The sequence below is a fragment of the Panthera leo genome, chromosome C2 (genome assembly GCF_018350215.1).
Source record: "Panthera leo isolate Ple1 chromosome C2, P.leo_Ple1_pat1.1, whole genome shotgun sequence".
NCBI lineage: Eukaryota > Metazoa > Chordata > Mammalia > Carnivora > Felidae > Panthera > Panthera leo.
Genome location: NC_056687.1, coordinates 113,283,126 through 113,342,482, shown reverse-complemented (window position 1 = coordinate 113,342,482; position 59,357 = coordinate 113,283,126). Strand labels below are relative to the sequence as shown.

The 59,357-nt window shown below is 44.6% G+C and overlaps 1 protein-coding gene and 1 long non-coding RNA gene across 2 annotated transcripts; one reads left to right on the top strand and one right to left on the bottom strand.

The window, feature by feature from the left end:
- Positions 1 to 36,180: 36,180 nt before the first annotated feature.
- On the bottom strand, positions 36,181 to 55,614 carry SIAH2 (siah E3 ubiquitin protein ligase 2). Its single transcript, XM_042955935.1, has 2 exons — positions 55,027 to 55,614; positions 36,181 to 36,799 (listed from the first exon to the last, which is right to left on the bottom strand). Exons 1-2 carry the CDS (start codon positions 55,441 to 55,443, stop codon positions 36,242 to 36,244), a joined length of 975 nt encoding a protein of 324 aa, XP_042811869.1. The 5' UTR covers positions 55,444 to 55,614; the 3' UTR covers positions 36,181 to 36,241.
- On the top strand, positions 40,475 to 41,855 carry LOC122230206. The gene is made up of 3 exons (XR_006207340.1): positions 40,475 to 40,777; positions 41,106 to 41,183; positions 41,613 to 41,855. It is a non-coding gene; the product is annotated as an uncharacterized LOC122230206 (long non-coding RNA).
- Positions 55,615 to 59,357: the final 3,743 nt, after the last annotated feature.

The following is a 59,357-nucleotide window of genomic DNA, read 5'->3' as shown; positions in this document are numbered from 1 at the left end:
GGAAACTCTAGAATTCTAGAAATTCTAGGAAAAAAGAAACAGACTCTGCTGTGTCCTTTTTTTATATTTTCAGATCCCCTCTTGAAATTCAGCCTGCCTCTGGTCTCTATTAACCTTGTGAGCATAGTTATTTTTAAGCTTATGTCTAGTAGCTCCAATATTCAGAACCCTCCAGGTTTGTTTCTGTTGTTTCTTTCTCTCCTCATTTTGTTGTTATCGGTCATATAGTCTTGTCTCTTTAAGTACCTGGGTTTTTTTTCTTTTTTTACATAGTTCATACACGTTACATTAGTTTTAGGCGTACGATATTACTATATGTTCAATATACTATATTCAATATACTATATATTCAATATACTATATGTTATGTTATGCTCACCACAAATGTAGCCACCATCTGTCACCATAATACCTGGTTATTTTTTTTATCATGTGCCAGACATTGTTATTTGAAAAAATCGTAGAAGTAATGTGAGGTTTTTATATAATATAATCTTTCTCTGGAGAGGAATTCCATTTGCTCCAAGAGGGAACCTAGGAATGCTCATAATCCAGGATTACCTTAATCCAATTTCAGTGATTATGGTGATTCAAAGCTAGATTGCATCGCTAATGAGGATTCTTTTTTTTTTTTTTTTTAATGTTTATTTTTGAGAGAGAGAGAGGAGGAGGAGGGGCAGAGAGAGGGGGAGAGAGGATCTGAAGCAGGCTTGCACTGACGGCAGAGAGTTCAATGGGGGGCTTGAACTCACGTACCATGAACTCATGCCCTGAGCCGAAGTTGAGGTTTAACCGACTGAGACACAGAGGCACCCTTTAACAAGGATTATTCTTTTTTTTTAATTTTTTTTTTAACGTTTATTTATTTTTGAGACAGAGAGAGACAGAGCATGAACGGGGGAGGGTCAGAGAGAGGGAGACACAGAATCTGAAACAGGCTCCAGGCTCTGAGCCGTCAGCACAGAGCCCGACGCAGGGCTCGAACTCACGGACCGCGAGATCATGACCTGAGCCGAATTCGGCCGCTTAACCGACTGAGCCACCCAGGCGCCCCAACAAGGATTATTCTACTTCCATTTCATCCTATGCTTGGAATGCAGCCTTCAGCGTCCCAGTCTCAAGTGTAGGAGTTACCAGCACCTCTCTCCCATACTTGATGGGCTCTCTCACTTTTTAAAATTTCCTTAGTCCATTCAAGGCTATCAGAAATCTTTAAAAAAATTTTTTTTAATGTTTATTTATTATCTGAGAAAGAGAGAGTGCCAGCAGGGAAGGGGCAGAGAGAGAGGGAGACAGAATCTGAAGCAGGCTCCAGGCTCTGAGATGTCAGCACAGAGTTCGACACGGGGCTCAAACTCACGAGCTATGAGCTGAACTCTGAGCTAAAGTCGGATGCTTAACCGAATGAGCCACCCAGGTGCCCCCAAGGCTGTCAGAAATCTTCCTCATCCTCTCAGTCACCTCTCCTAGAATTGGCAAATGCTCAGGGAAAAAGCAAGCCCAAAAGTACTACTTTGGATTTCCCCCTTCTCCATTAACTTAGTTATTAAACTGCCTTGTTATTGTTACCTCTTTGGTGACTTTAAGTAGACTTTTAAAAAATTAAATGGACATGTCTGGCTTTTGTAGAGGTCCTCAGTGGGCAAGTTGGTCCAAATTACCAAGCCCATCATTACTAGAGGAAGAAGTCCTTTGTGTAAAGTGTCAGCTGTCTTGGGTGGAAATATATCTATGTGGAAGGTGGATTTATGGGATTGAGTGCATGAAGTCTCAGCTTTAGGAAAGGAAATAAGACTAAAGCTCTGGAAAGGAAGCTCTACCCACTGAGGAAGTGCAGACTAGGTTGTAACAGAGAGAAATACAGCAGTTCAAATAAAATCACAGTGTATTTCTTTCTCTCTCACACAATAGTCCAAAAGAAGGCAGTTAAGGTTCTTGAGGCAGCTCTGATCTGGAAGCATTCAAGGACCCAGGTGTTGGGTACCTTGTTGCTTCACCAGAGCAATGTGGTCCTCACCCTCAGAGCCAAAGAACCATATTAGCATTCTGATTGGGATGGGGGTGGGCAAGAGAAAGAGGAGGGCAACCAGGTAGTTGGAGATTTTTTAAAAAAATAGAATCTGGAAGTTGACCGCATCACTTCCATCCATGTGTTCTTGATCCAAACTAATTATCTGCCTAGTCCTATCTAGAGGTAAGAGAGGATTAGATATGTAAGTTCTTGTTGGAAAGCCCTTTGGCCGGTTAAAAGTTGTGGTGGGATGGGGTGGGCGATGATTGTAATAGTAAGAGGGTAAGGAAGGAATGGATCCTGAGGAACTGTTAGCAATTTCTGTCATGGCCCTAGTTAGGAGAGGCAGAGAATGACATCTCATACCCAGGTAGGGCTAATGGGACAAGGAGGAGATATACCAGTATGACTTCACACAAAAGTAGGGGTACCTGGTGTTTCTGTGTGTTAGGGGAAAATGAATTCAAGTCAAACTTGAGTATGCATCAGAATTACCTAGAAAGCTTGTCAAAATCTAGATTGTTGGACGTTACCCCTAGAGCTTTGATTCTGTGGGTCCGAGGTGGTTCCAAGAATTTTTATTTCTAACAATTTGCTGGATGATGCTGATGTTACTGGTCCAGGAATTAAACATTGAGAACGCTCTATCTGTGCCAACACGCTTGGATTGGTTTTGTTTGTAAGAATTGACAAAGACAAGTGTGTATAGCAATAATAATATAATTGAGCCCTACGTTTTCAGTTGTCAAGTTCTGGAATCCTTCACCGTTGTATTACTTTGGAGATAATTGTAGTTTCGACTCGTTCAACTCCTTAACAAAGATGAGCATAACCACTTTACTTTTGATTTCCTAATACTCTTTTTCTTTCTCCAGGCTAATTCCAATAGAATATCTTGGAAAGCCATTTAAACCCCTTCACTTGAAGTATCTCTGATAAGCAGATTTCACTGTTTATTTCACAAAGATACGTGCAGTGTGTTATTTTTATGGCTGTTTATCTATATTTTAATGAGAATTTTATGAATAGAGGACTGGGTTCTTCAGGACAAAAAGGAACACAATTGATTTATTTGCTTCCTCCCTTTCTTGAGGTAGCTGAATTTCTACATACCAATTTATAGAATGAAATAACAAACAAAGGCAGATCAATTTGAAAATAATTATGTTTCCTGAGGAAATTACCAAAAACTGGAAGGAACCTATTTATAGGCTTTATTTTTTATTTTATTTTATTTTTAAGTTTATTTATTTTGAGAAAGAGAGAGAGAAAGCACAAGTAAGGGAGGGTCAGAGAGAAGTAGAGACAGAATCCCAAGCAGACTCTGCAGTATCAGCACAGAGCCCAATGTGGGGCTTGAACTCACAAACTGTGAGACCATTACCTGAGCTGAGATCAAGAGTCGGACGCTTAACCAACTGCACCACCCAGGCGCCCCTTACAGGCTTTGTTTTTGATGACTGATAGGTAGGTGCAGCTTAGCTGAGTGTGGATTGTTTTCTTTCCAGTTCCAAGTGGCATTTAGCAGGCACGCAGGGGAAAGAGAGAGGGGACATTTTTAACCCTGTAGTGTCACAGTCGGCCCCAAGCAGGACGTGAGAAGACGCACCTCGGAAAATGGGAAGGAGAGCAAATATAAAGAGTACAAGAAATGAGGGATCAGGAGAGACAGAATCAAGACCCAGGGAGGAGGCCACCCCTCAAGTCAAGTCCCAGGCAGCATGTGACTCAGCCAGTGCAGTTTTTGGGTTTTTTTTTAGTGTTCATTCATTCATTCATTTAGAGACAGAGAGAGAGAAGGTTGGGGTGGGGGTGGAAGGCCAGAGAAAGGAAGATACAGAATCCCAAACAGGCTTTGCACTGTCAGCACAGAGCCCAGTGCAGGGCTCAAACACACAAACCATGAGATCATGACCTGAGCTCAGATCAAGCATCAGACACTTAACCGACCGAGCCACCCAGGCGCCCCCCCCCCCCCCCCCCATGCAGTGCAGTTCTTATTTTCTGAGATCATAGGGGTTCCAGTATGGTGGAAACAAGCTGAAGGAACAATTTGAGAGAAAATTTGGTAAGTATCTTGATATTAGGTTCAGAGCTAGGTCACTCCAATCATTCTGTCAGAAATCCAGGCAAAAGCTCTGAATGAAGAGAAAAATAAGGTCAAGAGACCCGGGCAGGAGAAGGTGAGGTGGGGCTATGACTGCTCCTCAGCTTTGTCCCAGAAACATTCAGGGATTTCCACGAGAGACGAGAAGTGACTGTCAGTCAAGCATGCCATAGTGAGAGGGTCAGCAGTTAGAGGCTGGTTCAAACAAGTAGGTGAGACTGCGGGGCTTCCACTGTGACTCTCCCTGAGGCTGAGTCAGGAAGATGCTTCCTTTAAAGCTACCCATCCAGAATGTCCGGAGTAAATGAAAGACCTCAGATCCTCAGAAAACATGAGAGATTTTCCCTCTGCAAAGTGGCGACTCTTAAACACCTTTCATAGCGTCTGGGGTCATTGCCTTTGTGGGAACAATGCAAAAACTGTTCCTGCTTTGCGTTTCAGAATGTACATATTTATTTCACCAACCCGATAAAGGAACTTGAACTTGAAAGATGCCTATAGAGCATATCCAGCAGTATTTTTTCCAAATAGGTCCTTTATTTAATGTTTTCTTAAAAATTAGGATTACAGTACATGTTAGCATCCCCCCAGGAAACCCCCTTTTGTCTCAACCTCCCCCACTTCTGGTCACTACCCACCCCCAACAGAAATCCCTGTCCTGGTAGCTAACAGTGTTGATTAGTTTTGTCTGTTTTTGTCCTTTATATAAATAGAACCATACAACGTACATTCTTTTGCATCTGGCTTCATGCTCACTGCTGTGTGTAGTGGTAGATTATGTATTCTCGTTGCCTTACGGTATTCATTGTCTGAATATACCAGCTTATTTATTGGTTATTCTGTTGATGGGCATTTGAGTAGTTTCCAATCTGAGGCTGCTATGAATCATGCTTCTCTGAACGTTCTGGTTTATGACTTCTGGTGAGCATACGCTCACGTTCTGTTGGTGCTTTATTTTTAATTGTAGAAACAGTTTACCATCACCCCCTTTGGATCAGGAATTATCTGGTAGTTGCTGTCGGAATTTCTGAGGGAGCAAATGGGGGTCTCTAAGAGCAAAGCTCAGGTGACTGGTGAAGGTGGTCAGTGTGGTTCCGACATCCTGCGTTGGCAAAGTGACTCTCCCCAAATCTCATCCCTCTCCCTAAGTGCTCTTATTTAACCCTCCCAACAGTAGTTCCGTTTTCCCCCCCTACATTTTAGAAATGAGGAAACTGAGGCACAGAGAAGCCAAAATACCACTCAAAGCCACACAGGCAGCAGATAGAGGAGCCAGAATTGAATTCAAGAGGTCTGGCTTCAGAAACCGAACTCTTCGTCGCTCAGCTTTGTCACCTCTGTGCCATCATCCTCCTGTCTCTGTCGGTAGGGTGGGTCCTTCTCATCCACATTTCAATATGCCTCAGCTTGCCATCTTAAATGCGACCCTCCCATGACCACACATCTCCTTTGAGCCGTCCCCCCTCTTCTGCCCTTCACCCCCTTCGTTCTTGAAGGAGTTGCCTGCTTGTCTCCTCTCAGGTTCCTCACCTCACTCCAGCCTGACTTCAGCCCCTACCACTTAACATATTAAATCCTGCTAAGGTCACCGGTGACCTCTGTGTTGCTAAATCCAGTGGTCGTCGTGTTGTTTCTAATATTGTTGATCATTCTCTCTTGAAACTCTGATTTCATGACTCAAGCAACTTTCCCAGTTCTCATCCTACCTCTTTAATCTCTCCTCAGCCTCTTCTGCTGGTGAGTCCTCTTCCATGTGACTTTGAATATTGCAGTGACTCTTGCCTCATCAGTGGGATCCTTCTCTTCTAATTCCACACCTTTCCCCTAAATCAGCTCATCTCCACCCAAGGCTCCACCTTTTCCATCTGTACCTTGAGTGTCCCACGTGAGTCTCTCCCTGAGGAGATCTAGCTGGGATCTTTCCTCTGAGTTCAAAACTTGTATACCAGACTGTCCACTCCACCTCTCCACTTGGTACTTCCTGGGCACCTAACTTTAGCTTCTCTGGAATAAACTCATGAGCTCTCCCATCTGCAACCTGCTCCTTCCCTCAGAATCCCAGTATCAAGTCTGTGGCGCCATTATTTATCCAACTGCACAGTCATCCTTGACATCTTCCACTTCCTGGCCCCCGAATCTAATCATTGACTAGGTTTCTTCAAAATTTCTCCTAGTTACTTCTCAAATATCTCCACTGTCCGTAATTCTGGGCTCGGGTTACCTTTATCTCTGATCTGGATTAGTTAAAATCACTTCCTGAAAGGTTTGCTTACATTCCTTCTTATCTTTGCATTCTTCAAACGGCAGCCAGAGTGATCATTTAAAAGTGCAGATCCAATCCTGTCACTCAGTTCCCCAACTTGACACCCTTCAAACAGTGGCTTCTTACTGCTTTCTGGGAGAAAGGTCAAAACCCTGAACACAAGTTGTCATACCTCGTATGATCTGGCTTGTGCCTCTGGCCTCCTTCCTCAGTGTCTATACTGTGGCCACACTGCCAGCTCTCAGTCCCTCACACTTGTTCAGCTTCCTTGCCCCACATGGCCCCCACCTCTTCAGCACCTTCTTTGCCAGCACCCTCTCTTGTGACCATGAACTCATCCTGCAGATCTCCACTCAAACTTCACTTCCTCTGAGAATCCTTCCCTGAGCCCTCAGACGAAGTCAGGACCCTCTGTAATGTCTCAGAGCCTCCCCTGCTTGTCTTTCACAGAGCCGTTCATGACTATAATTACTTCATTATGTAAATAGTTGCTTGGCTAGTGTCCCCTGATAGAATGTTAAGCTCCAAAAGCGCAGTAACTCTTCTGGGTGTGGCTGCCGACCTTGTTTCCAGCACCCCAAATGGTCTCTTACCTCCAACGGGCTCAAATAAATGAATAAGTAAATGAATGACCTGTCATCTTTAGAATTTTCGACTCCATCTCTCCTGATTGTTCCTTACTCCTATTTTATCAGTATGTTTAGGCTGTTCATAAAAATCAGACTAGATTGTGTGAATTTGGCCTGTGTGGCTACTGTGCTACCAGTATCACAACCAGATGGTTTTAGGGGCACCTGCGTGGCTCAAGTCGGTTAAGCATCCAAGTCTTGATTTCGGCTCAGGTTACGATCTCGCAGTTTGTCACTTGGAGCTCCACATCAGGTTCTGTGCTGACAGTGCAGAGCCTGCTTGGGATCCTTGCTCTCCCTCTCTCTCTGTGCTTCCTTTGCTCACGCTCGTGCTCTCTCTCTCAAAAAATAATAAATAAACTTAAAAAAAAAAAGAGATGGTTTTATACATTCAACATCATTAGCCATCAGAGACATGCAAAACAAAACCACGATGAGATACTATTTCACGCTCGCTGAGATGGCTGCAGTCAAAAAAACACGTGTTGGGAGAATGGAGAAGGTGGAACTCGTCTATACTACTGGTGGGAAAGCAAAATGGTGCTGTCACTTTGGAAAACAGTCCGGCAGTTCCTCGATATGTTAAACACAGAGTCACCATGCATCGTAGCAATTCCACTTCTAGAAATAGGCCTAAGAGAAATGAAACCATGTCCATATGAAAGCTTGTGCATGAATGTCTGTATCAGCATTATTCATAATAGGCGAAAAGTGAAAATAATCCAAATGTTTACTTTTATTTAAAGTTTTTATTTATTGATTTGAAGAGGGAGAGGACACCAGTGGGGTAGGGGCAGGGAGAGCAGGCGAGAGAGGATCCCAAGCAAGCTCCCTGCTGTCAGCGCAGAGCCTGGCACGGGGCTGGAACCCAGGAACTGTGAGATCATGACCTGAGCTGAGATCGAGAGCTGGACGGACGCTTAACCAACGAAGCCAGCCAGGCGTCCCAGTAACCCAAATGTTTATAAACTGGTAAATGCGTGATCAATGTGCGGTATATCCATACAATGAAATATTATTTGCCGGCAAAAAGGAATGAAGTACCTACGCAATTCTACGACGTGGATGAACCTTGAAAACGTGCTGAGTGAAAGAAGCCAGTCACAGAAGACCATGTAGTATGTGACTCCACTGTTAGAAAATGCACAATAGGCAATTTTACAGAGACAAAAAGTGGATTAGTGGTTGTCTAGGATCAGCGGGGGCTGGGGAGATGGGGAGTGCCCGCTAATGGGCAGCCCTTGAAGTGGGTGAATTGTACGATATGTGGATCATATCTCAATAAGCTGTTAAGAAGAAACAGATGGCTTACTTTTGTGGGTAAACGGAAAGCACATCATCCAGGTAGCATCAGCGACAACGAATGTGATGAGATTATGGAACACAGCCCTGGCCATCTGTATGTGGCTCTTCATTCCTGTACTCTCTCTGCACGTCCTGGGCCCTTCGGCTTTGTTTGCTTTGTTTTGATGTAACATTTCATGCCTATATCCTCCCTTGAATTGCGAGGTACTGCACAAGCTCAGAGCAGCTAATAGTTTTTCCCTCTTAGGATTGTTGTGAGCATTAAGTGAGTTAATATATGCAGTACACTTAGCATCATGCCTGGCACATGGTAAGTGCACGCTAAATATTACCTGTTATTATCCGGGTCAAAAACTAAAAGATTTAACATTGTTAGAGGAAAAAAAATAGAGCCATGGCTTATATTTTGCTTAAATATAAATGGCTGTTATTTGTGTACCTTGGCAAGTCCTATCACATATCCACTACATTCATTTTTCCCCTTCTGGGGAAGTCAAGGGCCCAGACCTCCCTCCACCTCGTCCTTGCCCTGTTACAACAGGGTGCAATAATATCAATGAACACGAGGGGGCAACATGTAATTGCAATTAAAAAAAAAAAATGGCACACTTGAAAGGCAGACCAGATCTAAACCATCTGGTATAAAGGAAAGTGAAACATCTTTCTTTAATAGAGTGTCTTGTAGTATTATTCTACAGGAGGGAAATATTACTGTATCAGAAGGGTATTGCTGCTAGAAGGCTGACCGCAGCGTTACTCAGATTCCACCTACATGTGTCTGCCGTAAAGAAGCTTCTAGACATTTTCTCCCATGCTGCACACTCTATATGCTGGCTGGCCTTCGTGAGAAGACTTAGCTTTTCCTGTGAGCTGGCCCCTCTGAGGGGAGGCTATGATGGGAGACATTTGGGAGCCTATGTTAGTATAGAGCTGCCTTTCGTATTTCTTTTTTTTTTTTTAAATGTTTATTCATTTTTGACAGAGAGAGAACATGAGCAGGGGAGGGGCAGAGAGAGAGGGAGACACAGAATCCGAAGCAGGCTCCAGGCTCTGAGCTGTCAGCACAGAGCCTGACGCGGGGCTCGAACCCACAGACCGCGAGACCGTGACCTGAGCCGAAGTCGGACGCTCAACCGACTGAGCCACCCAGGCGCCCCTAGAGCTGCCTTTCAAACACTTTACTGTAGTATCTGATCTTGGGGGATAGGGACAGTTGTGCTTGAAATCGTAGGCTTCCCTTGGATTTTTGATGACTTCTTGGTAAGGTATGTGTGTTCCCACTTGACACGAGTTCTTCAAGACCCGGAACCATACCGCACCATCACTGTCGTGTGCCCAGAAATTTGTATTTGGCATGTCCTAGGGAAGCTGGATGTCTACTGGACTAAACTATTCCATGAGCGGAGCCTGGAAAAAGAGAGAAATGCTGATCAGCTTGTACATGAGCCATGGGACTCCCCCCCAGTAGGACTATTCTTTAATTATTCTTTCTATAGTACAAAAGCAGTTTGTGCTCAGAATGGGAAAAGGAACCAAAGAGAACATCTAAACTACTCATAATCCCATCTCCCCAAATCTGAGGAATACCACAGATTGTTTAGTTTTCACTTTATGTCCGGGCATGTGTGTGTGTGTGTGTGTGTGTGTGTGTGTGTGTGTGTGTGCGCATGTAAACACACAGTGTTTACATTTATAGCAGCATGGAACATAGTATTCCATTGTATGGTGATACTATCTTTAGCTAATCCCCTTCTTTTGGGAATCTATGTTGCTTCTAAATTTTCTTTTAAAGAGCACTCTGGCGGGGCGCCTGGGTGGCTCAGTCGGTTAAGCGGCCGACTTTGGCTCAGGTCATGATCTCACAGTTTGTGAGTTCGAGCCCCGCGTCGGGCTCTGTGCTGATGGCTTGGAGCCTATTTCAGATTCTGTATCTCCCTTTCTCTCTGCCCCTCCCCTGCTCATGCTCTGTCTCTCTCTGTCTCAAAAATAAATAAACATTTAAAAAAAAAAAAAAAAAAAAGAGCACTCTGGTGAATATCCTTACAGCTAAATCTTACCCCAGATTCTTGATTAGTTCCTCAGGATAAATTCCCAGAAGCAGACTTTCTGGGTGATGGGTAACTTCCATTGTCACCAACGGTGACCGTGCCCTTGATCAGATATAAAGTTTTGATTAAACGTCACACCAGAACTCTATAATCTTGTCTGCATAGTGTCATCACCACTGAAAACATTTGGTGAACTCCAGGCTAGAACTCATGTTCAAAAAAAATCTTAATCTTTCCTCTTGCCTTTGATCTTGGACTATTCAAGAGAATCCAATTTATCTCAAAAGAACAAAGAAAGCAACTCTGGAGGAGATTCATATGAATGTGCCACCAGAGTCAGGAGGTAAAACAGAGAAACACAGCGAACACAGAGTGTAAGCGTTACGTGCCCCCCAAAGCCAGCTCTCATTGTCCTGATAGAATTGCTTAAGAAATTGAAAGAGTAGGATCATGGCATTTGCCAGGTGTATTCTGCTTGATTCTTTACCAGTTGGAAGGTGTTTTCTTTTTTCTTGTTTTTCTTTGACCTAGCATGTTTTTCTAAACCTTTTTGGAAATTAGAATAGAATTACTTCCTCAGTAGCTAAAGACCCTGCTGGGTTGCAACAAGGAAGCCTCTCGTGACTGACTTTTTTCGTAAAGCTTCCCAAGCTCCTCTTTCTTTAGATCTTCAAGATGCACAACACAAAGAACGAAATATTTAAAAAATATGTTTATGGGGATTTTGTCGTGGGAGGAGGGAGAGAGGGAGAGAGAGATGGCCGTACAAACTGGCGCTTAGTATTTCTGACTCAAGGGGCCTGTCTGGGCGTGGCTATGGATCGATGGGAAGAGGAGTATAGCAGTTGCACTGGTTCTTGCTAAATTCTGTTCATTTGGAGAGGTCTGGGGAGAGGGCTTATTAGTTCATGGAGGGACCAGACCACAGCTAACTCAGGCCACCCCTTGGTGCTGCCGTATACATTACTGCGTTGTATAGAAACTCGTAACGGCTCTGGGAAACCTACCTTGTTAACACCGTAGGCTGATTTTCCAGACCCTCCGCAGGATAACCTTCACCCTGCTTTTCTAGCCTTAATATCTACGCCTTCTGTAGACACGCATGGAAGCTTGGCATCCTTTTTGGCAGTTGCCACTCTAGCCACTGTTGTGGCCAACAGCTCTGTGCACGTGCGGCCCAACAGCTCTCACTTGAACCGCGCTGGGAATCACACCCTTGCTGCCTGACCCTGCAGGGTGGACACGCTTGCCTCCTGGTTGCCCTCTGGGTATGTGAGGGACTCACCATGCTGCAGGGCAAACTTTGGTCAATGGGGGATGGGAACTGAAGGGCAAAGGCCCCCCTCTTCTGTCTGTCAGGTGGGTGATTTTCAGGTCCTTCTACATGACTCCTCAGAAGCCTCCAGTGGGATTAGGCCCCAGATATCCCCACGGTGACCAGCTGATATCACACCCTTGTGCTGGCTTTCTCTCCTTGCCTGTTCCCCCTTCCCCTCTATTCCCTGTGGGAAACAACAGTCACCCTCCTATCTATCTGCTACTTTCTGGTTATGTTCCTAGCTCTTCATCTATTCATTTCTTTAATAGCACTTGGGGACCATCTACTATGTTCCTGGTCTGGGGAAGGGCCCTAAAATATAAAAAGGAATCAGTCACTAGCCTTGTTCGTGAGGAGCTTGGGGTTTAAGAGGAGACAGACAGCTAAAAACTGGCAGTGGGACATGGTGAGTATTGTTCCAGAAAACCAAGAAGTCGGGGCACAGGCGAGGGGACAAGTGATCCAGTTTGGAGTATCTGGGGAGGTTTTCTTGAGTGGAAAGTAATTTGCTGGAGGAAAGTGGAGAAAAACTTTCTAGGCTGAGGGAACGTTATGAATGCTTTATGTTTGGAACCTGTGGAAAGTTCAGGGACACCGGAGTGGAGGGCGCATGAGGAATGTTCACAGAAGAGTGTCTCAGAATCTGGGGGCTTGCGACACCCAGAGAGGTCAGAGAAGGTACAGAGAAGAGAAGGTCTGAGTGGCTTCTTGTCTGTCACCAGCCTGGTTTCGTCCTTCTGTACAGCTGGCCTATCCACTCTGGCCATAGCTTCTGCCTGAGGTGGACATCTACAGGGATGGACTTGGGACAGGCCTGAGGCCCGAGTCTGCCGCCATGCTCCTAAGAAACTAAGTCTTGCCTCACCTAGCTCGTGGTAGTATACGGGAGTTATTTAGTATCAGCTTCTCGCTCTCAAGGAGAGCCAGCACATGACCAGTGTCTCCAGAACTGTTAGAAGTGATAAGAAGGTCTATCCTTCATCTCCCACGGGAATGCCCATATCTCTGCCCTGGCAGATGGGCTCGTGTGAGTTTCTGTTTTCTCAGCCACGAAATAATCCCGCAGCGCAGCTGATGGTGGCTTTCCACTGACCCCCATCCCTTTGTGGTGACCATGCAGCTCCTGACCCAGGGCCAGGCCAGTGACTTTCAGAGTGGAACAGACCACCTGATTGGTGGCTGGCCCAATCAAGCAGGCCCCCTCTTGCGGCGGGCAGTGGCGGGGGTGGGGGGGGGGTTGTGTCAGCAGCAGGTGGTGGAGGTTAGAAATTAAAGGGCATGCAGAGAAGGCTCTGGGCAGAAGCGCTGAGGGCAAGAGGAGAGCAGAGAGGGGCAGGGTGCTGGTGACAGGAGGGGCAGAGACAATGTGGCTGAGTCACGGTGATGTGGCAGTACTGGGAGCTATGAGATAGGGAAGGATCCTCAAAATGGCCTGGAGGGTCTTTCTGTTTCTGAACGACACTCCAGACTCCAGAAGCCTATGTGTATGGCTGGGCCTGTGCTCTCAGCAAAAACACACATACATTCCTATTCCCTTACATATCCTAACACAGAAGAGCATCAGGAGTTAAACTGCCTGAGTGTGATGCTGGCCCTGCCGCTTACTCCTGGGTGCACTTGGGCAATTAATTGCTCTCTCTGTGCCGCAGTTTCCTCTTTTGTAAACCAGGCTAATATTGGTATGTACCTCATGGGATTGTGATGATGACTGAATGAGTTAACGGATAGAAAAGGCAGAAAGCAGACAGGCCCATGTTGAACACTCTCTAACCAGGTAGCAGTCTGGGTCTGGACTGGACCCTCATTTGGCTAATTGAGAGTGTGAGGGACCATTTACAAATGGGCGTAGGTGAGACGGGGGGGGGGGGGGGGGTTGGGGGGGTTGGGGGGGAGGTTGGGGGGGATACCAACAAAGGATGGTGGAGCAGCCTGGGGCTAGTGCCTGCAAGGGGCCTTTACCATTCCTGGCTTGATGGGGTGGGGGAGGGGCAAGACACCCAGCAATCTCTCAAGAGGATGGCGGGACAGGAACTGTGGGCTCCGGACAAGGGTGCGGCTGGGCCAGTTGGCCCTACGGGGAAGAAGCGGAGGGGTCACAGACCCCCAAGCCCTCTCCTCCTTCCCTCTGAGCTCCAGCCCATGCCACTCAAAGACCAATCCAGTTGGAAGCCAAAGTGCAAGGCATTTCTGCGGATGCACGACGCGGAAATCCACCTGCCGGGGCCCAGAGCAGGTGGTGAAGGGTGGGGAGAGGATGGACAGCCCGTGGAGTCTCTTCGGCACAAATGCCCACTGACACAAATACTGCTGTTGTGATGATTGCAGTAAATGCCTGTCGCCTAAGAACTCAACTGATTTCCATTCCTTGCAAGCCAAACAGCCCAGCACCATCAGAAAACAAACGGCGAGGCCTTATGGGGCCACCTGGTCTGGTGGCGATCACAACGCACACTGCTGTTGACAGCTGCTCCCCTCACTAGTTGGTCAAAACTCTGCAGGCAAGGCCAGAGGCCTTTCGGCTTTATGACTTCAGTGCGTAACACAGGACCAGGCACATGTCACCAGGCACTCTGATGGGCCCTACCTGAAGGAACCTGGGAGAAGCATCAGGACGTTTTATTTAAACGACAAGGTCTCTGATTTCACCCTCAAAGCCAATACAAAGGGATGAAAACTCTTACAACCAATGTCTGACTGTACTTATCTTTCAAAGTTGATTTTACCCACTCAAAAAGTACCCTTTAATCCCCCACTTTGGGAAGTTAAAACAAAAGATGAAAAGCAAAAGTCAAACTGTGGCAGTGGGATTTTTATTCTGCTCTGTCGGGGCCTCCGGCAGATAGGAGTGGAGAGGCAGCTTGCACTGGGAATGCTGAGTCACTGCGAGAGGGCGCTGGCTGCTGGGCTGATTTACTGAAGCAAAAATTCTGTGCGTGTGTGTGAATATAGCATTTACATTACACAAGTCGGAGAGAGGAGGTTGAAGGCGTTGCCTGGTTTGGGTTGAGGAGGAGGCCGAGACCAGCCCAGGCTCCTCCCCGGTCCCCTCTGGAGGCTGCGGCTTTGGTGCCAGGCCCTGGGCGTCCCTAATCTCACTGACTCAGGTCCCTGCCGGCACCGAGGCTGTAAATTCAAAAAGCCAGTGGTCATTTGGAATGCCTGAATTGGAGCCCAGGTGCATGTTTTCACAGCCTGTGTTCTTAGTCACTGAGTTAGTGTTGCCCAAAGTGGTTAAGTCACTGCAGCCCACCATTTGGATTTTTGCCCCTTCTGTGTTTTACCTGCATCCTTCACTGAATGGTTTTCCTTTGGAAACTAACCTTTTTGGGGGTACTTTAAACGATTTGTGTTTGAAAAGGAAACTGTATCACTACCATAAATGGAGAGCTAGTCTCACCTACCATAAAGTAACCATCCGTAGAAATGCAAAGAAATTCCTGGTGTCCAGCCTGGCTAACTGAATTTTAGAGCAGAATGATTTCAAAGTAACTCCATCCCTTTCAGCCGATTGGCTGTCCTGAGAAACCTCTCTCCCTTCTATCTGTTGGTCCCTATGATCCGTAATCGCTGATTCGAAGTTGGATTGGAGCCAGAGGGGTGCTGGGAGCTGGTAAATGTTTAACAACCAACTCTCCAAAAATAAATATAAACACACACACACACACACACACACACACACACAGTACACGTCTTACTGTTACCAATGACCTGTGGCATACAATTTACAAAGAAAAATGTTTATAATGCTTTTCATTGTAAATTCTATATAGTCCGTCGATTCCCTCAGAATGTTTTCATTGCTTTTTGATGCACTCACTTATCTGTACCAACCTGAGGTTGTAATTGACGAACAAGTGTAGTTACAACACAAACCTTGGTTGATACTAGCAAGGTCAAAGTGAAGAAACAAAGACATTTGTCAGCACTTCACTAGTTTATCAATGTCACAAATGATGTGAGTGACTTCTTTGCCAAATTGTGTAATAGTTTTCAAGTACTGGAAAAATATTTCCTATTTTGCTGTATTTACGATGCAATGATTCCAGATATGACACACTTTTTAGTTAAAGCGGTATGACTAGTATTTTTTCTTCACTTCTTTAAGCCTAGACAAAACAAAACTATAAGTCAAGGCGCAATTTGGAGCATTTGCTGATTTCTGTGGTGTAAATACTGCGACCACGACCCATTTCAAATTACCTATGTGCCATCACACTGAGCGTGACGTAGAGTTGAGAGATGTGCCCCAGCTCACCCTTTCTAGGATTTCCACCATACAGACACAATAGACACAAATAACCTCAGCAACCTGGGTGCTAGTTAATGTAGCAAAATAATTGGAAAGGTGGGAGTATTTAATGCTTTTTAAAAATTTTTTTAAAATTTTTACTTTTACTTTTTTATTTTTTTAAATTTACATCCAAATTAGCATATAGTGAAACAATGATTTCAGGAGTAGATCCTTAGTGCCCCTTACCCATTTAGCCCATCCCCCCCTCCCACAACCCCTCCAGTAACCCTCAGTTTGTTCTCCATATTTATGAGTCTCTTCTGTTTTGTCCTCCTCCCTGTTTTTATATTATTTTTGTTTCCCTTCCCTTAGGTTCATCTGTTTTGTCTCTTAAACTCCTCATATGAGTGAAGCCATAAGATTTTTGTCTTTCTCTGACTGACTAATTTCACTTAGCATTATACCCTCCAGTTCCATCCACGTAGTTGCAAATGGCAAGATTTCATTCTTTTTCATTGCTGAGTAGTATTCCATTGTGTATATATACCGCATCTTCTTTATCCATTCATCCATCGATGGACATTTGGGCTCTTTCCATACTTTGGCTATTGTTGATAGTGCTGCTATAAACATGGGGGTGCATGTGTCCCTTCGAAACAGCACACACGTATCCTGTGGATAAATACCTAGTAGTACAATTGCTGGATGGTAGTGTAGTTCTATTTTTAGTTTTTTGAGGAACCTCCATACTGTTTTCCAGAGTGGCTGCACCAGCTTGCATTCCCATAATGCTTTTGTTTTTAATACAATTTATTTAATTGTAATTTTATATGAATTGGTTTTTAATAAAGGCTGTTTATCAGCTGGATCTCTGGACTCCCCAAACATTTGCTCCCAACCGTGTCAGTTTCAGTAAACTGGTGATTGTAAGTTTAGTAATTGTAGCCTTATCTTGAAAACAGGCAAGCTGCCTATGCACCCCTCAGAGGACCAGTATCCAGAATAATCTCTGCTCTCTTTTGATGTACACACTCCATTTGGCTCTACCTCAAAAGAATAACAGAGTTTGTCTCTCTCCTTATTTCTCTTTGTATTCTCTACTTTCCTTCTTTTTTTTTTTTTTTTTTAAAATTTTTCAAAGTTTATTTATGAGACAGAAGGACAGAGCATGAGCAGAAGAGGGGCAGAGAGAGAGGGAGACACAGGATCCAAAGTAGGCTTCAGGCTCTGAGTTGTCAGCACAGAGCCTGACACAGGGCCTGAACTCATGAACCGTGAGATCATGACCTGAGCCAAAGTTGGATGCTTAACAAACTGAGCCACCCAGGCACTGCCCCCTCCATCTTCCCTCTCATTGACTCTGCCCCCAGATATTCCTGGAACATACCAGGCATATCCGCCCCAGGACCTTGGCACTTGCTATTTTCCTTGCCTAGAACGTTCTTTCTCTACATGTGTGCATGGTTCACTCCCTCACCTCCATCAAATCTTTACTCAAATGTCATCTTCTCAGTGAAGCCCTCCCCGACCACCTAGTTACAACTGCAAACCCTCCCCTTTACCATTCCCCCACTGACCATGCCATAAAAATATGTCTTCCTTGCTTTATTTTTCTCCATAGCATCAATTACTTCCATATATTGAGCTGTATAAAATCCTCCTGTATATTTTGTTTATTGCCTATTTTAATTCATGACAATGGAAACAACACAAAAGCTAGGCGTTTTTGTATGTTTTGCTGAATCTTCTGTGTATGAAACAGTGCCTAGCACAAGGTAGGTAGTCTATGTATTTGTTGAATAAATGAATGATTCAATAGTGGTTGCCTGGGAAATATGTATTGAATAAACAGATGAATGAATGAATATTGCTTCAAGTCCTAGAGGCACAAAATTACCAGGGGGAGATGTGAAAATATAGATATTGATACACTTATGTATAGATCAATATTGATTTATTTATATATATCAAGCTGTTATATATATATATATATATATATATGTATATATATATATATATATATATATAAAACATATACACATATATAATATATCCATAGATATAACAGCTTTATTAAGATATAATTCATATGCCATATAATTCACTCATTTGAAATATACAATTCAGTGGTTTTTAGTGTCTTCAGAGATGTGCAGTCATCACTAATATCAATTTTAGAACATTTTCATCACTCCAGAAAGAACCCCATGGTCATTAATAGTCACTCGTCTCTGGTTCTCAGTATCCCCAGCCCTAGGCAACCATTAATTTATTTTCTGTCTCTGTAGATTTGCCTAGCCTTCAATTAGTATAGCATTTTCAAGATTCATCTATGTTATAGCATGTATTAGTACTTTCTTTCTTTTTTTTTTTTTAATTTTTTTTTTAACGTTTATTTATTTTTGAGACAGAGAGAGACAGAGCATGAACGGGGGAGGGTCAGAGAGAGAGGGAGACACAGAATCTGAAACAGGCTCCAGGCTCTGAGCTGTCAGCACAGAGCCTGACTCGGGGCTTAAACTCACGGACCGCGAGATCATGACCTGAGCCGAAGTCGGACGCTTAACCGACTGAGCCACCCAGGCGCCCCAGTACTTTATTTGTTTATACTGATGTATAATAATCCATTCTATGAATAAACCACATTTAATTTACTCATTCATCAGTTGATGTACATTTGAGTTTTCCCACTTTTTGGCTATAATGAATAATGCTGCTGGGAACATTCATGTTTGTGTGGGCATATGTTTTCATTTCTCTTGGATATATGTCTAAGAGTAGAATTGCTTGGTCATGTGATGTTCTATGTTTAACATTTTGGAGAACTGCCCACCAGCAGTGTATGAGATTTCAAATTTCTCCACATCCTTATCAATACTCATTCATATCTGTCTTTTTTGTTATAGCCATCTTAAGAGGTATGAAATGAGATCTGTTTGTGGCTTTGATTTGCAGTTGTTTGATGGCTAATGATGCTGAACATCTTTTCATGTGCTTATTGTTCATTTGTATATCTACTTTGGAGAAATATCTATTTAGATTCTTTGGGTTTTTAAATTTTTAAATTGTTTTATTTGGGTTGTCTTTTTGTTGCGTTGTAAGAATTATTTACATATTTTGAATTCTAGACCATTATCAGATGTTAGATTTGTGAAAAAAAGTTGTGAGCTATATTTCACTCTCTTGAGGGTATCTTGTGAAGCAAAAACATTTTACTTTGATGATGTCCAGTTTACCTCCATTTTCTTTTGTTGCTTGTTCTTTTGATGCCGTATCTAGGAAACAATCCCCTCATCCAGACTCATAAAGATTTATACCTAGGTTTTCTTCAAGAGTTTTATAGTTCTAGCTGTTACATTTTAGGTCTTTGATCCATTTTGAGTTAATTTTAACATGTGGTGTGAGGTAGGGATGCAACTTCATTCTTTTGCATGTAAATATTTAATCATCCCAGCACCATTTATTGAAAAAGCTATACTATCCCTGTTGAATTGTCTTGATATCATTGTCCAAAAACAAGGGAAGATTGTAAATCAGATGTGTGTGATCTAATTTGTTTCTTTGTGATTAATTTTGTTGGAAGCATTGAAAATTCTAGTTAAAGAATGTTTGGCATAAAATCCATTCAAGGTGCCTTGTTAGTGCAGTAGGTAGCGCTTCAGTCTCATAAAATCCATTCAAACCAGTTCAAGAATAAAGGGAATGCTCCTACTTCCCAGATTGTGATTTTTATTTAACATTTTACTTTTTAAAAATTATTATTGAGGTATAATTGGCATATAACATATTAGTTTTAGGTATACAATGTAATGTTTTGATATTTGTATATGTTGCAAAATGATCACCACTATGTCTAGCTAACTAATCTGTTACCATATATAGTTATATATAATTATGTTTTTTTTTGTAAAGAGAACTTTTAAGATTTACTCTCTCAGTAACTTCCAAATATGTAATACAGTAATGTTAACTATAGTCACTATGCTATATATTACATTCCTCTGACTTATTTATTTTATAACTGGAAATGCATACCTTTTACCCTTTTCACCCACTTTACCCCCATCTCTGGAAACCACTGATCTTCTCTCTGTATCCATGAGCTTTTTTTTCTCTCCTTTTTTTAAGGTTCTACATATAAATGAGATCATGCAGTATTTGCCTCTCTCTGTACGTTGTGTTTTATTTAGCATAATGCCCTCAAGGTCTATCCATGTTGTTGCAAATGGCAACATTTGATTTCTTTTTAAGGCTGAATAAATATTTCATTGTATATTAGATATACCACATTTCCTGTATCCATTCATCCATCGATGGACATTTAGGTTGTTTCCATGTCTTGGCTATTGTAAATATAGGCACACCTCATTTTATTGGCTTCATTTTATTGTGTTTTGAAGATACTGCATTTTTTACAAGTTGAAGGTTTGTAGTAACCCTGCATCAAGCAACTCTTTTGGTGGCATTTTCCCAACAGCACTTGCTCATACATGTATCTGTGTTACATTTTGGTAATTCTTGTGATATTTCAAACTTTTTCATTATTATTTGTTATGGTGATCTGTGATCAGTGATTATGACTTGTTGAAAGATCAGAGGATAGTTAGCATTTGTTAGCAATAAACTGTTTTTGGGGGGGCGCTTGGGTGGCTCAGTCCGTTAAGCCTCCGACTTTGGCTCAGGTCATGATCTCCTGGTTAGGGAGTTTGAGCCCCGTGTTGGGCTCTGTGCTGACAGCTCAGAGATTGGAGCCTGCTTTGGATTCTGTGTCTCCCTCTCTCTCTGTGCCTCCCCAGCTAAGATTCTCTCTCTCTCTCTCTCTCTCTCTCTCAAAAATCAATAAATGTTAAAAAAAATTTTTTAATAAGAAAAAAACTATTTTTTAAGGTTATTTATTTTGAGAGAGAGAGAGAGCACGCACACACAGGATAGGGACAGAGAGAGAGGGAGAAAGACTTCTGAATGGAGAAAAGGAATTAATGAGGTAGAAAAAATTAAAAAAATATTAAAATTTTAAAAAATTACACACACACACACACACACACACACACACACACAAATCGAATAAATGATGCTAGATCCTAGGTGTATTTTGGTCTGGGTGTTGAGAGTGGCTTGACAGATAAGAGAAAAAGGGGAAAAAAGAAAAGAAAAAGAAAAAAAAAGGAAATAATTTGAAAATTTGGAAAAATGAATACACTAAAGTAGAGTAAAATGAAATGATGGAACCAAAATAGAATCTGAAAAAATTTACACAAAAGTAAAAAATATAGTAGAAAAAAATTAAAAATATTTTTAATAAAAATTAAAAATAAAAATGAATTTTTTCTCTTTCTGCTGAATTCTGTGGTTCAGGTTGTGCAGATTGTTGTGTTAATCCTCAGGTCAGTTTTCTAGGTGTGCAGGATGGCTGTATTTCATGGACGCGAGACACATAAAAAAAAAACTTCCATGCTGTTCCGCCATCTTGGCTCCTCCGAGGGAGAAAGACTTCTAAGCAGGCTCCATGCTTACGTAGTGCAGAGCCCAATGTGGGGCTCAAACTCATGAACCGTGAGATCATGACCTGAGCCAATATCAAGAGTCAGATGCTTGTCTGACTGAGTCACCCAGGTGCCCCTGGCAATAAACTATTTTGAATTAAGTTAGGTACGTTGTTTTTTTTTTTTAAATACCAGGCTATTGCATACTTAACAGACTACAGTATAGTGTACATTAGACTGTGATCTTGAAATATTATTTCCCATTAAAAGAAATGAAGATTCCTTAGAGAAATAGTTGATTCTAGGTTGAGGATAGGAAAAGAATGGCATAAGTCTGGAACATCCAAGACTACTATTTCAGTCATATGAAAAGGACCCAGGAATCAAGCAGAATAAGCTTTCAGCAGACCAAAATGGAATGGTATGAATGTCAGTAAGGATAATAATGGTAATGGGTTGAAATACATACAAAATACTTAAATTCATGATCCATAATGATATTTTTAAAAAATGTTCCCTCACTGGTTACTTTGGAGGATGACAAAAAAATCATCTCACTGTTGTGTAAACTCATTAAGGAAAATAAATATATATATCTTACATTGCCCTTCTAAAATGTACCTTCAAATAGTTGAAAAGGGGACGTTCCTAACTACAGAAATTTTCCAGCTAATAAAGATGGAGTGATGGATTTGAAATCTGATTCTGTAATACCCAATAAGTGGCTCAGTGGCTGATGAGAGAGAAAGAAAAAAAGAGAGAAAGAGAGGGAGAGAGATTGATTTTGTCCTTCCTGTTATGGAAATACACAATACCCCCACCACCTATGAAGCAGCCTTAATTAAAAAAAAAATCAAATCTGAATTCGATCAAGCCTCTTGTCTTAACTGATTTAAAAGAAATACAAGGCACAGAAGATTATGTTAAATGACAGTGTGAAGATGCAATGAAACTATAAGAAACCTGGATTCTTGAATAAATAATTTCAGAGAAAGAAAAATGATGGAGAGAGAATCTATAGGTTAAGAGAGATGTAACCTTTCATCAGTAATGATGTAGGATCTCACATGGATTCCAAATCAAACAGAATACATCAACCAGAGAAATACGAAATCTGGGTATGTGATTCTATTACGGAGTTATTAATTTTAATAGGTGTGACAACAGTATTGTCATATAAAAATTGCAATCTTCAGATATTCTGTACTGAAGGAGAGATGAAATGATATAAAATACCTGAGCTTTGATTTTAAAAATCCGCCTGTGGGTGTAGGTGAGGGTATAGATGAAGCAACATTGGCCAGGGGTTGGTAATTGTTGGAGCTGGTGATGGTACATCAAATTCACTGCATTATTCTCCCTTCCTTATTTTGAAAATGGACATAATAAAAGATTTTAAAAACATTATAAATCTCCACAACAACAATCATAGAATTAAAATCAGAGCAAGAAACTGTGTCACTTTCTGTAACAGTGGGGGGGCGGGGTCAATAAATACAGTCTAAAATTGAGAAAGGGAAAAAAGTAACATGGGACGCGGGATTAATTTGGAAGGCATAGCAGGCTGTCCCCTAGGTAGCTCAAAACTGGAAAAGGAGTTGCTGGGCCTCCTGGCGCTGAGGACTAGGCCTGGAAGGCTGGGCAGTGAGGCTCCTCCCTCCACCTCTCAGCCACTCCCTCTGCTTCCATGTCTCTGCTTCTCTTACTAGGCTCACCTTGGCACAGCCCCAACTTCCCAGGGGTGTGTGGGTACATTGCCCACACCACTGACAGTATCCTACTCTCTCAAGAGGATCTGATCGGTTGCCGCTCAGTCAATGAATGGGCTGGCCTTGGGTTAGGTCATATCAACTGAGGCGAGCTTGTGAGTTTGTGGGGGTGTGAGTTCTTGGGAGGTCGCATGGAGTTTTCCAGAAACTGGGCAAATTCTCTAGAAGGAGTAGGTTTAATGGTGAGCAGGTTTAGCCGTGAAACCTAGCTGGTACAGGGATGGTTGGGTAAAGGAGAGACTAGAATTAGGAGATCAGACAGGACATCTTTGAGCTCAACTAATATTCACCAGGCACCTTCTTGGTGCATGACCTTGGGCTAGGTGCTGGGGACGGAGGGATAAAGGAAATTGAGATAGAAAACCTGTAACGGGGATGGGGAGGTGGACGAGGCTGGGTTTAGGCACTGAGTGCATTGGGGCTGGTCAGAGACAGGCTGCTCCTTTCTCTTTGCACATCCTCCCAACTGCCTCAGCCCTGCAAAATCCTACCTAACTCTCAAGGCCCCTTGCACACTCTGCTTCTTCCAAGAAGCATTTCTCATCTCCCTTTGAACTCTGTAGCAATGTGTATAGCCTCTGAGTGTAATTTGCTTTATTACTTTTTAATGTTTATTTATTTTTGAGAGAGAGAGAGAGAGCGTGCAAGCAGGGGAGGGGCAGAGAGAGAGGGAGACACAGAATATGAAGCAGGCTCCAGGTTCTGAGCTGTCAGCACAGGGCCTGATGTGGGGCTCAAACTCATGACTGTGAGATCGTGACCTGAACCAACGTCAGAGGCTTCACCAGACTCAGCCACCCTGTAATTTGCTTTATAATGACATAGTTTATGTCGTCGTGGTAGTTGCACATTTTGTTATTATAATTTACCTCTTTGTCTTCTGCTCGCGGACTTGTGCTAGACTGTAGAGTCTGTTTTCCAGCCACATTTGCAAGCAGGCAGGTCTGTTGGAAGGGCCACAGTCTTGGACTTGAATCCCATGTTCACCCCTTGGCAGCTGTGTGACTTTAAGCAAGTGACTTAGCCTCTCTGAGTTTCACTTTCTTCATTTGTTAATGAAAATGATGTTCACCTCAACGTGTTTATGAGAATTGAGTGATATCACAGATGTAGAGCACAGAACTGAGCACAGAACAATTGATTGATGTGTATTGAATGAGGAGGACCAGGTTAGGCCTTGAAAGGTGAGTAACATTAGCATAGCTGAAAAGATGAGAGAGAGGAAAGTATATACCCAGAGGTATGCCCTCCAGTCCCTTAAGGGACAGGGGAGGAGGGTGGGTTGGCTGGGGAGAAGGGCAGCAAGTGTGTCACATTCTGGATGGGACATGACTTCTTGTCAGCAGAAGCCTCTGTAACTCTAGGACTCAAGCAGCCCCACACACTTGTCCGCTGTAATGGAAACTCTGCCTTTGGGCTGTAGCGTGCCTCTTACTTGATATCATTGTCCCAGGGAGCGGACTCAGTAACTGGGGCAGTACTAAGGGTTGGTCAGGCAAATGGAAATGGACAGTCATGTTAGCGATGTTCAGTAGCTGACCCCTCTGTTCTACTTGAACCTGATATTTTCGTGGGGGGCTTGTGATACCAGATCCTCTAGGGTTTCCCCCATCTTGGTGGCCACGCTCAGAAGTCTCACTTCTGGGCTCTGGTTCCTCATGCTGCTGTTGTGGGACATAGGTCTGAGTCCCACTCTCCTGCTCTGTCTAGATTATCTCCCCAAGTCTTCTCATCCTCTCACAGCTTAGACACCATAAATATGGTGGTGGCCCCCAAAGTGACACCTCCAGCTTGGCCTCCCCCCCGCCCCCCCCCCACCAGAGCCAGATTCAACCAACTGTCTGTGACTCTCTAGATTCTCCCCTAAACCAGTTCTTTCCCTGGTCTCATTTATCTCAGCAACTAGAACTCACCTTTTTCTGAGGGTAGAAACCTAGGAGTGATTACCTATCGTTTTTCCCTTTTCCTTCCCCATCTCCCCATCCAACCTTTTAGCAACTTCTGCCAGCTCTACCTTTAAAACTCAGCCCAAATCTGCCCACTTCTGTTTACATTGCCTCCACCCATCCTTGTCCAAGCCATAATTATGTTGTACCTGGACTAATGCCATAGCTTCCTAAATGTTTCCATCCTTGCCCATGGCAACCATTTTTCTTCTCTGAGCAGCTAGAGCCAGTTTAAAAAACCTAAATCAGATCATTTGTGCTCCTTCTTAAAATTTTCCAGTGGTTTCCCATGGCACCTGGAAAGAAACCCAAACCCCTAGCTTTGGCCTCATGGGTCAAGGATCTAGCTCCTTACTGACCTGCCCTCAAACCATCTTCCCCATGTCCAATGTGCTCTGGCCACGCTGGCTGCTTCTGCCGTAGGCCTTCTGTAGTTGGAATTCTCTTTTTGCCTCAACACTTCCCTCCAGGTGGTTTTTGTTTTCATTTGCATTCTTTGGCCTTCTGTGGCCCCTCAGTCTAATGTAGGCACCTGGTCATTTTTAGCACATCATTCCATTCATGTTGTCTGCAGAGCACTTCTTACTCTCTGATGTTTCTTGTTTATTTTGTCATCTATTGTTTGTCCCCCCTACTTGAATGCCCATTCCTTGAGAACAGGCATGGGCCTGTCTTTGTACACTGGATCATCCTCAAGACCTAGTATGGGGCCCGGCACACACTAGGTGCTGTCGAGTCTGGAATTTGGTTTTACCCAATTTACAAGCTAGTATGCTAGCCTTTTACTATTTCATGGATGCTAGAGGAGACATGAAACTCTAGGGTCAGAAACATAGGAGTTTATTACTCCCAGGACAGCAAGCAGCATAGCATCAGCATGCTTGCATCAGATCCAGTTCTCACGGGAGTTCTTGCCTCCAGTTCTCACAGGAGACATGATATGGGCCAGATGGAGACTGTACATGCAGTGAGTTTATTTTGCAGTGAGGAACATTGAACTTGGGGAATTCGTGACTTTTAGAGTAAGGAGGAAGCAAGCCTGCTCTTTGTTCCTAAAGAAAGCATTACTTCATCCCTCCAGGTTGTGCTGGCATCACCACCCTGAGAAATGGCCCAGGTAAAGAACAGTCAGGCCTTGTACCCCTGGTATACTAAACAAGGTATGTAGGAGCATGAGAGTTCCATAGAAGAGTGTCTCCCCAAGAGGTATGTCGCAAATATTAGTTACAGGAATGAATGAAAGAAACCTAGTCTTGTGCCCAGGTACTAGGTTTTGATGCCTGCAGGTAGACTCACCTGAGGTCAATATCTGCCTGGATCCCTGCCTGTCATGTACTCTTGGATTCCCTTCACCATTACTCTTCTCAGCCCTCATGACACCTCACACTTACCTGCATTAACTGAAGCTTGAATGCACGCTGAACTGGTAGCACCTTCCGCTAATGCCTGAGCCAGATACCATCTGCCTGCTGGGTGGGATTTCCCCCAGTGTCCGTGACTGGGTCTATCTCCTCAGATCCTGCCCTGGCCCACCACCACATTGCACTGCTGTTAAATGGCCTAAGGTTGGCCCTGTCTAAACACATGACCTGAGGAACAGTGGTGCTAACAATGGCATTTTCTGGTCCATATTCGACGTGTAAGACCAGGATGTCTGTTGTTGTCCTCCTACTTCTCAGCCTAGTACTCTAAGGAATGGCATTCAATTCACTTTTCCCTTAATCCAGAGTCCAGACTTATGGATTTGTAAAGCAAGTTCAAATTGACAGTATGCTGGGTTGACATAATTTAGTGATGCTGACTGACCAATAGAGCTCTCAGAGAATGAAGAAATATTTGGAAACCAATTAATTTAATTGGCAGAAAGGCTTAACTGTCAGTAGTTGGAAAATTTATAGTAATCAATCCAGAACAATCTCACTCTGTAAGCAAATTACCTGGGAAGTTAAATTGTATTTGGAAAGCTGTCTGGCAGGTACAGAATTAGACCTAACACTACCACACTGCTAGGTGATAGGAAGGTTTAATGACCTCCTGGTTTAAAAGCCTGATGCATCTGTCTTTATATTAGAAACATACCTATCAGCTTGAGCCTTATTGTTTACCCTAAAGAGCTCTTGGTTATGAGCCAATCTTTGCCCCTCGGGCTTTCCTTTTTCAGTGTTTCCAGGTTGACAGTTCTCCCTTGTTGATCAATTTTTTTTTTTCTCCTCTGGATTTTACTTCCAATTATCTTCTATTCATTTATGCACAACTAACTCGTGAATATGTCTATTGTAAAAGATTCAAGCAACATATACATATATAGAGAACAAACACATAAAAATTCTCATCTTTCCCTGTCACATTCTTCTGCCATCCCCCTTTCCCGTCCCATCTTCAGTGGGACACTAGGGAAGTACAGATACTGGTATACAGGAAGGCCTCTATATGGATCTGTGATCATTTCTGGGAGAGGAATTTGTGAGTGATTTTTATGTTTTCGTTACATTCTTCTGTATTAAAAAGGGTTTTTGTTAAAAAAACAATAGCTCATATAATTTATAATAAAAAACATTTCTTTTTTTTATTATTTTTTTTTAAATTTTTTTTTAAACGTTTTTATTTATTTTTGAGACAGAGAGAGACAGAACATGAACGGGGGAGGGTCAGAGAGAGAGGGAGACACAGAATCTGAAACAGGATCCAGGCTCTGAGCTGTCAGCACAGAGCCCGACGCGGGGCTCAAACTCACGGACTGTGAGATCATGACCTGAGCCGAAGTCGGACACTCAACCGACCAAGCCACCCAGGCACCCCAAAAAACATTTCTTATTAAAAGGTAAAAACAGCATGGCCTTTGCAATCTCACAGATAGGAGTGTAAATTCTGGCCATAGTCCTTTCTCTCTCTGTGGCTGTGTATATGCTAATTTACCCCCTTGAACCTCAGTTTCCTAATCTGTAAAAAGTGAATGTGACACACTCTCTCTTGCTTATATGTTGTTATGAATGAAGTATGTGAAAGCACCTGACACATGGCTGTCACCAAATAAATTTCCTTCCAGTGAGAAGAAAGTGCATGTCGCCCTGGGACCCCTTTTCAGGTCGACCATTTCTAATTATACAGGTGAAACATTCCAAAGCCCCAACAACGTGAAGATATTGTGTATGTGTATGTGTAGGTGTGCGCAAGAAGGAAAGGAAGTGTAAGAATAAAACTGTTAGAAAGATGCTCTATTATGTGCGGGTACCTAGTATCACTGAACTGTACCCTTAAAAATGGTTAACATGGTAATCTTCTGTTGAGTATATTTTACCACAAACGTTAACAAGAAGAAAGAAAGAAAGAAACTAACGGGAGAGTGAGAACACCTTTCCTTTCCCACACTCTTTGAGCCCTGGACTTTCTCAGGTAGAGATGCAAGCCACATTTTGTGTTTTCTTAGTTTCAGCCACAGTGAAGGCATTTTTCCCAAGGGGCTATTTCCGCCCATGTTAATTTCCTGTTCTAATAAATACAGGTCAACATGTGATACAGAAAGTGGCTTTTGTTTGTATGTTTTAAAAATACTAACTAAATGAAGAGACGTGTGATGGCTGGCACATGCAGGTTCCGCAGTCAGGGCAGCAGACTGGCAGGGGGAACCGTCGGGGACTAGAGGCAAGGACTGGGAGTGTGGGGAGCACATGGAAGAGGAGACCCCTTTTAAGTTCCTTCCCTGCCGCCTGGCTTTCCACTGCTTCTTCCCGCATGCCTTTCATCATAGTCTTAACAAAAGTTATTCGAACACATTGGCTCCACACTTGGAGATGACTCTGGGAGAAGGAATTTCAGTGCTTCAGCACTTTGTTCCTCGGACAGCCATCTGCTGCCCAAGCGATCTGACGGGCAGTCAGAGTAGCCGCCATTCGTCAGGGTCCATCTGTGCACCAGTGTCCTCGGCTCTGAGTTTTGCGTGTATGTTTCTCACAGTGATCCTCTAAGGTGGGTGTTATTATCTCCACTTCATAAATGTGGAAGCTGAGGCCCAGTAAGGCTAGTGATTTGCTGAAAGTCTCACTGCTAATTAGTGGCAGAATCAGGATCCAGATCTTGATCTGTTTAATCTCTGAAGTCTACACTCTTCGTTATACTTGGTAGGTCACTTTGCTTTGCATTTTAACAGAAGTATAAAATAAGGGAAAAAATAAGATGGGGGTTAGACCAGATCAGTGGTTCTCAACTCTAACTGCTGTGGGTTCTCCGGGGAGGCTTTAGAAAGCCGACAGAAACTCAGCCCTACTGCCAGGGATTCTAACTCTGGTGCTCTGGTCCCCAGGTGATTCTGAGGGGCAGGTGGGTTGAGAACCCTGATCTACACCAGTGCTTCTCAAACTTGGGATCCAGATCAGCCAGGATTGTGTAAGAATGCAGATTCCGATTCAGTAGGTCTAGGGTATGATGGGAAATGCTACATTTCTTTCTTTTTTTCTTTTTTCCTCTTGTCCTTTTTCTTTTCTTTCAGATCCAAGTTAGTTAACATACAGTGTAGTGTTGATTTCAGGAGTAGAATTTAGTGATTCATCACTTACATACAACACCCAGGACTCATCCCAACAAGTGCCTTCCTTAATGCCCGTCACCCATTTAACTCCTCCCCCCACCCACCTCCCCTCCATCAACCCTCAGTATGTTCTCTATTGTTAAGAGTCTCTTATGGTTTGCCAGGAGATGATACATTTCTAACAAGCTCCCAGGTGATGCTGAGGCTGCTGGTTCATGAACACACTTTGAGTAATGAGGGTCTGAATGATCTCTAGGTTACTGTCCTCTTCTAACATGCTGTGACAGTAGAGAAAGCAGTTCTCAAGCACAGGTGTTCTGTATCCAGCAAACATCTGCCTCCCTATGTCCTGGTCATCGCTATCTGTCGCAAACAAGCAGTATTGCTTTTGGTGGTCAAAATGTGTGAAAGCCAAACATCAGTAATGGTGCATCGTGTAACATGGTGAAGGGTCATGGACTCTAGAACCTGCTCATATCCCGGTTCCGTTGCTCACCGGCTGTGAACTTAAGCAAGTTGCTTTGTCTCCCTGAACTTTAATTTCCTCAACTTCAAATTGAGGCTAATAAACTCTTATCCTCTTTGGGATATGGGGAGGATTTGATGGGTTAACCTAGATGAAGCACTTGGCACAAATAGATGCCCAATAAATGGCAACTGCTGTTATCTTGGTGAACTTTGCAAGCTGATCTAATCTTCTAACACGGTTCCTGTAGGTCAAAGGGATCCTCCTCTGTGTCCTCTGCAAGGATCATCAAACACTTTGATATGAATGTCAGGTGACACTATGACGTAAGAAATTTTATGATACAGGCCCTTCAGGCTAACATTTCTGCCGTTGCCTAGGGAATGACTGGGACAGAGAGACTATTTCCTCCCTTCTCTGGACTGTTAGATTATCTCTCTATCTCTGTTGCCTGCCTGTCCGAGGCAAATCCCTCAGTGATTTTTGCTATAAAAACAGACAACGTTAACTCTTGAGGTGTTTTCTTCAATGCTGTCATCAGACTAATGTTGGTAGTAACTTATTCAATCAGATATTCATGATGTGCCCAGGTACCAGGGATACAAGGATGAACAAAAGGTTCACAGTTTGTTGAGGGGAGGCAGACACTAAGCAAATAAAATATACAATTATAACTGTAGAAAGTGCTATGAAGGAAAAGAACAGGGTACCCTGAAAGAAAATATTAAAGAGCTTGTGCCACTAACCAACTTTGATTTAAAAAGAGCCTCTGATTGCCCATGTGTATGGGTAGAATGGACTGGACCGGGGCAAGAGGGAGGACAAGCAGTTAGAAGCTCTTAACAGGTGTCCAGGCCTGGGTGCTGGCGGGGGGGCCTGGGAGAAGTTGGTGGAATCAAGACTTGGAGCAGGGGCGCCTGGGTGCCTCAGTCAGTCAAGCGTCCCGTCTGACTCTTGATGTCGGCTTAGGTCGTGATCCCAGGGTTGTGAGAGCTAACCCTGCAACAAGCTCCACGATGAGCTTGGGATTCCCCCTCTCCCTCTCTCTGTCTCTCCCTCTTTCTCTAAAAGACTTGGAGCAAATTCCCTTCATTTGCCTTATCATAAAATGTTGGCTTGTAGGTTTAATAGTTTTATAATTTTTCCCCGTTTGCTCAATGTAGAAGACACCATATTGTCATCATGAAAAATTCCAACCGGTTCTGTGGCTTTCCCTTTGTAGGCCCCTCCCTCCTTCCCTCCCTTCCTTTCTCTCTTTCTTCTGTAAAATAGCAGTGGTGATAGCAGGCATTGGTATCACAGGGTCTAACATTTTTCCTTGCCCTGTCATTTGAGGACTCCAGTACAAATTAAAAGAATGCACAAGTACAAAATGTAAAGCTTCCAACTTAGTAGCTGAAGCAGCTTTAACAATACAGAGAGTTGGATTTCCTATTTAAGAACTCTTGATTTCCTCTCTTTCAGGCCAGCATAGGTCAGTGAAATTAGAATCGTACTTCAAGCACAGGCTGCGTGAGTCAGGAAAGGTCAAGGCCACAGGATGCTCAAGCCAGAACTACAAAGCAAAACAGGTCTCTGTCCCCAGGCACCGTACCTGGCTCTAGACTGTGGGAATCCAAGAGGCAGCTGGAGCATGAGTCACCAGCTAACGCCAATTGACACATGCTGGGTCACAATTATCCCAGAATCACCTCATATAAAACCTGGCTGGAATGATTTACACACCCTAAATAGCTCAATTGTCTCACAGAAATGAGATAGTAGAAACATTTCTACTAGACTACTATGATCGTATATTTAGTAGATATAGAGTAGAAACATTTAAAAAACAAACCTTCTAACGTTGCAGGTTATGAAATATGGGACCAGAGATGTGGTCCCAAATGTGGGACCAACCTAAGGTCACACTGCTGTCACTTGGCAACACCCAAGAACTTGAAGTTAGGCACAAGGAAAATGTGCTTGGACAATATGGTAGAGAAGTTGCGTAATTCTGACAAGACAGAGACGCTCAGCCATTCATTTGAATCTGTTGGTAGTTCTAGGTCCAACTCAATTGTTGATGCCTCAGTGGCCTCTCCTCGCAAATTCCTGACAATGTGCACCGAATAGTTCACTGTAGGGACATCGCATTCTTAATCCCCTAGATGTTAAGGAATCAGGGAAACCAAGACCTCATCCTGCTCACGGAAAGGCTGAGAACCTCTGATCCCAAGGTCAGTTGGTTTAAAAAAAATTTAAGTATAGAATAACGGAAATAGAAACATGACATACACTCAGGTTCTTGCCACCCAGAATTAATAACTATGAACATTTTCTCCCAAAGAATTTTGAGCATCTTTTTCTCTTCAGAATGGCTCAGGCATTGGAAGGCACAGGCCGAAAATACTATCTTGCTTGATCAGCCCGATTTCTGTCAAATTAGAATATACAACTAGGACATGAAAGGGAAAGAGATTCTTTTTTTATATGGGGCAGAAGTGGACCATGTGATGAGTTTTGACAAATGACTACCACTGTGTGGTAAATTGCGTTTGCAACTGGAACTACATAAAAAGGCGCTTTAATTTACATAAACTTTTTTTGCTGTTTTCACTTCCTCTTAAAACAGGGAATAACCTGGGGATTTTTGTTTACAGGCAGAAAATGCTTACTTTCAAAAAAGAGAGTAAAAGTTAAGTTTACAGATTTCCAGTGACAGAGATTCAAGGGAGCTAAGTAGCTCTGGAAAGTAGATGTTCGGAGTTTTGTTGCCTAAAACTTTAATTTGTCAAGTTCTGGAAACATGTTTGAACTGGGAGTCAGGAAGTCTGAATTCTAGAATCGGTGTTGCCACTAATGCTCCATTATGGCCGCTAGCCCATCACTTTACCTCCCAAGGCTGAAAACCTAACGTTTTATGCTTTAGGAAGAACTTGATTCCACAATGTCTGTCTTCCCAGGGCTTTTGAACGTAACTTCCTTTACCTTTGGTACCTTGTTGACCAATTGGTCCTGATTTTCCCCATCACACATCACAAGAAGGCTTGGATACGGACACGAGTGGTGGTGAAAGAAGCTAGTCAAGCTGATGCACAAAACACATTGTCTGGGCATCATGTACACAATGGACAGCCAATCTGGACCAGCTCCAGCTCTGAGAGTCAAAGTCCACCTGCTCCTAGATCCTAGTTTTGCCTCCACAGATCCCCCCCCCCGCCCCCGTGTAGTAAATGTGATTTTCTTGGTAACAAGAGCTATAGTTTTCATCCATTTACCAAACACGTTATAAGCACCTTCTTTTTGCTAAGGGCACTGTTTCTCACCTTTATTGGAAGAATAGCCTAGAAGAGAAGTTACTTTAGCAATTTCTTAAGCGTGTCTGGTATTTTTGCTGTAAACATCTTTGCCACAAGCATTGTTGTCGTGTAACTAATTGTCCAGAAGGCAATTTTTCTATAAAAGACCAAATAACTGGTTTCATTCCTCCATTGATGAATCAACTGCCTCTGGCAGTTAATGTATTGAAACTACTTATCAGTTTCATTTCATTTCTCCATTGACAAAGTTCTCCTATAAATCTTAGCTAGCCCTCATAATGGTCCGTACAGGGCAAGTAGATGAAATAGTGAGTCGTAACAAGTCCATGTATCGACTTAACAGAAAGTATGGTGATAAAACTTACAGGAAATGTGAAATGAGCATAAAGGCAGATGACATCCTATGTTAGAAAGTGATAGCCTATCACGATGACGACAAAGCTCATTTACAGTGCATCACAACATTAGCATTTCTTTAACATTTCCCATATAACTTTGGAAGGTCGGTCAATGAACATGTGACAATATGCCAAGAACAGACAACAGCACAAAGGCTTTCAGAACACAACACAAAGCTCCGTTACAAACATGTAATCCTAGTATTGGGAAGCTTATACATTTCTTAATAAAGGAAGAAATTTTAGCAAAAAAAAAAAGAAAAAGCACAATGCCAAATGAGGAGACTAATCAACAAGCAAAAAGTGTTAATACTATGAATGAAAGACTTGGGGACAAGCGTTTAGGTATAATCCACCCAGTAAAATCAGTTATTTGCACAGTATTGCCATGAATCTACACACATTTTAAGGGTATTCAATTATTTTGTATTCCACAATGAAGTCTTCTTAATTTTGTTATTTTTCATGTTTCATTATGTCCTTTTTTTTTTAAATTTTTTTTTAACGTTTATTTATTTTTGAGACAGAAAGAGACAGAGCATGAACGGGGGAGGGGCAGAGAGAGAGGGAGACACAGAATCGGAAGCAGGCTCCAGGCTCTGAGCCATTAGCCCAGAGCCCGACGCGGGGCTCAAACTCACGGACCGCGAGATCGTGACCTGAGCTGAAGTCGGATGCTTAACCGACTGAGCCACCCAGGCGCCCCCATTATGTCCTTTTTAATGAATGTCCCGCTTTAATTTTTTGTCATTTTTGTCTCTTATGGCAAAATTGCCTAATGGCCAGTTAGTTATGCAGTGAAAATGTGGCAAAAACACTTGTGGCAGAAACGTCTATGGCCATGCTGTGTACGGTGAAACTTTCTAGAACCTTCGTTGCCTGCCAGAACTCTATCCTGGATAAAAGCCCAATACCACATCTCACCTAAAAAATCGAAACAACTCTAAAGCCATCTCTTCCACAAGGTGCTACTCTAATGCCATTGGGCTGCTAAGCTCAGGCTGTCTTTAGTCCTCATCAGGCATTTGGGGCTAATATTCCGAATTCCTTGGAGACTTCAGGGTCAGGACCGAGGGAGTGGATCACCCTGGCTCAAACCCAGGACACTGGACATCAGCCCTGGCCAAGCCTCTTCTTCTGATTCTGTAAAGCAGGAGAAATACTCTTCTTCCACGGTGCTGGCACCTAAAAGAACATCTCCAAGGGAGAGACCTGCAACACCAATGGCAGTCCATGGTTCAAGGAAGTGAGTTTGGACCCCAGTTCTATCTAATATGGACCTGTGTCATGACCTTGGGCAAATGGCTGTTTCTTCGTGTGGAAATAGCGATAGCTCCAAGCCCAACGTAGCCGTGAAGTTTCACGTGCCTGCACATGGTAGGCATCCACTAAATAAACATTATTCAACGGGGAAAAGAAAGCCAAATATTCATTTTTGGAAAATATTTATTAAAAAACTAAAGTGAATGTGGCAAAAAAACAACAACAACCACCCAACACATACCTTTAAATAGCAAGCATATGACACTGGTTATAAAGCTTTTCCAACTCTACTGATCTAGTCTTTCCCACCAGCTACAGTCAAGGATGGCCTCTGAGGGAAGCCACGTGTAAACAGGTCATCTGTACTAGTGATGAGCAAAACCTAATTAGGTGAGAACTATCAATGGCCATACCATTCGCTTTTCTAGGCAATCCACCCCAAACACAAGACAGTGACCAAATCTCAGGAGTGTGCTCATGGGGATCTGCAGTTCTGGTTTTAATTTGGGAGCGGCAGCTCAGGGGTGAGGAGGGAATGAAGCCGTAGAAAGACAAACGGTATCAGTAGAGGGCAGTCGTAAAGCACCTTTAAAATCTGGACCCTTTCCACAATTTAACTCAGTAATTCTCAAACTTTATTGTCGAACAGAATCACTTGAGATTGTTAAATGCACAGGCTCCACAAATCTGCATGTTTAAGATGAGTACTATGGGGGGCTCTGTGCATATTGGTTAGCCATCAGCCATCCAGTTTGAGAAAGACTAAAACAATTCCTACTCCCTAAAAACAAGATAAAGGTTAAGGTATCTATTGACAGTCACTGTGCTTTTGTCAACTTGGCGAGACCAATAGAGAGAGTCAGACAGGAAGGAGCCTCTAATTCCTAACGTACTGGCCTACAGGAGCCCTGAGCAACCTGTCAAGTGCTGTTCAGTAAGTAAGTACAATTTCGTAAGAAAGTTGATTTCAGATCACAGAACAGACTCCAAATGACTAATAGGCCAACCCCATTCGTTCCTGTTTAGTGAACTTTGTTGGGCCAGTGCCAGATGGGAAGCTGCTGTTCAAACAGAACATGGGGGGTAACTGTGGGTCTTGACTTGTGAAGACACAGTGAATAAAACATCTATAAAAACCTTTATTAACCACAGAGCACTGCGCCCAAATAACCTCGGTGCCTCATGGACAACATGTAGAAATGGTCACGTTGATTCCAAGGTTGCCATTATCTGCAAACAGATGCGCTATGGCTGTGTCAAAAACAAGGCAGTCGCTGTTCATGATGGCCGCGGCCACCCCGTCGTGGATGGACCGGGGCGTGGCCTCCCAGGTCAGTCTCCGCCGGTTCCCGTTCAACTCCAGTCTGTAGGCAAAGTTCTCGGCTTGTTTGCGGGTGCCAATGAGCAGCACGATGGCGAAGAACTGCTGGTGGCCCTCGTACTTCTCTTGTTTCTCCAGCACCAGCATGAAGTGATGGCCAAAGCACGACTGCATCATCACCCAGTCGACAGCCCCCGGCAGGTTAATGTCTGTGGCTAGAAAGACGATGTCTTCTCCCTGGAGGGTGGTAATGCTTTTGTGGGCGTGCATGAGATGGGACATCACGGCTTCCAAGGACCCCTGCCACTTGCAGGAAGCACCGGGACAAGGGCAGGAGTAGGGACGGTATTCACAGATGTCTTCGTGTTCTGGCTTCTCCGTGTGGTGCAGTGTCAGGGAACAGCCCGTGGTGGCATACTGCAAGGACAGAAAGATTAACACGTTGAGCCATCACGCCTTCTCAAAACTCCTACTGGTGCAAACCTCTAAGACGATTCACTCACTTAGGTTTCCGGGGCTTAAACTGAATTCTTATCTCAACTACTTTCGCTTGAGAGGAGTTAAGACCACGAGTCTCAGTTCGTATTCATCCTCAGTCTTGCCATACATAAAACTGGGAATGTCCTCCGCCGAGAAGGGACGGCGGGCCACGTCCTCACTCCCACATTGTTGAAAACGTGAGAACTGAAGTGCTCCTTACTATTAACATCTCAAACGGCATTGCTGAGCCAGCCCTAGGAAACCGGGCCTTCCCCGTATTTTCTGTGAAACCTAAAGAATTTTTGAGAACTTCAAATTGCTTAGGTGTGCGGCTGGGCAAGGAACAGGTTACCTCCAGACTGGTTTTCACCCAGAGACAATTATGAAAACAGTTTAATTCCTCTTGGTTGTCCCCTGCCCCTTCTTCCTAGCTCAAGCTGGTGACTGAGAGGCCGGCTGCGGGCCAGCTGCCCCCGCAGTTCCCTGCTCTTGCCTGCGGGAGTGAGCAGTCAGGGCGGAAGGGGGCTGAAGGCCCCCCACATCGCTGGAACTATGACCTCACTTTCCTCACCTTTTACCCATCCCCAGTCCCAAGGGGCTCCACATACACTTTTTGGGTGACGGGAAATCATACCCAAGAGCTACTGTACCAGCTCGGGAACCTGCCGGCCAGGTGGGTTCCAGCCAGTGGAGGTTAAAATGAGGAGGGTCCAGACCACTTCCTCAAGTTCCAGGGCAGGCACTTGTCCCAGACGAGCTTTCTGATAGTCAGTCTGTCCCTCAAATGCTGCCTTAATAGGGTAGGAACCAAACCTTTTTCTCCCTTGCACTTGGGATGACAGTCCTGATGAATAAATCACACCTATCTTGGGAAAAGACCACACGGCAAAGAACCAGACTTCTCCCAACCCTCCCAAGAATGACACTGTTAACTCCTAGATACCAGATGGGGCACCAGCCCACAGGTAGACACTTCCCCAGAGAGCTGTGCTGGTGTGTTGTGAAGAATCAGGAAACCTGAATCACCTTTCTGGGTGAAACTAGAAGCCGGCCGCATCCCCCTCAAGCTCGTGGTGGCAGGTACATCGGCTGCGTGACCCCGCTTGGATTCCCCCACCCCGCTACCAAGACGTAAAGACAGCGAAGGTGGGCAGGGCCAGGCCATGTGTCTAAGATGCCGTGCCCATTTGCTAACAAAACAAAGCCCCGTGTCTGTTTGGATGGTCACTACACTGCCCAGGGGTAAACCCCTTATAAACTTGAAGTCGGTCAAATCCTAATCTCCGCAGATGAATCTGTCACTAGCAACAAGCAGGCACTGGGGACCTTCTCCACACAGGACCCTAAACTGGACTCACTGAGAGGAGGGTGAGAAGGCAGTCTCCATTCTTAGGGAGAGGAGTCTCCCCTCATGAGGAAGTGGGTGGCTTAAAGAAAGAAATGCAGCTGGTTTCTCCCCCACACCTAAAGTGGATTATAATAACCTTCAAGAGAACTTGGCAGAAATGTTTTCATTATTTACTGTGCCCATAGGGAATGCTTATTCATCTTTTTAAACCATGGTCTAATTTTAAAAGCATGGGTATAAAAAAACTTTATAATCAGAAGGAAAAACAAACTTATTTATCCATATGTATTTCTACTTTGTGTTCTTCACAGTTTAAGGCCCCTAAAAAAACAAAATCCCTACTAACTGTGTTTTAAATCTAGGGTGTGGTTAGGAATACAGAGCCTTCTGGTGTTTTTCTGTGAGTGATGGGTAAGGCATTTCTGCCCAGCTTAAAAACACACATTACCCACAATAAAAATAGCAAGAATTAGTCCAGATTCTGTGGCAGATTCTCTGGCTGAAACAAGTCCCCGATCCTTGGATCTGAAGAAGTTTCGGAACGGGCCACTTATCGCAGCTGCCCACGAATCATTCCAAGAACGAGATGAACTCTGGCAAAGAGTGTAGGGAAGGATACCACCTGTATCCCTGACCCGAAGCCCCTGACCCGAAGCCCCAAACCACTCCGTGTTCACGAACTCAGATGTACAACAAATAGTTATCGTCTAGCAGTCATTTTAGAACTTTTTCTTGTGTAGCTCAGGTAGGAATTTTTACATTCTGAATTATCTGGTTTGCCTTACAAACCACTCACTCTTCCTTCAGCCCAATATAGAGAACAGGGAACCTCCCCCAAGCTACACAAATAGAAAAGGCGCTACTTAGCATTCGTGTGGACAACGACCTTACAAAAAAATATCTTGCTACAGCCTCTATTAACTTAAATAAGTATATTTTTAAAGTGTTAGGTGCTTACTCTGCTTTTTCTAAACAGGCTGAACTTTAAAGGCAATCTATTCCTTCTCTTTTCCATCATGGGCGAGGGCGTGTCTTCATGACCACTGGTGCCACTTTTATGACGACTGGATAAGAGATGATCTCTAAAAAGAAAAGATCTAAACTTTAAATATGCGTGCACTCACACGCACACAGACGCATGCGCTCTTGTGCTACACTGCATACTTGTTGCGGCATTGTTCTGGAATAGGGGCTCGCATCCGGGGATCAGAGGGAGGGTTCAGAGTCTGAATTCCCTGACGCTGTAGGCTCTGTAGGTGCCTCTGAGCGGCAAACCCAAATTGTACCGGCCCCTCGCTTGTGTCTTCCTGACCAGCTCCGAGGGTTCCTCAGGGCTGCCAACCTCTGTCCTGGAGCACACAGAGGGAATCCGCTGCAGATCCCGCCCTCCTGGGGTTTCCGGTCGAGAGGGGCCATGCCATGCAACAACAAATAACTCAAGACTATCAGAAGTACAGACAACTATGCAAACAAAGATTGGTGGGGCGGTGGGGGGGGGGGTGTGTGGTGGTGGTGGTGGTGGTGACAGTCGATTTCAAAGTGGGGATGGGCTGAGGAGGAGATTGGGAAAGCTTCACTGTAGGCAAAGTGGACTATGGCTGGAACAGCTCCAACCGGTTCTAGCATTGGGGGAGCGGAGCAAACAGTGGGGATGAAACCTAAATGAGAAGGCAGGTCCAGATACCCTCGGGGATTTTACTGACAATTTAGTTTGTTTTCCGGGTTCCTGTACAGTAGCACTACAGGTTTTCCCCGCTATCTGAACGTACAGTGTTTCTACAAAACCCTTTGTGAGACAAAATGGCATAAAGCAAAGAAGCAATCGCCATTAACTTAGATGAAAAACTTTTCCAGCATTCCTAGTGCCAAGAAATAACCTCTCTTGGGCTTCTCTGATACCTTAGGATACATCTTGCTAACAGATGCACAAAATCAATTGAGATAAAGCACAGATGCTCACAGATGCAGTTCAAAGCTATGGAGTCCTGATGCTGAGTGTAGGTCCCAGGGAAGAAGCTAGGTGAGGCCACTCCTGCTGCTCAGGATGTGCACTGCCCAAGAAATGCTGACCGCTATTTTCCCTTTCCACCTTCTTTCGTAGATGTGAAAATCCTCTTCGGATTTCTTTTGGTTAGCAAAAACAGGTCTTTTGTAAAAGCAAAATCATGTCAAATGGACTTTGAAAAAGTGGGGGATACCTGTACTGACATTTTAGACCAGATCATCCTTCATGGTGGGGGCTGTGCTGTGCACTGTAGGATGTTTAGCAGCATCCCTGGCCTCTACCCACTCGATGCCAGTAGCAATCCTTCCCCATTGTGACACCCAGGAATGTAACAGGCATGGCCAAATGTCTGGGGAAGGGCAGAATGGCCTGGGGTTGATTCTGATGAATGACAAAACCTGGCTGGGCAGCCACAATGCCAGTTGTGAGAAGGGGCCCACACCAGTAAGCAGGTCAGGCTGGTCATTCCCCACCCAACGGGCACTACCCAGGACAGCTCGGGAACGCCAGCTGCCAGTGAAGAGACACACAAGGAGAGCCTGGTGGTTTGCAGATCCTGGAGGTAGGCCAGGGTGCTAGTTCTACCCGTTCTACAGACTGACTGACTCATCACGGCCACATGGCCATTTCTGGCCACACGCGGGGCAAGCCCTACATTCCCGTGCTCCTCCTCCAGTGCTCTTTCAAGGTAGGGGATGTAATTCTGGAGTCAAAGAATCAATGTTCTCAGTAAAAGAAACAAAGAAACTTTGTTTCTCAGTAAAAGAAACTTACATCTGCCTTAACCCCCAGTCCCCAACCCGCCCCCCACCCCCAAGCCCAGGGTCCGCAGACACACTGCTTCTGGAAGCAGGCAGGTCCTAATACTAACTTCTTTCTTGGATTGCAAGGAGAAAAAACAGCCCTTCATGACAACGCTTCTCCCTAAGGAATGAAGAGCGGAGCAGCACGTCACGAATAAGTAACCAGTAAGGAGGCCCTCCCATCTTCTCTGGTACCTGGCAAGAAAGTCCTGAGGTTTCACTTCTCACACTCTGGCTGGGGCTTGCCCCACCAAACAGTAAGGATCCAGAGGATGCCAGCTTTCCTTGAGATCCCCGGTTCTTGCTGCACACTCTCGTTCCTGAGACAGAGCGCTGGGGCTGCCTGTGTGTCCTGGGGACACGTCCACACCTATAAATGAGATTTCTCCACAGGGCCACAGCTGCTCACGGTCCCCCAGGGGGTGGGGTGAGGTGAAGTGGGAATTCCCTTTAAGCAAACCTCTTTTGGGAGCGAGGGCGCAGGGATACACCCGCACACGGAAGCCCCAAGCTAAAGCAGAATGTAGGGAGGGGGAAGATGAGCCGGCAGAATGAGAAACAAATGCTGACATAACATTTCTGACTGCTCTTTAGAAACTTTTCAGGTTGCGGTGGCTCAAAACTCTTGTGCAAACGTGTTCTGCTGTGAAAGGCGACATGTGACCTGGTGCCTCAGTTTTAAGTCTTTGCAGAAAGCAGGAACTAGTGCCAATTCTTTCCCTGGGCATGGGGTTTGAAGGGTGTATTTAAGTTGGAATTTAGGTAGGGTTTTTCCTTTTCTGGCAGAGGAACCCGTTCACACACAAATCTGATGAGATACGTCAGAAAACAAACACTAGACACCTGTTATTTACCTAATAAACGCAGTCACATTGTATTTGTTTATGGAATGAGCACATAAACAGAATAACCCTGTTTAGCCAGAGTGCTAGTCAAGGTCATGGATCCTGTGACTGGTTTAGAACAGGTTACTTAATCTATTTCATTAAGTGTGAGTCCCTGCAATTCAAGAACAATTTCCTGAGCTCCAACAACCAACAGGTTACTAGAATGGAGGCACCCTGAGCTCCGGCAGAAGCATGTCCCTGCTCAGGGACTGTGGGGTCACCGCCCTGCCCCCGCCCACTTACACCTCCTAGGAAACTGAAGTTTATTAGCAAACCATCTGCCGGCGCCTCAAAGGAGAGTGTCTCAGGAAAAACAAAGCACGATCAATATTTTGTTGTTGATGCTCGTAAACGTTTGAATTAAATCCAAGAAACGACCTCGTGGTCTTAGAGTAAGCAAAAGCAAAGTGTGCTCTTCTGTCCATCTAATAAACTGTAATGATCACAAAATGCACACAGACGGCTAAATGCAATGTAGGACCCCAGACCGGGGTCTGCTACAAAGGGCATTACTGGGGCAGCAACTGAAGTTTGAATATGAACCGTGGATTAGACAATAGTATCTACTGCAGGTCACATTTCTTGATTTTGATAACGGGACCATAATTATATAAGAAGACCTCCTTGTTTTTAGGAGAAACAGTGCAGTATTTGGGGGAAAGGGGCAAGATGTCTGCAGATTATATTAAAATGGCTAAATAACTGTATGTATGAAGTAAGAACACACAAAATGAAAATGCAAATGGGGCAAAAAGGAAACAACTGCTGAGTCTGGATAAAGGGCATATGGGAATATTTTTGTACTATTATTACAACCGTTGTGGAAATTTGAAATCATATAAAAATAAAAACGTGTTACAGAATTCAGGGACTGAGTTAGCATATTTATCCTCCATGGGGCAGAGATTCTTTCTGCAGGGTTGGTTGAATGAATTAAATTTTATACTAGGGTGTTGTTGTTTTTTTTTTTTAAAGAATATATACTTTTAACTGCATACCTACCGGTAAAAGCAACTAAGTTACTTAATTTTTCTTTTTTATTTACTAGAAGCTCTTGGGAGTCATTTTAGTGAACCAATAAATTTTTACAATGAAGACATCAGTTGTTATAATAACCAACACTTCTTTGATCTCTCTGCCCCTCATGGAAGACAAAGCTTTCTCCATTGCTCCTCTGATCCTTTAAAAGTTGTTGGCCCTGGACTACAGTCTCATTGTTATCCTAACTAGCCACTGCAGGTTCATTATCTATCACACTTAGTGGTCCAAGGGAAATTCCTCTACTTGATTCCAGACATGTCATAAAGAGGCTCCAGGACGAAGCTACCCATGCCCCCTTTTTCTTACACAGGTAAACCTCTTTTACTCCCGGGGAGGTGAACTCACACATGGAATCTGGGTTATACCAGTTCAGGTGGAAGGATGATCTCTTGGCGGTATAACTTACTATGTATGATCAGCAGATAATTAGGGGACTATTGGTAGAGGTCTTTCTCTTCTTGACATTCTTTCCCCCCCGCCCCTCAACATTCTTAAGACTTGTTTGAATGAAAGGGGTGCCTGGGTGGCTCAGTTGGTTAAGCTCCCGGCTTGGGCTCAGGTCATGATCTCTTGGTTTGTGGGTTCAAGCCTGGCATCAGGCTCTGTGCTGACAGTTCAGAGCCTGTAGCCTGCTTTGGATTCTGTGTCTCCCTCTCTCTCTCTGCCTCTCCCCCACTCATGCTCTGTCTGTCTCTCTCAAAAATAAATTTTTAAAAAATTCAAAAAAGAATTAAAAAAAAAACTTGTTTGAATGGCAGTTGTAGTTAAACCTCATATAGAACCAAAGCATGGTGAAATTACATTTTAACTGGCAGTTAAACTTAGATTTCACCACTTTTTCTTAATGTTTATTTTGAGAGAGAGAGAAAGTGCAAGCAGGGTAGGGGGCAGAGAGAGAGGGAGAGAGAGAGTCCCAAGGAGGCTTCACACCATCAGTGCAGAACCCAATGCAGAGCTCAATCTCAGGCATCGTGAGATCAGGACCTGAGCCAAAATCAAGACCCTGATGCTCAACCAACTGAGCCGTGCAGGTGGCCCCAGATTTTACCACTTAAAAAAAACTCTTTTTAAGAGACACAAACAGAGTGCAAGCAGGGGAGGGGCAGAGAAAGAGGGAGACAGAATCCCAAGCAGGCACCAGGCTCTGAGCTGTCAGCACAGACCCTGACGTGGGGCTCGAACTCATGAACCACGAGATCATGACCTAAGCCGAAGTCAGATGCTTAACTGACTGAGTCACCCAGGTGCCCCAATTTTACCACTTTCTAAAAGGACTTCTAGCAAGTTGAACTAGCTCCTTCATGACTAAAAGTCTGTTACTGTGCCCTCAAAATATCAGTGGATGATCACAGGTTATTTTCTAGTTAATTTATGGGTCTATTTATTTTGTTCATTGATTTACTGATTTGCCTACTTCCTGCCCACCTGACATTTGTTGGTAAATGAACAGACATTAGGTTTATCTGCAGATGATTGTTCTCCACCGTATTAATTTTACTTTAATTAAAAGTCTTACTATGGAACTTAGAATTTAAAAAAATCAATATATCTTGAGATCAAGAAAGAAAAATATCTTTATTAGACTTCGGTCACTATGGGTTTTGTTATTTTTCATAAAGGAATTTCACATATTTTATTTACATAAACTATTCGGGGTGGGGGTGTTTGAAGCTTTTCTGCAATCTTACATAGATGGGGAAACGATACGGTTGTCATTCGAGCGGCTCTATATCCCTCTTGTTTAAAATGAGTTTATTGGGGTGCCTGCGTGGCTCAGTCAGTTAAGCGTCTAACTTTGGCTCAGGTCACGATCTCACAGTCGTTGAGTTCGAGCCCTGCGTCGGGCTCTGTGCTGAAAGCTCAGAGCCTGAAGCCTGCTTGGGATTCTGTGTCTCTGCCCCTCTCCCTCTCCTTCTCTCTCCCCCCTGCCTCTCAAAAATAAATAAATATTAAAAAAAGGGGGGGGGGTTACAACCACCAGTTAGAGTTCAGTTACCTTGTGTTCCGTGTAGCACAAATTGAGCCTACCATGTCACCTCTGCGTGAATCTACAAAACCGTTGACCACTCATCCGCGGACTCTCATTAAGGTTAGACTTGGGCAACAGGAGAAAGTGAACTCTCTTCTTGTGCCTCAGTCACGATGCTCAACCTGCATCTGTCTAGCCACCATCCTCTAAGAACCTTAGTGGATCTGCACTAACCCAGAGGGTGGATTCCTTACCTCCACTGTGAGGCAGCGCAAAGAATCCTCAGCCAAAGGTTCCGTAACGGTTCCACGGATACTATTATGAGAAGATGGTATCACTCAGGGCCAGCACCGTCAAACGGTGGCGAGACTAAGAAAACACGGACATCTAACTTCATGAGCTTTCTGCTGGAGAAGGCAATGCTAATTAAAGTCATGGGCTCTGGGGCGCCTGGGTGGCTCAGTCGGTTAAGCAGCCGACTTCGGCTCAGGTCATGATCTTGCAGTCTGTGAGTTCGAGCCCCGCGTCGGGCTCTGTGCCGACAGCTCAGAGCCTGGAGCCTGTTTCAGGTTCTGTGTCTCCCTCTCTCTCTGACCCTCCCCCGTTCATGCTCTGTCTCTCTCTGTCTCAAAAATAAATAAACATTAAAAAAATAATAAAAAAAAAAATAAAGTCTTGGGCTCAAGACTTCCTCTGTTTGCCTGAGAGAACGCTGACAAACCCCACGGTGCAGATGACTTTTTTACCACAGGTGTCCTGGGGGCAGACTGGGGCGATGTTAGCCCGGTCATCTGAGAACATCCTGCCGTTGGGGAGGGGAGCACATCTGGCCGTACAAAGCCTCCTTGGGCTGGCAGGGGGTTATTTTTAATCTCAGAAACTTTAAACAAAAGTTGACGTTTGACCCAACACGCTTCTCATCTGACCACGGCCAGACCAGAGTCAGCAGGCAACGACACAGTCTCCCGGAGAAGCAGTTTTGTGAGGTGCCTTTAGAGCGTGGGTTCAAGCAAACAAAAGCACCTCAGGGTCAGAGCCGGAATTAAAGGCTTTCTGCCACCCTACCAGTGCCTCGCCCGCTCTTTGTCACTATGCCCTTACTCCTCCAAGCCAGGCTCCCACCTGCATAATCAGACTAAACGCTACGACCCGCCTCCAACAGGGCTGCATCCCTCTGCAGTCTTTATTTCTCAACTAAAACAATCGCATTCACCGGAAGACTTAAGGGGTAGGGCTGCCCGATCTAGCAACTGAAAACACAAGATGCCCAGGATGTCCCAGGCGACATTTGGGTTATACTTGCACCAAAAGAAAATTACCTGAAATTGCACCAAATATTGTTGATCTGAAATTCAAATTTAAGTTGGCACCTTGTAGTTTACCTGGCAACCTTAATAAGAGGGCCCTCCTGATACCGGGGTCATCCCGCCAGAAGCCATTATGTGAATCTGGAATGGGAGGGGGGATCGTTGTTCCTCAGGGAGGGGCGAAGCCGATAACGGGAAAGGCAGGAGGCTGAGGGGGAAAAGACACTGTGTGTGTAATTACAAGGCCCGTCCTGGAGTTTCTGTTCCCTGAACTTACAAACTGTAGGACTTTGGGCAAATCTCTTAGGCAGGATACTAACTGTGTCCTGTTTCCTTTACAAAGTGATGAGGAGGAGATAACATGAGATAATATGCCTCGTTCAGACAAGGTAAACAACACTCTGTACAAGCAGCTCTGCTGGCCTCCCTACGTAACCCCATCAGGACCTTCCATCCCTTCCTTCTTTGTGGGTAGATAGCTGCTTATCCTACATAATGCGGCTCTGTCCCCCAACACTGCTGAGAGGTCTCTAGACTCCTCTGCTCCTGCTGCTTGAGGAGGGCTCTGCGGGCACATCTGTCTCCTCTGTTAGACTCATAGCTTCAGAAGGAGGGGGTTGCGGGGGAGGCAAGGACTGGCTGGTCAGATGGTTTGTAGGAGGGAGAGGCTGCAGGAGATTCCCAGGTATGGGGGGATATGAAAGTTAGTAGGTAGTCAGGAAGAGCCAGCTCTGGCCCAAGGTTCCATCAGGGAGAAAAAGCAGGCAGTAGTGTTAAAAAAAAAAAAAAAAAAAAAAAAAAAAAAAGCCAAAAGGATAACACCCATTGTAGGTGATGGTGTAAAGAAATGGACACTCAATTGTGAAGGATTCCAAGTGAGAAAGCAGTTTGGTTCTGCTATCAAAAGCTTTTTGATTTCTACACATACACTTTGGCCCTACCATCCAACTTCTAGGAAGTTACCGTTAGGAAATAATTACTTTCCTATGCACAAGAACTGCTCTAGCAGTACTTAAAAAAATTTTTTTTAACCGAATGATTTAAATGACCGCAAATGGGAGCTTGCTTAAACATCTCTGGTACTATTAGAATACTATGCAGCCATTAAACATGAACTTAAAGACTATTTACCAATGTTGAAAAGCAGTCACAATGTGTTAGATGAAAAAATATGTTATGACATTGTATGTGGTTTATCTTACCTGCTTTTCTTTGAGTGAAAAACCCCACTGATGTCGATGTAAGTTTGTAAGGACAAATGCAAAAATGGTATAGTGGTTATTTCTAGGTGGGAGGATTATGAGATTTTAACTGCATATACATATTATATATAAATATATATTTTAACTATATATTATATTTTGAGAGAGTGCAAGTGGGGGAGGGGCAGAGAGTGAGGGAGAGAGGGAAACTTAAGCCCGTTCCATGTCCAGGTCAGAGCCTAATGTGGGGATTGAACTCACAACCTTGAGATTATGACCTGAGCTGAAATCAAGGCAGATTCTTAACTGACTGAGCCACCCAGGTGCCCCTAATTTTATGTTTTTATATGTTCTACATTTTAAAATAATGATCATAACTTTTAAAAACATACTTTATAATGTATAAAATAAGATATACATGTTACAAAACACTGCCTAATCTAACCAGGCTTTCTCCTCTGAAAGCATTATAGAAATGAAAAACATGAGGCCTTGTCACTGAAAAACCGATGCCAGGGCCAGAGTAACTCAGCTGTATGAAACCTACATGATAAGGAGGAGGGAAGAGAAACTCATTAGGAAAGTATGTGGGAGAAAAGAGGTTCTTTTTTTTTCTTTTTAAAGTTTATGCCTGGACCTGACCTCACACACTGACCATTTGTTTTCTGCTAGCTTCTAACCGTGCTGTGGTTCTTCAGTGCTGGGGCTGTGCTAGGCACTTTGCATGAATTATTACCATGTTTGATGCTCACAACAACCCAGTGTGCACCCTATTTTACCAAGGAGCTGCTGAGGTTTGGAGAAGTCACCAAACCCCTCATGTGGGGATGCAGCGGGGATCTGGACTAGGAGGTTCGAGAAGGGCCTCCCTCAAAACTAGTAGCAGAGGGGCGCCTGGGTGGCTCAGTCGGTTAAGTGTCGGACTTCAGCTCAGGTCATGATCTCACAGCTCATGAGTTCAAGCCCCACGTCGGACTCTGCTGACAGCTTGGAGCCTGGAGCCTGCTTCGGATTCTGTGCCTCCCTCTCTCTCTCTCTCTGCCCCTTCTCCACTCGCGCTGTCTCTCAAAACTTAGTTTCTCAAAACTAAATTAAGAAAAAAACAAACAAAAAAACTACTAGAGGAGAAGGTAGCCTGGGGATAGGAGTAACCCAAAGATACTACTTTTGTCCATTCGAAGTTTTAAAATAGGGCCCAGGCCCACACATTTAACACAGGTATATCTTTCATCCGTCTACAGTGTCTGTGGCTAAACACTGGGAAGGGGTAATCTTTTATCTCACAGACACCATATAGTCGAAAAATCACTACAGAAAACCAACTGGAGATGAGACCAACAGTTTCCCAATGTTTAAGAAAAGCTAATGGAGCTAGATGAGGACCTGGGTTAAAAGTGATGAAATTCTGCTAGAGAATTTTCACTATCTCTAGTAAGCCTTAGAAAGCACATTCTCAGGTTTAACATAAAGATATATTTAATCAGGAAAACTTTTTAGCTTTCTTATTTTCCTCTTCAGTATGTGCAGAGCAGAGTCATATTCTGATGCCCCATGTATGATCCCACCCTGCACAACTCGCCAGTAATACACAATGTATTGCACTGGGAGTTCGCTTTAGCAAATGTGTACCTACTGTGTGTCCCTTTCAAGGAGTGAGGACCTTATGAGTTTGCATGAAAAATGCCATCGTTCACAAATTTTGTCTGCACGAGTCTGGCTCTTACATTTTATAAGGTCTTACTGTAGTCATACGCATACGGTATTTTGTAGGAGCTTCAAAAAAAAAAAAAGGGGATCTAACACAGAACAGGAGGATCTAATCCAATCTCAGGTTAGGCATTTTACAGACCAGACCTGCTGTACCTTTCAGTTCTCCTCCCTTCTGGTCAACTTTAATGTCAACTTTAAGTCACAGTGATTTACTCCTAGTTCTAGAAGGTGGTGACCTGTGAAAAATGCCTGCCAACTATGTGTAGAATCAGCATAAACTTTAGGGCTCCTACCCAGCATTCTAGTGCTTCAGTTCTTTTTCTTTTTTCTTCCTTTTTTAATTTTTTAAATTTTTAAATTTTTAGTTTATTTAACATGAAATTTATTGTCAAATTGGTTTCCATACAACACCCAGTGCTCATCCCAACAGGTGCCCTCCTCAATGCCCATCACGCACTTTCCCTTCCCTCCACCCCATCAACCTTCAGTTTATTCTCCGTTTTTAAGAGTCTCTTATGGTTTGCCTCCCTCCCTCTCTGTAACTTTTTTTCCCTTCCCCTCCCCCATGGTCTTCTGTTAAGTTTCTCAGGATCCACATAAGAGTGAAAACATATAGTATCTGCCTTTCTCTGTATGACTTATTTCACTTAGCATAACACTCTCCAGTTCCATCCACGTTGCTACGAAGGGGCATATTTCATTCTTTCTCTTTGCCAAGTAGTATTCCACTGTATATATAAACTACAACTTCTTTATCCATTCATCAGTTGGTGGACATTTAGGCTCTTTCCAGAATTTGGCTATTGTTGAAAGTGCTGCTATAAACACTGGGGTACAAGTGCCCCTATGTATGAGAGAGAGCAAGAGACAGAGAGTGGGGAAGGGGCAGAGAGAGAGAGAGACACAGAATCCGAAGCAGGCTCCAGGCTCTGAGCTGTCAGCACAGAGCCCAATGCGGGGCTCGAACTCACAGACTGTGAGATCATGGCCTGAGCTGAAGTCAGACGCTTAACTGACTGAGCCACCCAGGCGCCCCTCTAGTGCTTCTGTTCTTAATTTTACACTCAAAAATTCTGTCAATTTGGTTCCTGAAAATCTGGAGCCTCACTGTAGATGTACGTGGACTCTGGTGCTTGCCTGCGCACGCTTTCAAGAGGAAACCTAGCCAACTTCGGTCAGTAGTGAAGACCACAGGGGAAATAGCCAAAGTAAATGGTCTTTGTCTTAGAGGAGTTTTCAAGATGAAGAAAAGACCTTTGAAATGGTTTTGGCAAAGTGGCTTATCCTCTCAGACTTCTGGGCAACTGATCATCCATCACCCAGCAACCGCCTTGATCCCACCCACCTTCCATTTGATCTGGTGAAGCAAAAGACTTAGCAATTCTAGTCACATCTCGGAGCAACCTACCAGCTTGGTGTTATCTCCATTCTTGTTAACTGATGAACAGACAAGCTCAGGGAAGTATGTGACTGGACCAAGGTCATACAAAGCGAGGATGAGAACCCAGTTCTGTCTTTTGTCTAGTACTCTTTTCCCTAGATTGTGAAATTTTAGGGGGAAAAATTTTTCCCTAATGGTATAATGATTTAATAATGGTATAGTGATTTAGTCCAACTCTTTCTCTTAAAGACACTCAGGTCCAAAGACATAAACTGACCTGTTCAAAGTCAAATGTCTAGTCCCTGGGACAACAGTTCAGGCTCCCCAGGGGGCCAGGATAGACTATTCTCTTGGCAAAACATAGATGAAAATAAGCTATAAAACCACCTACAGTTGGGACCGCTCAGAATTCCAAAGTTCACGGAGAGTAAGAGTTAAAGGCAAACTTCCAGGCTCGGCGAATGCTTTCTAAAAGAGAACCAGACCAGAGGTTGCAAGCTGGCAGCTGGAATTTGGTCTGCAGACAGGGGTGGTTTGGCTTGCACGTTCTGGCCTTCAATATGAATTTGGCCAATGTTAAAAAAAAAAAAAAATTGAGATACTTCACATTTAAAAAAAAAAATCCAGATTTCTGGCTTTTCTTGAAAAAAAAAAAAAAAATCCAAAGGTCTGGCAGGCTGCATCCACACTCTCACCCCTGCCGATCAGCCAGGGCTGAGCAGAAAGTGCCTCGACTGCTCCCTGAGGTCTCCTGAACCCTTGGCCACGGGTCAGACACCTCTCTCCCTCACTTCACCTGTCCCCGCTGCCTTTTAGGTTTGTCCACACTGAGGGGCTTTTAACTTTCTATTTTCAGGAACAAAAGCAACACTGTCACAACCCAACTGCAGGGAAGACTTGTCTGACTGAGGCTTTCCAGTTCAGTGATTATCTGGAGACACGCTGTTAGAAACTTTTAGAGAAAACAAAGAAAAAAATGGAGAGAAAATGCTTCAGAGTGTTAGTGGGCTGGAGTGGTTTAGCATTCCCCACCTTTGGGGAGAGAAATACTTGGCTGATATTCAGATAACATACACTGTTGAGTGGGGGTACAAATGTGTCAACCTTCACTTCTCCCCCTACACCCACGCTCCACTGAGAGCTGGTGGGTTTGAGATATGGGAAGAGGATGTCAAAACTTCTCAGGCATAGAGCAAGCCATAGAATGGACTAAAAATAGCACAAGTGCAAGACAGCCCTACTTTGATAGAGATCCTTTTCTTAAAAGGAGACCTGAGCTAATAATGCATGTGGTTCCCTCTGTCAAAGGTGCTGGCAACACTTTAGCCTTTAATTAAGTGGCCTCATACCTATGTAAGGAAGCTATTTGGCAACAAATCCATTTGTGAGCCAACTGAAGCATGAGCAGTTCAGAGCTGTGATGAAATACCCCCAAATGTTAATTCTGTGGGCTATTTCCCCCTGACTTGCCCATCCCACATGTCCTACAAAATTCCTACCACTGAATTCCATAGCGAACATGTATGTTGTCTCTTTGGGATGTTCCCATCAGAGACCCATCTGGTAAACTTATCCGATCAGATGGTTTTGTTTGTTCCTGGTGGGTGCCAACCTTAAGTTATAGTCTGGGGCCTTGGAATAAAAGGCAAAAATCCCTACGTAGCACAAAGGATGTGTGCCTTTGGGATGCAGGTTCATGAACAGGCCTACTGATCTTGACAAGTCACTTAACCCTAACCTCTCTATAGACATTTGTTTCTTTATCTGAAAAAAAGAAAGGCAAACTAATAAATGATGACCCTTGAAAGATAGCTGGAACACAGGCACCCAATAACCATTCCACATAGCCTTCCTTCTTTTCATGGTATTCTAGAAGCTACAGGTCCTTGGAAGTCAAGCAGTTCAATCCCTTTATTTACAGATGAGGAAATCAAGGCCCCAAGAGGTGGTCTCTCAGGCAAACAATGGCAGCGCCCGGCTACACTTGAGACCTGGGCTCTGGTATATCATCCAACATTGTTTTTCTCACATGAGCCAGCCCATAAGAGAAGTTCTGAGAGCAGGTAGGGGCAGTGACAAGGCAGTCCCTATGATTTCCAGGAGTAAGCGCAAGCCAAGGGCTCGCTATACAGACCCATCTTGCTGAAGTCTGACATAGGTCTGATCACTCCCTATTGCTCTCAACCCTCAACTGACCTATCTTTGGTGCTTGCTGTATAATATCCAAGTTTGGTTTATCTAAACTAATTGGCTGAGCTGTCCTGTCAATAGTTTGCATTACTGGTCAAAGTTGAGGCATGCATTCTCCAGCTTTATGAGTCTCTCACACAAGAGTGACTCCAAGATCACTTTCTAAACTTGGTGCCTGGTCTGTAGGGGAATGGTTGACCCTGTTTAGTTTCAGCTTGCAACGTGATGGCTTTCCTTAAATGCATTCAAATAGAATAGGGACTTGGAAAACGACTGACATGTCTAGAAACACTGAGTACCCCTGATTCCCAAGAGAACTGTTCTTCAAGAAGGGCTTCACTAGCATATTACACATTAGGAACAAAAAACATGCTTCAATAGGAACCAGAATCCTAGGTCCTGAAAGTGAAACTTCACACTTTATATAGCATAACTGCTTCCTTCCCTTCTTCTTGGGAGCAACACAATGCTCTTATGAGATTTCTTTTTAAAAATAAGTTATGGAATACTGACTGAAACCAAATGTCCCTCTGTGAACTGTAATTCACCTAAAGCCATTTCTTCTGTAAGCCACTGAACGTTTGGGACAAAGCGAAGAGCTGAAAAGGTAGCTCCTCCGAAATCCTATGGGACACCCCGTGCAGTCCCCATGATATATCTCAAACATCAAATACCCACTCTTATGTCAACTATCACCAAATCTTTTCTTGACCACAAGGCTTCCATCTTCTTCATCACCCTAAAAAAATTATAGAAACATCCAAATTTCATGAGAAACAACTACTGGGCTGGATGAATTAGTCAACATTATATGAGAGGTGGTTGAAAGCAGAGTAATTTATTAAGGTTAACTGAAAACCCATAGCCCAAACACGGATTCAAACCTGTATTTGAATATGCTATTTTAAACTTGATTTGTGGCAGGGCACAGACCAAATTAAATCACTCATTTTACTGACTTGAGTCCCAAGCTTCAATTCTCTGGTGGATTATTTTTAATTTAAAAATAAGCTCTTGCCCTATAAAAATAAGCAGCACCAAGGAGAAATGCAAGACAGCTTAGATGGCCCAAGAGGCAGAACAGTTACTTTAAAAAAAAAAAAAAAAAAAAGACTATTAATGACATGATTTCCATTTCTAAGTTTAGAAAACGAACTTTATGGTCCAGCTCTAGATGATCATGAGGTACTATAGACAGGTATGTCTCAGAAACTGCTCCTGAAGATTTTTAATTACTAGATGTAAGTAAACAGATGCTATATAATATGTCCACACAATGAAAAACTAGGCAGCCATTTAAAATACAATGAGGTAGAGCTAGGTTTCAGACATAGAAAAAATACGTATAATAATACGACTTTACAACAGCAATTTGCACAAGTTATTTCTGGAGAAGAATTTATGTCTGTGTGTGTTTAGGAAGCTTCTTGACACACGCTGACATCCAGGATTCTATATTCAGCTGTGAAAGTGTAAACGTGGCTACACAAATCCATAAAGATACACAGTAAGCCTAACAATGGTGGGAAAGGGGGTGAGAGGTCTTGGTCTTTCATGTGACTTTTCTTCAGTGGTTTGCATTTTTCTTGCAAGAGCATTGCTAACTTTTTAAACTAAATAAATAAAGTGATGGGCTTGGGAGAACTGTAACAGCTCCTATGTGCCCTTCCTGATAAACTCCTAATCAACTCATGTTTTCACCCCACTTAGTACAAACACACATCTCCCTAGTCCTTGGAAGGCTAGGAGAGGGAAAGGCGTGGTTCGCAGGGTTTTCGTGTTGCTGGAGGAAAACAGGCTGTAGGCGCCCTTTTTTTAGCTACACTCCCGAGGGCTCCCACGTGTCAGGCGTGCGCAGAGGGCAGGCGCGGGGTGCAGGGGGAATCCAGTACAGATCCTTACAAGCGGAGCGCTGGTAAAGGGTGCGTTTAGCTCGCTTATTTCTTCCCTCCCCAACACCCCCCACCCCCACCCCGCCCGCCAGCTTCCTGGTCCAAGTTTTACTTGTCCAGTCTAACCCTACCGAGCACACCAAGCACAGAGTCTACAGAGTTCGCAGGCACCTGGAGGGGAGAGCTGTGATGCGTTCTAAAAAACGATCGCGTGCCAATTATTCCGGGGTCAGCACTCGGGCAACTGTCAGCTCAGAGTTACTCCCAAAGTGGACAGGTGGGCGTGGGGGAGGGTGGACAAGTGTAAACATTTCTTTTTTTAAAATAAGAGAGATGCCACCTGCCTCTCAGCTCATACGAGTGGGCTGGAGGACACAGGAGTTCTGGGAGGTCGCCAGGCGGAGGTGCGCGGGTGGCACCTGGGCTTACCTTGCAGGGAAACAGGACTGCCGAGGCCACCTTCTCCATAGCCAGGTTCCTGATGCTGGGCGTCAGGGCGCCCCTGCACGTCGGGCAGCAGCTCAACTTCTGGCGGCATTGGTTACACACCAGGTGCCCGGCCTGGCACTGCAAGATGGGGGGCAGGACATAGTCAAAGCAGACCGGGCACTCGAAGAGCGAGGTCAGCTCGTGGTGCTGCGGGGACACCGGGCCAGCCCCGCCACCGCCGCCGGGGCCCGAGATCACCGCCGCCGCGGCGGGCACCGCGGACGAGCCGGGGCCCGCAGCCGAGATGGTGGCGGCGGCCGGGGGCGCAGCCGGGGACGGAGCGTGCTGAGGCTGCGGCGGCGGCTGCTTGCTGCAGGGTTTGTTAGCGCTGGGGCCGGTGGAGGACGGGCGGCTCATCGCGCTCCGAACCAACCATGGAACTGCGGGCGCCTGCCTGCCGCGGGGCCGCCGGGGTCAAGGCGGTGCGCGCCCCGCGGGCGGCAGGCTCCGAGGCAACGCCACCGCGCCCAGCCCGGAACCGAGCAGCAGAAACGGCCGGCTCCTGCAGGAGAGGGACTGGACTGCGCCGACGATCTCCGCGGCCCCCGGCGTTCCAAACAGTCTTCCGCGCCCCCAGACTCCTCCTCCCGGCGGCGTCGCGGGCCGCGAACCCGAGCGGTGCGCAGAACCCCGGCCCACCAGCTTCTGGAGCGGCAGCTGACGCAAGCCCCGGGGGCGCGCGCGGACGTGACGCCTGGACACGTGTGCGGCCGCTCAGGCGCGCGGGGACTGGCAGAGCCACCCTGCGCTGGGGCGCCGGCTCCGCCCGAGTCCAGCTGGCAGCGCGGGGGGCCGCCTAGCGAGGGCCTCTCTTGCCCAGGCTGCGGGCCGGCCCGCGCCAGTGAGCATGCCCGGCTCGCCGCGGCCGCGCGGGGTCTGCCTTCCGGGTTGGGGAGGGGGCCGCCCTTTGGCAAGGCGTCGCTGAAGTCCTGTGGCCACACCCCGGGGAGCCACGCCGGCGCTTCCCGGGCGCAAACCAGAAGGACAACTTCAGGCGGGCGGGGGCTAGGGTGGTGGGCGGGGCGGGACGCGTGCCCCTACCCAGGTCGGAAAAAACCGAGAGGTTTCTCTTTCCCCGGGTTGAGTCACCCGCGCGAGAGGGGAGGCGGGTGGCGCCGGCGGGCGGGCCGAGTCTGGAACGCTGGGTCTGGACGCTAAGCTTTGGGCGGGAGTAGGGCAGGGGGCTCCGGCTGGGTCTGCAACGGGCCCAGGACCTAGTGCTGGGCTGTTAAAGGTGGGTTTGGACCACTCCTTAGTCCTGCTTCCCAGGGTGGGAAGGAGGTAAACTCTATTAATTTACCAGCGGACCTGGCGACGTTGAATTGAGAGCCACTGACTTGCATAGCAGGCCAGGGATGGAGATCATGGACTGCGTTGGCTAAAAGGAGAGTTCAAGATCACTGGAAGTGCCAGAAATGTGGGTTGGGTCTTGAGGCCTCAGGAAGACTAGGTGACCCTCCGATACAAGGCGGTGCATCCTCATCTTTGAAATCCCCCGGAAGTCCAACGCAAGTTGTAGGCGCTGACTCCGCACACCCCGCGAAGCCCTAGAGAGGTGATGATACTCCAGAGTGAACCACATGTTAATTTAATGTATGCTGTATGCGCCGCGTGGAATTGCTGTTCTGCATAATATGAGCCACTGACGCTGAAACTGGGGAAAGGTGCTACCGAAATGGGAATCGGATGATTCTTTGTAGGAGAGACAGTGAGTGGAAAGGAACAAGTCTGGACTGGGTGAAGAACGGTGCCTTCCATTTACCATCTGTGTGCCTTCGGCCAAAGTCTTTAATTTCTTTGTGCCTCAGTTTCCTCATCTGTAAAAATGGAATGAAAATAGTACCTACCTTATAAATGGGACAGTGAGGATTAAGTGAGTTTGATATATGTGAAGAACTCGGCCTATCCTAAGCACTTCTTCAGTGTTAGCTGTTATTTAAAAAAAAATTAATAGTGAATATGTAATGAATAAAATCATCCAAAAAAAAAAAAAAAGCTGTTAGAGCCCAGAAGAAATAAAATGTAATCTTATAAAGACATCTAGAAAGACTACATGCATAGAATTGGTGAAATCTGATCTAAATCTTGAAAAAAAAATTAATAGACATGGTGTCATTCAATCATTTAGTGTTTCCTGAACGTTTATTATGTGCCAGCCATTGTTTGGGTTCTGAGAAAGGTTATTATTCAGTTTTCATTCTAGTGAGGGAGCAATGCCAATAACCAGATACTCATGAGAGAAGATTTCGGCTTACTAGGTTGGGGGTGGGGAGTGAAAACATTGCATCAGGAGTTAAAGCACAGTGAGAGAATGCACTTGGGGATTTACTGAGACTTGGGCGAGTGGACAGCATGGAAACCTCAGTCGGCCTCTTAAGACCTTTAGCCTCAAAGGGAGGCAGTGACCGCAGTAGATTTTTGAAAACAATAATACGACTGACGCTGAGTTTGTGGAAGGGTACTCTGGGGGAATACCAAATAATAACTAATATTTACTGAGTGCCCACTATGTGCCAGGCGTGGATGGCTCTAAGGATTTCTCAATAACCCTACGTGATGGGTACTGTTGTTATCTCCATCTTATACTTGAGGAAACTGAGACACAGGGAGATTAATTAGCTCAAGATGAAACAGCTAATAATGTTGGAAAACGCTCCAGAGCCCCATTCTAACTACTAGTCTATATCCCTTTCATTTATCCTCAACTCCTACTTATAGCCTGGTTAAGGAGTTGAGGTCAGTGCACTCAACAGTCAGAAAATAGTGGTAGAGCCTGTAATAAAGCACCGAATTTTGTGGGTACACTTTACATAAATTCGTTCCTTAGCTGATCTTGAGCGGAAAAAAAATTAAATTGTATTTATTTTATCTTTATCTTTTTAGAGCACATCGAACATAATAGTGACAACAACAGAAAAATTCACCCATAGTTTCACTTTTATCTGGGAAAATATAACATTTTCCACTTTTAATTTAAAACCCAAGTGTGTCGAATTTATTACCAGAATTTGTTTTCCTTCCCTCCACCCCTGGCCTCTCAGTTCAGGTGCCCTCTACTCCCAGAGCTTATACTGAAGAAACAGGGTCCCTACTGTGGCCATGTTTACGTGAGCCTTCAGTTCTCCAGCCCGCTAGGCCGTGGTTGTTCAAAAAGCAATTTGGTTTTGGAGATGTTGAAACAAAGAACAGGAAAACCAGCTCTCTGCAGAGACAATTTTTCTAAAAATACAGCTAACCCATCCATTCTTACCCTGTCAGATGCCTCCCGGGGTATGAAGAAATTTCTTCTTGTTTCCTCCTTTACGTCAATGCATTCTTGATTAAGTCAACTAGGGTGATTAAAGAAAAAAAAAAAAAATCTCCTCTGGGCAGTTGCTAAAGGTTGGTAGGACAAGAGTGGACAGGCCTGCTGGTCGACCCACATTGATCACCTCTCCAGGCTGCCAGACTGGCTTTTCTAGTCCTACTTCTTTCTTGCTCCTTCCATGGGGCTTTTGTTTTTAAAAAAATTTTTTTCAAATGTTTTATTTATTTTTGAGACAGGGAGAGACAGAGCATGAACAGGGGAGGGTCAGAGAGAGGGAGACACAGAATCTGAGACAGGTTCCAGGCTCTGAGCGGTCAGCACAGAGCCTGACGTGGGGCTCGAACTCATGGACCGGGAGATCATGACCTGAGCCGAAGTCGGCCAATTAACCGACTGAGCCACCAGGTGCCTGCATGGGGCTTTTGAATCAGAGAAGGGTGGCCTTTGCACAGTGGGCACTGTGAGCTAGAGTACTCTGTCACAAGGGCATGTATGCTAAGATGAACTGTGTTATTTGCCCTTGGGGGTTCCTGTTGTTGCCAAGCTTGTGTTGTATGCGTGACTTTGTGGTCTGGGGAGTGGGGGGTGGGGGGTCCTCAATCTTTTGTCATCTCCTGATTATTGACTCATTTACCACATCTGCTGGATGACAGGCTGGCCTCCTTCCCTGCCCACTGAGCCCCGGATTGCGCAAAAGGGACACGTATGAAGCAGGACACCTCTCCTCATCCCATCTCCCACTTTGTACTACCATTTAAAGATGAGGACTGGGGTGCCTGGATGGCTCAGTTGGTTGAACATCTGACGTTAGCTCAGGTCATGATCTCGCGGTTTGTGAGTTCAAGCCCCGTGTGGGGCTCTGTGCTGACAGCGTGGAGCCTGGAGCCTGCTTCAGATTCTGTGTCTCCTCCTCTCTCTGCCCCTCCCCTGCTCATTTTCTTTCTCTCTCTCTCTCTCTCTCTCT

Bases quoted from the DNA above. Each gene is read 5' to 3' on its own strand.
- SIAH2 (XM_042955935.1), bottom strand. From the start codon at position 55,443: ATGAGCCGCCCGTCCTCCACCGGCCCCAGCGCTAACAAACCCTGCAGC. The intron at 36,800-55,026 runs GTAAGCCCAGGT...CTGTCCTTGCAG, and splicing joins CAGTCCTGTTTCCCTGCAAG to TATGCCACCACGGGCTGTTC.